General features: G+C 42.3%; 3 protein-coding genes across 3 annotated transcripts in view; all 3 read left to right on the top strand.

Annotated features, from left to right (window-relative positions):
* LOC130890132 (calcium-activated chloride channel regulator 2-like) overlaps window positions 1-8,968 on the top strand; it is a 22,843-nt gene extending 13,875 nt beyond the window's left edge. The window contains exons 10-14 of the mRNA XM_057794121.1: window positions 1,724-1,948; window positions 2,970-3,240; window positions 4,878-5,048; window positions 7,477-7,707; window positions 8,526-8,968. Coding sequence (XP_057650104.1) covers window positions 1,724-1,948; window positions 2,970-3,240; window positions 4,878-5,048; window positions 7,477-7,707; window positions 8,526-8,968 — 1,341 coding nt within the window. The remainder of the gene's footprint in view (window positions 1-1,723; window positions 1,949-2,969; window positions 3,241-4,877; window positions 5,049-7,476; window positions 7,708-8,525) is intronic.
* Window positions 8,969-16,639: 7,671 nt separating this feature from the next.
* On the top strand, window positions 16,640-40,793 carry LOC130889909 (calcium-activated chloride channel regulator 1-like). The gene is made up of 14 exons (XM_057793842.1): window positions 16,640-16,801; window positions 22,171-22,311; window positions 22,485-22,632; window positions 24,921-25,026; window positions 28,111-28,291; window positions 29,957-30,175; window positions 30,990-31,217; window positions 31,772-31,946; window positions 33,739-33,845; window positions 35,662-35,877; window positions 36,385-36,646; window positions 37,676-37,843; window positions 39,407-39,640; window positions 40,405-40,793. Exons 1-14 carry the CDS (start codon window positions 16,640-16,642, stop codon window positions 40,791-40,793), a joined length of 2,736 nt encoding a protein of 911 aa, XP_057649825.1.
* A 25,461-nt stretch (window positions 40,794-66,254) lies between these two features.
* LOC130890109 (calcium-activated chloride channel regulator 4A-like) overlaps window positions 66,255-72,089 on the top strand; it is a 20,996-nt gene continuing 15,161 nt past the window's right edge. The window contains exons 1-4 of the mRNA XM_057794070.1: window positions 66,255-66,416; window positions 70,039-70,179; window positions 70,343-70,490; window positions 71,500-71,608. Of these exons, the coding sequence (XP_057650053.1) occupies window positions 66,255-66,416; window positions 70,039-70,179; window positions 70,343-70,490; window positions 71,500-71,608 (560 nt within the window). The remainder of the gene's footprint in view (window positions 66,417-70,038; window positions 70,180-70,342; window positions 70,491-71,499; window positions 71,609-72,089) is intronic.

Genomic DNA, 72,089 nt, shown 5'->3' with positions numbered 1-72,089 from the left:
CTGTAATGACCATTTCAGCTTTCGCGGTCCATGACACGACTTCTTTATGCCTGATAACGCAGCTAGAGGTGGGACAGGGTAGAGTAGGGTAAGATAGGACGGGTGGAGTGGGCCAAGGTCCAAAACAAAAAGAAGAAGCTGTGTTTTCATTTCTTCAGTTCAATTAATTTTTTCCTCAACAACACTGTGTTTCACTCTGGCTGCTTCAACATCTTTAAAGCTTCTCACCTTTATTATGAATATTAATTATTTCATGAAGTTCTAGACATTTCTAGGTCTTTACCCTTGTATGCATATGTGCATGTGTGCATGTGTGTGTGTATTATTTTTAGACAGGATTCATATTATTTAGACTGTATGTAGCCCAGGCTGGCCTTGAACTCCTTGAACTCTGCCTAGTTCTAGCTTCTAACTACAGGAATCACAGGCACAGCCACCAGCCTCAGTTTTATATTGCCCCTTTAATTAGCGCTACCTATTTGATTTGGGGCACAAAAACATCCATTAATCAAGCTACCATTAAATTCTTTTCCAGTCTAAATACTTTAAAGAGTTTAGGCATGACTGAGCTATGTTTCAAACAGAATTCCACCTGCAGTTTCCTCACAGATGGTGAGTAAACCTGCCAAGTTACGCTTGATGTACACAATGCACTCGATGAATTATTGTCAGGAAATATTTAACATGCAACTTAGATATGCACAGTAAAGATGGTAATCATCCCATCACCAGCAGTCAAATAAATGTCTCAAGAGATATTGAAATCAAGTGTTCAAAGGTCAAAGATAAAGTGAAGATTCATAAAAAAAAAAAAGAAGCAAATATCACTTAAACTTGGCAGACAGTAGCCATCTGGGCAGAATCTCTATAGGCCTGGTGAGACAATGGAAGTGCCATAGAACAACTCGGCCAACCAGTAGCATTCTGCTTAGCCAAACTATTCTTTAGGCTAGCCCACTAGCCCAAGCTGGCCTTAAACTCTCAGCAGTCTTCCTGTTCCGCCTCCCAAATGCTGGAATTATGAGCATGGACCACAGTGCTCAGCCAGCCAATCAAATTTTGACAAAAAGGATTGAAAATATGCAACCAAGAAAGAGTGAACTTTTCAATAAATGTTGCTAAAAAGTTGGATGCCCGCAGGCAGAAGAGTGGAAGTAGACCCCATCACTCACCAATTTCAAAACCCAAGTCAACAGAGACAAAATTCTTCCTAGTAAACCTGACCTACAAGATAACATAGTGGAAATAGTTTGGAACATTAGGATGAACATGGGTTTTTTGGGGGGTGATGGAAGCAGGGGATAATATTTTCAAAGCATGGGAAATAAAGACTAAAATTGACCAAGGGGGATTACATCAAACTAAAAATATGCTTCACAAAGAAAACAATCAGTCCAACACAGACAGAGCCTGTGGAAGGAGGCAGTATTTGAAAGCTGTGTTTCTGACATGCGACCAATAGCCAAAATCGATGAGGAACTCCAATGACTCTACAGCAAGAAGTGAAAATACCCCAGATTTTAAAAGTGGAAAATAAGCTGGATGTGGAGGTTCACTCCTTTAATCCCAGAACTCCAGAGGCAGACGCAGGAGGATCTTTGTGAGTTCAAGGCTTAAATGTATTTTACTTTTACCTAGTCATATTTTTTTATTACAAAAGCAAGGTAAAGGAAGGGAACATGAGGTGTTCACTGGAAACTGTCCCATGCATTCTCTTCTACAGCTTGAGAGCATGTATGAAACCGTGCCACCTCAGCAGCAACGGACAAACCCTGTGACTGTGGATGGGACCGTGGGCAATGACACGGTTTTCCAAGTCACGTGGCAGACCAGCGGGCCCCCCGAGATGGCAGTACTGGATCCCAGTGGAAGAAAATACAACACTAGCGACTTTGTCATCAACCTGGCCTTTCGGACAGCTAGCCTTCGGGTTCCAGGAACTGCCAAGGTCAGTGTGGGAGCCTGTTCACACCTGACCGTGCTCAGGCAAGGGTAGGGCTTGCCAGTGAGTCACGTGCTTGAATGTGTGACATAAAGGAAATGTGCTGACACGTCAAAACATTATAAAAACATTTTGTGAATGTTAAAAATTTAAGAGGAGCAACCAAAATATGTCTGCAGTGTTAAATACTAGGTAAAACAGTGTTACATTCATAATGGAAATCAATGTTTCTCCGTAGCATAAGTAGTTTTTGGAAACCTGTATCTTTCATTATAGGAGCTATCCATACAGATATGGTTTCCTATATGTTTGGGAGCAACTCTATATAGCCTTTATAATATGACTAATGAAATGTGTAAGTTTTTGAGTACCTGCAGTGTTCTGGGTCTTGCACTTAGAATAAAATGCCCTGTTAGGAGCAAGCACCGGGGACCACAGAACATACATGAGGATAGGGAGAAGGAAGCTGCCTAGTGATGAGGACATCATTATGGAGATACAAGATACAGGAGAGCTGGAAGTGGGTATGGCATTCTGGCATGGGACATAGAACCAAGGAAGGCTCAAAGACAAAGCAGGGCTGTTGGTAATTCAAGAGGGATGGACCCGAGAGTAGCATGTGGGCTGAGAGCAGAGTGATGGGGAGGAGGGCAGAGCCACGAGAGCTGGTAGTCAAGCATCAAGGGCTATTCAGGATAGCACAGAAAGTAGGGGGCTGCACCCTGAAGGTAGAGGGAGCCCTGGAGGCTGAGAGGTGGTGTGGGAATCCCTCAGTCCCTACTGCCCCATCAAGCACTGCCCTTACCTGCTTACTCCCAGAATTTTGTTGTTTTAAGTCAGGGTCTCGCCGTGTTGCCCAGACTCAATCATTCCTCCCCTTTCAGCTTCCCAAATTGCCAAGTGAAAAAAACGCAGTATTAATAAAGTATTGATTTTTTTCTTTTTCATGCTTCTTCTTCAACTGCAGCTCAGAGAACTCTTTCCACTCGAAATGACAGTCTAATCATTTCAACCCCTTGCTTTTCAGCATGGGAGCTGGACTTACATGCTGAACAACACACATTCTTCTCCTCAAGCCTTGAAAGTGACAGTGGCCTCCCGTGCCTCCAGCCTGGCCATAGACCCAGCCACTGTGGAAGCCTTTGTGGAAAGAGACAGCACCCATTTTCCTCAGCCGGTGATAATTTATGCGAATGTGAGGAAGGGTCTATATCCCATTCTCAATGCCACTGTGGTGGCAACAGTGGAGACAGAAGCTGGAGATCCCGTTACGCTGCAGCTTCTGGATAATGGAGCAGGTAACAAGGCATGGCGTTGCACTGTGACGAGGTTCTGTAGGTGTTAATGATCCCCGAGAAATCCCTTCAGCCCAACTGATTCTTGAGAGCTTGTTTGAAGGGGAGCCCAGCTTATACAAATATACAAATAAGTTACCACTTATTTTCTGTAAACAGACCCCCAATTTTCTCATGCTGCTGCGATTGTCCCTGTGTGGGGAAAGCTGGTGTCAGAGCACTTTAATAATAACACAGTATCGATATCTGGAGTCCAAGGTGTGGTGTGAGGACAGAAATGACCTTGGGGGATATGACAGGCTGCTCGCATGGTGTGAAAGGCTGCCTTGAAGGCATTGCTGTCCTGGGCTCTAGAGCTTTCTGTCTTGACTCTGGATTGTGCTGTCCTCTGAGAATCACAATACAAGGCCAGCAGGCTCACAGAACGCTCCCTTCAGCGAGGCACAGCGACAGGCACCACAGCCTGCCAACTGCCGCTCAGGGAACTCTTTCCACTCGAAATGACAGTCTAGTCATTTCATAGTGAGAAAAATCAACCAGCTGCATGCTGTTTTATCAGCTACCAAAGCTGTCAATCATTTCATTCAAGGCTCATAAACAAAGGCTTCTCTTGCACTTACATGAAAATTTATGTAAGTGCTTTTGAATTTATCTTTTGGAGACAGATTTTATTTCAAAGGGGTGAATAAATATGGCCATGTGACCATAAATAATCTTAAGAATGTTTTGTTTCTCTAGAAATTATTATTAGTTTTTTAATTGAAGATAGATTTTAGTACAATATATTCTATTTTGTTGTTTTAAGTTATTTAGGATCATATGAATGAGAACTTCCAAGATGATTTTCAAGAGTTCTTTCTGAAATAGGTGTCATGAGGCTGGGTGCATTCAGAGCGATCTCTTCATAGGTTATTAAGCTCTAGAAAACAATTTTTGGAGCTAAAGTAATCACAGGAAGAAATTATGATGCCATCTTATTTTAAACTACATGGTACTATCAAAAGTAGCTACAGTAACATATGTCAAATGGAAACAGTGTTGCAGGGGAGGGGAGTGTCTCTGAGACCTTTGGGGACCTGCAGAGAGACCATCTGCAGGAGGCAAGAAGGCAATTCAGTTCAAATGTCAACAGTCTAACACACTGTGGCTCATTTGGGGCAGATGTAAGCACAACACAATCTGATTAGAACTTTTCTCATGACAATTAACTCAAACTTGTGTGCACAACAAAGCACGAATAAATCTTTTTGAGGAACAAAGGAAGCTAAATAAAGATCAGACGTGACTACATGGAAACTCTTCACGAAGTACATGTGATACTTCCAATAAAACATGGTGCTAGAGACTGAGAAAACAAACTCAGGAGAAGAGTCTGAGCGAGGGTCTGGCCACACAGACAGCACAGAGGTCACCAGACAAGGAATCACGCCTGCTCCCAACCTTCTGGGGGGATATCAGGTCTTGCATTCCTTCCCTCGAAAGAACAACCCTGTGTGCTTCCCCTTCTAGCTTCCCCTGTGCTTATCTGTGAGCACAGAGAGCTCTCTGCTCTCTACAGTAAGAGGGACAGATGTTTAACATTAAGTATTAGCAATCAACGCTAAAGACAGACTAACCCTGAATTTTGTCTATATACACAGGTGCTGATGTTATAAAAAATGATGGAATGTACTCCAGGTATTTCTTCTCCTTTCCTGTAAGTGGTAGATATAGCTTGACAGTGCGTGTCCGTCACTCTCCCAGCATCAGCACCCTAGCCCACTCGGTTCCGGGAAGCCATGCTATGTATGTACCAGGTTATATAGCAAACGGTAAGAACTTCTGCACAGTGAATATGTGCAATATTTGTGTGTGTGTGTGTGTGCGTGTGCGTGCATGCAAAGATAAAGGAAGAAAGAAGGAGAAAGAAAGGAGGGGAGACAAAGGCAAGACTCAGGGAGGTAGATGGAAGAAGAAAAAGACCTGAGAGAGACCTGGAATTTTAAAACCGTTCTTGGGTCTGTGGCTACAGCTCAGTGGTGGATCACTTGCCTGACGTGAGCTAAAACTCAGTCCCCAGTAACACACACACACACACACACACAATCATACTCAAGCCACTATTGACTGCTCCTTCAATTCTTAATGGTTTATGACAGAGAATACAGAAAATAGGTATTTCCTATAGATTGATCCTTTCATTTTTTAATATTTTTTTGATACTGCCTTGTGGTTCTTTGCTTGCAGTAACTAACAGACAAGGTTGTTGAGCCCCATATTTCCTTTATAGAGATTTATGCAAGAGCAAAGAGTTGAAAGCGTGATGTTGAAAGCGTGATGCTCACAGCCCCGGAGATCAACACAGGAAGTGAGTTCCTGAATAAACATCAGTTTGGCTATTATACCAGTTGAGCAGAGGTTCTGCTATCCCACAAAGGAAAGGGCCAGATAAATAGGAGGTGTACACTCTCTTTATAAGAAACACTGTCTCAGTTCTCATTAGATAAATAGGAGGTAGACACTCTCTTTATAGGAAACACTGTCTCGGTTCTCATTAGGAAGCATTAGCTAAAATAAGACAGAAATATGATGTACTGTGCTGTCTCTAAAAGCATTCCCTGGGACCGTTTCTAATCATTTTTATTTCTAAACCTGGAGGATTTTGAGACAAGCACCACTCGCCTCATCTTAATTGGCTTTGATTTGTTTTGCTTGTTCTTTTGGTGTGTTTCATAGTGCTGGGAATGGGCCCCAAACACTTGTGCACACTTGGCAGGTGCTCTCTGGCTGACCTACCTCCACCTCTCAGGGTCTTCCCTACCTTCTAGAGTGGCACTGCCCAGTCCTGAGGCCCAGCTCCTCCATTTGCCGCTGTGTAACATGGAGCAACTTTCTTAGCTCTGTGTCTCTCTGTTCCATTATCAATAAATGTATGGCAAAATAATGTCACCTTCTTCATTGCCTTGCTGGGGGAATTAAATATTTTGATATAGTGAGATATTTAAAATACCTTGCCATAGTAGACACACAGTGAATACCTCTTCTTAAAGTTAAAAATCAGCATTAGATAGCTTTACTAAGCCATATGGTTTTGATAACATTCATATGCCCACAATCTCCAAATTCATAGTTTTATAACTATTGAATCTAGCTTAAATGTTGTTAAATATTAAAACCCATATTTAACTAGTTCTATTTTAGAGGAATCATAAACTTAATTTTTTTCTGACTTCTTGGCCATCTTCTATCAAATTACACCAATTAAAAACAATATCATGAACTACTTTTAAAATGTTTGTTTGTTAGTGTGTGTTCACACTAAACAAGTGTGTGGAACTCAGAAGACAAGTTGTCAAAACGGGTCCCCCCGCCCCGGGTCTAGGAGCTCCTTTTAACCAACTTTTCTTCCACATCCCACATTCAAATCTATCATCAACTGTGCTAACTGTGTGAATTATTCGTGGGGCTACCCTTCCTTGCCTCCTCCTGAGGTCCTCATTGACAGCTGCCACTGTTTTCCTGTATTCCACTCTGCTCTGGTGTCTCACTACTGAGTGGCTCTTTCTAAGAGGCCTCTTGTTTACTGAAGTCGGATCCATTTTCTAGGGACCTGTTAGAAAGCCAAATGATGAACTGTAACATCCCTGGTTCCCCACAGCCCTGGGGTTCAAACCCAAGCCTTGCACTGATCCCTGAGGCCAGTTATTGCCTGCTCTTTTGCCTCATCTAGACCTCTTCTCCTGCTTTCTGTTTGTTTGCAGTGCTTGAGATGGAATCCCGGGGTGCCATGCATGCTAGAGCTGTAGCTAGAGCCACCCCCTTTCTTAGTTTAGCCTCCCTAACCTGCTACTTTCCTGAACCAAGGTTTTCATGCAAGCTGTTCTCTTTGCCCAGGGTGTTTCCTCTGTCACATCTTACCTGACCAACTCAGCCTTTGGGAAACCTGAATGTTACTTCCTCAGTACCACCCTGAATGATGAGAGCTTGCAGAACACCCTGCCTTTGTATTACTCTCTCTTAGTCACAGTTTATAAAATCTGTTTACTGATATGACTGCCATGGCTGTACATCTCATGAGCAAGAGTGTTTGGTCTGATTCATAGCACAGCAGTCTGCCCCCAAAGAACAGGTGTGGAGGAACTTATAGATGAATGGACTATTGACTGATTAAACTCAGTGGTTCTAATGACGGGGCAGCAGCCTCTCAACGCTGTGCAGAAGATTTGTAATTTCCTACTTGGCTTTTTCTTTGTGCTCCAGATAATATTCAAATGAACGCTCCAAAACAACCAGGCCGCAGAGGTGTGGAGGAGCAGTGGGACTTCAGTAGAGTGAGCGCCGGGGGCTCCTTCTTGGTGCGGGGAGTTCCAGCTGGCCCCCATCCTGACATGTTTCCACCGTGCAAAATTACTGACCTGGAAGCTGTAAAAGTGGAAGAGGATGTGATCCTCTCTTGGACAGCACCTGGAGAAGACTTCGACCAGGGCCAGGGTAAGTTTGCTGACTTTGTTATGTAACTACCTTTCCTCATACAGTATTTTCTTCTCTCTCTCTCTCTCTCTCTCTCTCTCTCTCTCTCTCTCTCTCTCTCTCTCTCTCCTCTCTCTCTCTCTGCTTTCTGGTCAGACTTTTTTGAGACCACCAGCCTCCAAACAATGACATGGAGACTTATTATTAGTTACAAAAGCTTGGCCTTAGCTTAGGCTTGTTATCAACTAACTCTTATAACTTAAATTCACCCATTTATATTAAATTATGCTCTGCCTTAAGGCTTTTATCTCTTCTCCATAATGTACATCCAACTTCCTATGTGTCTCACTGGTGAAATCTATGTAAAAGCTATGTGCTCTCCCCAGAAATCCCACTTAGCCTCTCCTGTCTAGCTACTGGCTGTTCAGCTCTTTATTAAACCAATCAGAAACACATACACACACACACAGTGACACATTTTCACACAGTGTGATCAAATATCCCGCAACAGTTTTCCATATAAACTTTACAAAAAGTTTTACTACTTAAAACAAAACCTAGAGGCAGCACAAATAAAACTACCTAAAATGTACAATGTACATAATAACCATGAGAGGATGACATATTGATTATATTGCATCTTGCTTTCGAAAACTACCAAGTCTTCGTGGGTATCAGATTTTAGCATGAATCTTTACAGTTTGACTTGGTATTTAGGGCTTTTCCAGTTGCACATTCCTTGATAGTTTGACTTTTGGGGGCTATTTTTATTACTCATTTTCAATAAACTAAAAAAATGCTCAGCGACTGAACTTCCCCAACTGTGTTCTTAATTTCAGCTACAAGCTATGAGATACGAATGAGTAAAAGCCTACAGAGAATTCGCGATGACTTTGACAAGGCCATTCTAGTGAACACATCGGAGCTTGGCCCTCAGCAAGCTGGCACAAGGGAGACATTTACTTTCTCACCCAAGCTTGTCACCAGTGAACTTGAACCTGAATCTGACGGAGAAATGCAGGAAAACCACATGGTGTATGTGGCCATGAGAACAGTGGACCACAACTCCCTGAAGTCAGCTGTGTCCAACATTGCCCTGGTGTCACTGTCTACTCCCCCCAGCTCTGCTCCTGCACTGAGCAGAGATGATCTGGTACTTAAAGGGGTTTTAATAGCAGTAGGTTTGATAGCGATCATCTGCCTTATTACAGTTGCAGCCCACTGGACTTTAAACAGGAAAAAGAGAGCTTTAAAGAAAGAGAATGGAACAAAATTGCTGTGAGCAAATGTGCATAGTTCCTTCTTCACTAGATATGATACCCGTGGCCTTTATGTTCATAAAAGAGCCAACAAAGTCAAATTAGCATCAGCACTGTGTTGAAATGCATCTGGGTATTTATATAATACGGTTCAGGTTTTTACATAGCAGACAGATACTCCCTACCCCTTCCAAAAGAAAAAACTTTTATAATACTCATTTGGGGGGAAGGTTAGAAAACAGTAAGGCTCCAGTTATGGACAAATAATTTAAAAATATATTGTTCTTGGTAATGTCTTAAAGACAAGGTAAGGGCAAAATCATATCTGAGTCAAGAAAAGCTGTTTTATTGAAGCTGGGGGAAGAAAATGTCCCAGACACAGGAAACAGGCAGTGTAACCGTCTGTAAGCAGCAACCGTGGTACTCTGATGAATTTCTCATCTCTGCTCATCTGTACAGAGCAGGATGCATGTTTATAGTTGGCAGCCAAGCTGCTATGTAGACGGGATCCTCACTGCGGGGCTCCTTTGGTTAAATACATGATGTTAACACTCCACCACCAACACTTGGACAGATCCTTTCTCATTGTGCGAGGAGACCTGAGAATGTGGTTGTTGTCCTTGCCCATTGATGATCTGTGACAGAAGACACCAGAGTTTATGGTTTGTAATATTTTAGCCCCACTGAAGCATCTTTCTAAGGTATTGCCTTGGAAATAATTGAATAAAAATGCTTACAGCTCTCATGAGGCTTTAAGAATAAAAAAATTATTCTGAAATAATTCTAATATGTGCGCCATACAATTTTATTCTCTATCAAAGAAGAGGTCATGGAAGAATAGGCATTTAGGAACAACTCCCAAAGTCTGCCCTCTAATTAAATCAACTGTCTATAATAGCTTCTTCATCAAGGGCAGAGAAAGGAGACTGCAGAGATAACATGGAAGAAAGACGTTGGAAAGTTACTTTCTCTTTGTGAAAAAAAAATGTTATTGACTAGTAATATCATTTCACTTCTAAATTCAAGAACCAAAAACTTTATTGAATAAATATAATAATATAAATGAAGATTTGGGCTTATAACCAGGATTAACTAAGAATGATTTTGCCACATTTGGGGACAAGTTGTTGATGAAATGTGGGGCCGTGGGATAAAAATAGGAAAGAGAGGGCATGAGGCCAGGAGTGAGAGATACAACAGAATGGGAAAACAGCCAGGGTTCTGTCTGCCCCAGCTCCTCCTGGAATTCCTGTTCCTGTCCATGTCTGCCTTTGCTGTCTGAGTTTCTAGTCCCTACATCTCCAAGTCTAGAAGCCTGGTGGCCTCTTCAACCCAGGTCCCAGTGTGGCGCTGAGTTCCTCCACCTGGTGCTGCCTCTACATCTGATAGCCTGGACTTTGTTGCTCTGTGGCTTCAGATTGGCCTGGTGAAATGCAGAGATGGGGCTGTGAGTGAGGGGCTCGAGTTCTCAGATGATTTGATGCCATGATTCCATATGAAGAAAAGATTTACAGATCTGAATGGAGAGACAGACCACAATATAGCAATGGAAGGGAACTTCAACATCTTTACTTCAGCAATGTACACTCTTCAGAGAAAAAAAAAAGATCAATAAAAATCAGATATAAAGTATGGATAAATTCTCTCCTAAGATCAACTAATGAAGAAATAGAAAATTTGAACAGACCAATAGTGTACAAAGAAATTGAGTCAGTAATAAAATGTGTCCCATCAAAAAAAAGTACTGAAACTTGATGGTTTCTCTATTTTTATTTTCTCCAAACATGAAGAGTCCATATTCCCTTCTTCTCCAACTACTCCAAAATTACACTTCTTTGTTTTGTTTTTTTCAAGACAGGGTTTCTCTGTAGCTTTGGAGCCTGACCTGGAACTTGCTCTTGTCGATCAGGCTGGCCTTGAACTCACAGAGATCACTTGCCTCTGCCTCCCGAGTGCTGGGATAAAAATGTTGTGGTGATAGCTACTCAACTCTGAAGAAAACTAAAACTCACTGGATTCTACAGTTTAGAATATCTCAGTCAAGCTAATTGAAAGAGAAATAAAGAAATGGTACATGATCCAAATTTGTTCAGAGGCTGCATTGTGTGTTAGAATCTGTTACTGTGGTAGACAGGAAATTAAGGCAGATGTGAAATCAGAGAAGTGACATCGGAGAAACTCTTCTTGTGTATGGTGTAGGAAGCTGAAGCATACAAACCAGACATGAAGACAGAGAAGAAAGGAAATAAAAGTTAGGGACACAGTTCACAAAGCTTATGATGACAGAGAAGCTCTTGGGAACCTACACACATATACAGGAAGGAGACTTCAGTTTGTGCCTAGGGACCAAAATAAAGAAATTCCTACTATGAACCCAGGTGCCCTTAGACGGGAGTGCTCTTATCTGCAAGACGGTTCCCGGGACAGGTGGAGAGTGACCCAGACGGTAGATAATTTCATTTCCGGCTTCCTGCTACAGACTGTTGAGTCTTATCAAGAAGCTGCCTTGGGAGAACGACTGACTCATGGGCACAGAACACAGCAGGGTAGTCAGAGTGGGAGGAAACCATGCCTTATGCTCCTGGTTCAGGGAACAGATGCAATATAAATGAACAAAACCCCAGCAGGAATAACTTATAAATTGGTATGATCTTAATTCTCCTTGGGAAGAAGAGTGTAAAGACGACCCTGGAAGATGAAAGTGGGAAGGGGATTGATGTACAGGGGGAAGAGAGCATCCATAAAAATGACAAGATTTTCATGGCCTCCAGTCCAGTATTTTTATTCATATTTTTCAATTATAAAAGGATGGATATTATGAACATTACATATGAGTAAATAAGATGCTATAAAGTTAATAGTAAATAAGATTTGTTTATTAATATAGTAGTTACTCCATTCAATTTCTCACTAAGATAAAGAAGGCCCCATGAGACATCCTTATACATATAATTTTATAAGTCTATGTGAGCTTGTCTCTCATATATGAAAAGTTGCTAACCTAATGTATTTGTAAGCTAGATTTCCAAAAGCAGAATTGTTAAAACTACATGCTTAAACTTTGATAGTTAGTACCCTTCAAAACATTTGCATATTTTTCTCAATGTTGATGCTTACATAAGTACCTACTGGGGGATTAATTAGTTTTATAGGGAATAGTGAAATGAGGGAGGTGGAGGCAGGATTCATATCTGGGCTTTGTGTGACAAAGAGTTCTGAATTAACACTTTAATATTGATATCTTTATATTAATCCATGGGCATCCTTTCTTAATAGTGTCAGATATGAATTTCTAGCTTGCTTCAACCTGTTGGCTACTTTCCCATCTATTCTCCCAAAACAACTACTGGGCAAATAGAAGGAAGTGAATGGTATAAGAAAAATTCTCACTGAGTCCATTGAAGATCCAAGGCAGTGCGATAGCTTTGTTATATTTGCTTTGATTTTTAAATCTTTCTGCATTAAAACAACAATATAATATAAATAATATAAAAGTCATAGTTGAAGTAGAGTTATTAGAAATAGAAAAGATAGAATATTATTAAATTTGTATGCCACAAAAAAAAATAGCTTGAAATACGTTTAAAGCAAAACCTAACATGAGGGATAGCAAGAGACAAATCCAAAATTATGTTGGTGTTTATTTTTCAACACTTCTCCCCCAGTAACTAAAAGAGCAAGCAGACAGCAAATTAATAAAACAGAGATTTGACTAGTGTGACATAAGGCCCAGCAGTTAGTACATGAAAATGAAATGTCAAACGGTATAAGATTTTAAAATGAGTAAACATGTCATAAATGACAGGATCACATACATATCCACCCACAACAAATCTACAAATTTCTAGAAACAAGTGAATTTATCAAGATCATTGAATTTGGTCAGCATATAAAAACTGATTATATTCCAATAGAGCATTGATAAACAATTATAAAATGAAACTAAGAAGGTGCCATTGACAATTCCCTTCCATTGTTTAAGATGCTATGAGGAGCGATGGTAATGGCCACCGTTGCAATAGAGCTCAGCAGTGGAGAAGAGAGACGATACTTAACTCCCATTCTGGTGAGGACAAGGAATAGGGTGAGCAGCAGAGGAACACTGACTAACAGGAAGCATAAAGAATAAGGAGTGTCTTTCCAAGCCGACTTCGCAGGGTTATTACAGAAGGCTGGCCAGGGAGATAAGATTTTAGATCAAACACATGCCAAGCATGGGATTTTCCCTGCACTATCTTAGCAGAATTCATGTTCAAACCAAATCCTATAAGGAAGGAACCTCTCATCAAAAAGAGAGGAGATTCTGACTGGAGTGTTGATCAAAGGAGAGTTTGACATTAGATATATGCTACCCTAAGCCCCAGCAGTTAGGATTTTAAAATATATAAAACTGAAGTCAATACTTCTATCTATGGCATTGCAGTCACATTAGCCCCAATGGAAACAATGCAAATGTAACAGCGGATGGGGGATGAACTGGGGCACATTTTTGCAATGGAATATGATTGTAAGAGAACACATTGCTGCCACTTCAAACGACGTGGCTGAATTTCATGTATAACATGTTGTGTCACAGTAGCCGGACACAAACTTTCATCGTCTGAATCTGCACTCATGAGAAGTCTGAAACCAGGCAAGGTTAACCAATGTGATAACAGAAGTCAGACAGGAACTGTCATCTGGGTGTCTTGCCTCAGAAAGGAGTCTCCCAGGAGGCAGCAAATGTCCCGTGTTTGGAAAAAAGACTGTCCCCTAGGAAGTTAACTCCCTGCACTTGGGATTTGTGTTGTTTGACTCATAGAGCTGGCCTGGAAAGCCAGATCCCAGGTGCCATTGTGTAGTGCTTTATCTGAGCCAAGACCTCCGTACGCCACAGGCCCCTGGTGAGTACCAAAGGGTAGAAGAGTAGCCACGGCCTGTATGTGGTAGCCGTGTGGGTCAGGCCCTTGGCCTGGGAGAAGCTTAGGAGACCCTGCTTGTCACAGGCGAGAGAACAGTGGCAGGTGCCAGATGGAAGGCCGAGTCAATCTGGGAAGACACAAACGCACACTGCGGCCTTTCCACCAGGACCACTGTTGCCAAAAAGCACAGCAAGGACCCCATTCTAAGGGCAAAGGTAGAGAGGCAGAATAAATCTGTGTCTCGTCTGAGCATGCAGACGCTGCCATCTGTCCAGCATGAACCACAAGACGTGAGATGATAAATAGCTTATTTGTAAAAGTAATAAAATACTACTTAAGGACTTACAGAAGTAATTAAGAACACGTGACCATGAGGGTGGCTAAAACCCATATCAGAAAAAAAACAAGAGCTTTCCAAGAACAGCCAGATGAACAAGATGCAACACCCTTACCTGGAACTCATGAAACGTGAAAGGAGGGACCCCTAACACTGTGAGGGTAACCATGGACACACTGGGATGGTGGTGGAATCATGGACACACTATGATGGTGGTGTCACCATGGACACACTGGGATGGTGGTGGTACCATGGACACACTGGAATGGTCTTGGAACCATAGACACACTATGATGGTCGTGTGACCATGGACACACTGTGATGGTGGTGAACCATTGACACAATATGGTGGTGATGGTACCATGGATATGCTATGCTGGTGGTATCACCATGGACACACTGTGATGGTGGTGGAACCATTGACACACTGTGATAGACAGTCGGATAACTCTTGACTGTTCCCTAGGGGCTTCAGCTCAGTAGTCTCAACTGTTTGACATGATCCACTTTAATTGCTGTCTCTCCACCCACCCACCTACCCATCCATCTACTAACCCACCCCATCCACCCACCCATCTACCCATCCATTCATCCATCCATCCATCCATCCATCCATCCATTCAACCATTTGTACTCCTAGACCTGGTCCTGTGGCTCACCTCAAAGGTCCTGTACTTCAGTGCCTCGGTGTCTACAGGTTCTTCAGTGGGTTTTTCAGCATCTTGTCAAAGCATCTTCTGTGGCTCTTCTGCCTCTGTTGCAGTTTTCCAACTCTGCTTTGGATGAGACTGTTTCATTCTCTGTATGACCTCTTTAGATCCTTGGTAGCTATTCTGATATACATGCCTATAGGAGTACTTTGTTGTGTGACGTGCAGCGTGTGATCTGAGAGTTAACATTGGTAATCAAGATGAGCATTCCAGAACTTGTGATTGTTGATGGCTATAGTCTAAAGAAAAATCAGGAAAACATGATAAACTATTTCCCGTGGAAATGATGTAGCTTGTCACTCTAACTCTACGGATTAACTTTTGACATCCCAGAAAGACACAGGTGTGCCTGTCTAGGGCACACTCACGGGGATTCTCCTTCTTCACATGTTTTAGGTAGTTGTGATTATTTATTAACTTGAGATTCTAGGAATGATTAAATTTGCCCTTGCTCTCAGCTTACACACACACACACACACACACATATACACACATACAAGTGTGTATATGCCAAGGCGTGTATGCAGAAGTCAGAGAACAATTTGCAGGGGTCTTTTTTCTTCTTTCACCATGCAAGTTGCGGGGATCAAACTCAGGTTGTCAGGCTTGACAGCAGGTGCCTTTCCTTATGCAATCATCTCTCTGGCCTGGAATCTAAACTTTGTATGCACGATAAAGGCGTTCATCTTTTCCTATGGACGTGGGCTTGGATCATCTGAACAAACACTTTAAACCTCCACTTTAGTCTTCATTTTCGATTGTTTAATAGTTTGTTAGCAGTAAATACTAACTTAATTGTGATAAGCCAAATATCAAATAAAATAGACAGACAGACAGGGTAAATATTGTTGCATTTGTCTATCTGAAGACCAAATTAAATTTGTACCAAAGCTATTTACAAGTAATTTGAAGTCAGGAACACCGTGAGCCATGTTGGATTTTCATCTGAAGTTCAGTGAGCTTGAAAGAATCTATGTGGTAACTGATCCTCCTTAATTTATGATTCAAAGTGACATTTAATTTCAGCAAAGTAAATGTATGCTGTTGGTTTAGACTTAACTGACTGGTAGGAGATGTGTGGTAGAGAAGCAGTGGGTACTGAGGGAACTTGAGAAGCTTGTTTCACAAAAGAAGATGAAAGTTTTACCTGTTCTCTCTACTGTAAACCATTCTGTAGTACCTGGACTCTCACTGATGGCTTTGGTGTATGTGGACCATAGGAGTGTGCCGAGAGATGCTGAGGTTGCTCCAATGCTGCTGAGGGTAAAAATGAAATCCCCCAAGAGAGAAAATAGGAGACATTTCTTACAGGAAACAGAAACTTACGTAAATGCATGAAAGTCAAGCTGGGAAGGTGGGGTTCAGGGTGGTGGTGGGTGGATCAGTGTTCCTGACTAGACAAATATTTGTAAGTCAACAGATCTTCCAATGGCCAACCTGCTTTTCTGGCATGCATGTTTCTGGGAACCGGATGTAGACTCCCCCACCCCTGCTCAAGCATCTGGCACAACCCAAGGCAAGCCCAACATTCCTTTTAAATGGAAACACTTCAAAGTACACAGTTTGGTTTTAAACAATAGTTACTCTCCTAGTACAGACAAATGTGGTGAAGAACCATTTGGGGTCAAGAGGTTAAAGACCTATAATAAATCACCTTAGATAAAGAGAACTGTGTCTCTCCTTGGAGCATATATATAGCAGTAAAGACACTTCTACAACCAGCCCTTTCCGAGGGACATCTACACAATGGGGTCATTGAAGAGTCCTGTCTTCATCTTGGTCCTCCACCTTCTGGAAGGGGTTCTGAGCAACTCCCTCATCCAGCTGAACAAAAATGGCTATGAAGGCATCGTCATTGCCATTGACCATGATGTGCCAGAAGATGAAGCCCTCATTCAACACATAAAGGTGTGTTCAAAGAGGCGATTTTCTAGGTTTTGACTGTTCTAGCTACTAGTATTTAATCAACAATAAGCATAATAGTGTGTTAAAGGAAATATGATTTGTCTTGCTCTAGTTTCTTGACTTGGCAAGACACTTTTATGTCTGAATTTCCAATTCTTTATCTATAAAAGGAAAACATTAACTCTTTACCCACTAGGATTTTTATGAGAAACAAGGTGAATGCAACGCACATAATTCCAAGTTAGATATGTTGTTGGCACTTAACGAATGACATCTGTATTTTCTGGCTGTAGGTTGTCACTGAGAATTATTAATTATTCAGCAGATAATGAGCAGGTGATTCCTCTGCAGGTTGCTACCACCACCACATAGTAGACCCTCTTGTTATTCTACTTGAAACTAACCTGTGAGGCTAAATAGCAGCCTGACATGCAAGCCTTCACTTAACCCTTCCAGTGGGCAGAGGCACTGCATCTGCTCAACCTGGAAGCAAGGGGTCAACTCAGGGCTGCTGCAGGTGTGTGTGGGAGGGGGACATGGGTACACCTTTGTCGCCTCTTCTGTAAGCGGAGAAAAGGTACACAGAAGCTCTTTGTCCCGGGAGAGCTGGAAGAGCCATCCAAACTGTCATCAGGTAGAAAGATGAGAGAGCTCTTCCACCACAGTAATGGGCTGGGAATAAGAAGGAAACACTTCCTAAAAGATCACTCTGGAGTCCTCAGTCTGCTCAAAGCACATCCATGGTCATTGCTGTGAAATAGGTGAGTGTCCTGTTCTGTAAAATGGGTGACAATAAGTGGTTCTCTTACAGAGCCTTGTGAGGAGCATGCAGAAGTGCACACCGGTAACAAAGACGCAGATGGAGCTTAGTAAACCACAGCTACTGTCACTGTTTTCCAGTCACCTGTTTTTTCTTGCTTGCTTGATTTTTTGCTGCATTTTAACAGTACTTTTACATTATTGTCTTTTATGCTTGTATTTGTTTCTCTCTCTCACACACACACATGCATTAGTTTAATTTGTATATCCATTTCATTATTAGGCAATATGTTAACTTTAGATTCTTCTTTAGCATTTTAAATATTAATTCTTCTTTGACAATTTTATAATTTACATAATGCATTCTGACTAGTATCCACCCCTACTCTTTGTCCCTCCCATCCCCATCAGCATCCTCTCACTGTCCCTTTCATGACTTCTAGTTTTATTTAGTGGCACATTTGGTGGCTATCTGTGTGACACTTGGATGGGCACTATTCATGGAACCCTTGTGCGGTCAACAGTGAGCTCACAACGGGAGGCAGTGACTGTTCTCTCTCTGAATCTACGTAGCAAACAGTTGGGCAGTGAAGGTTAGGGCCCCCTGAGCCCCTCCTCCATTAGTTGCCCTTTTACCCCTTCTGAGGGCAGGTTCCTAGGACCAAAGTCCAGAAGATTCCCTGGGATGCATCATGGAGTTTGGGTGAAGAACCATTTCTGTCTGCCAGGATTCCTGGCCAGAGTATAACTCAAACAGGTGTGGGAGATGGAGACGCGGCACTTCCAAGGACGTCTTCATGCTTACCCTGGAGGCCTTCAGACCCTCTTCAGTGCAAGCAAGTCCGTGCCTGAAACTGATTAGTAGTCAGAAGCCTCGAGTGAGCTGTTGATTGCCACAACAAAAACGAAGCAGATACCTGGAGAAAGAAGCAAAGTAGAAATGAAAGAGACGCATGGCTGGTTTGTTTCTGTCTCAGGCCAGTGTGTTTTGGGGATATGCTAGGAAAAACTGGTACCTTATGTTTAATAACAGCAACTTGGTGTTCCACGAAGCTTTGAGCCTTCAGAGTGCTTGCCCTTGCCATCTTTGGTGGGTTTCCTCATGAAAATCATTGATTTCTCACCGCAGTTACTGAATTGGCTTTCTAAAATGAACAAGGACTGAGCTATGCGAGCTAAGTTGGCTTTCACTTCTTCCTTCTGTGCAACAAGAACACAGCTAAGTCTGATGGTGTCCGGAGGGTCCCTGCTTAGGGAGAGCCAGCCCCTACTATCTGATACCCCAGGTCTGAAGAGCTCAGGGAACGCCCCGACCCCAGCCCAGCTGCCACTGATTAGTGCAATTGCCTCTCTTGGCTCCTAAATCCGTACTCCAATAACCTTTTTGAGGGGGAGATTCTCTACCCGAAGTATGGTTGGGACATATCCCCTAAGTCAGCTTAGCTTCAGCGAGATAGTATTCAAGGGTCTCCTGCCAGTGTGTGGAGGAGGGGACCACAGCAGCGCTGCCCACCACTGCTGGTCCCTGCCAACACTGCCACTGCTCTCACTGCTCCATACAGAAGCCTTGGGAGGAGTCTACACAGACGGAATTCAGGGAGAAATTCTCTCTCTCTCTCTCTCTCTCTCTCTCTCTCTCTCTCTCTCTCTCTCTCTCTCTCACACACACACACACACACACACACAAAGGGACACAAGTAACAATGGGAGTATCTGGAAGTGTCTCTTCGATGCACAGAGCCCAGGGACTATCTGGCCTGGCAATCATGCATTAATTTGTCATTCATCATAATAATTTGCTCAGTCAATCAGTCTTTTTTATCATTTATTTGCAAAGTACAACATTATATAAGGTACCAGGAATCCATCTGTCACCAGTGTTCTATGCTTGTCCTTCGGGAATGCTGGCCCCATCCAGTAAATAATGTCCCACACCCTTCTCTTGCCCAGAGTTAAAATATCTATGTAGATATGATATCATGCTCTCAGAATACAGAACAGATGGCATGTGCCTTTGTTAAAACCTGCAGACAATGGCATCTACTTCAGGCTACTTGCACCTTCTCCTGGAAGGCGTCAAATAGTCACAGTTTACAAGGGGAATCATAGGCAAGTATTCAAACATAGTCAGGTTTGTACCATCAATCATTTGGCGATTTTAATTATTATTTTTATTAAATTGGGAGAATGGTAGCATGTTAAATTCTCCCAATGATTATTAAAATCTGGACATCAAGGGATAGAAACGCAAAACATTAAGCATGCTTTCTAAGTTAGAATGGGAATCATTATTGTCACAGTTTGGAATGGGGGGAGGGTCAGGCTTGGAAAAAAAATAAATTCCCAAGTTTATCCACTGAGACGGGCAGGAACAAGACTCGGCTCTGCATCATTCGCTAAGTGTAGCCTCCCCTCACCACGATGAACTGTCTTCCTCCCAGGTCCTCTCCAACTGGACAGTCTCCTCACTAGGTCTGCTCCAGCTGGGACTCTGCTCCTGCAGCAAGCTCTCCTTCCTTTCTGCACTATCCTTTTCCATTAACACCTACAAATTATAATAGTTCCGATGAAAACAAACAAACCCCATGCCCAATCTCTCATTCCCCTACAGTTTAAATAAACATGTCTTAACCTGCTATCTATAGCCGCCAACTCCAGTTCTCCAGTTTCTCTCCTCCCACCCTCCAGACTGCACTCACTCAGCTGTCTCCATTCTGCAGCCATGGCTCACCACACTGCACAAGGCAGGGGCCACCCCAGCCTTCCTCCCATCACTTCTGGTTTCCTCTCTGTGCACTGACTCTCTTCCCCTGCCGGTCTGAGGACACCAGAGTTCTCTTCTTTCCTCATCAACGCCCCTCTGTCCTAGCTGACCCAGCCAGTGCCTTCTTACAGCATTGTTTATACACCACTCTCTCTCTCTACCCTGTCACAGTGCGCTCCAGGGAGCCTGCAGGAACACATATTACTGTGGTTCCTTCACTGCTAAGAAATAAAGCTACACATAATTTGCAAATACTAAACGATGCTGTTCCTTAAATCTAACTCTTAATACTATATTAAAACATACTATACTAAAATGAATGCTATCATAATATTTATCATGAGATTTAGCTTAACTGTTACAAAACTCATAGGTATGTCATATTCTCTCTCTGTCACATGCTGTGAGACCTGGAGAGTTATAGCCCAGTTCTTGGTTCCTCTGTCCAAACTTTACTTATGGTCGAGGGATCAAATGCGATGGGGACACAAGATGATAGTGAATAAATATTAATGTTAAGAGAACATGCTTCCTAGTGTGTCCTGTAGTTGGTGGGCTTTTCCTCTTTAGGGGCCCACCACCCAGCTCCCCAATAAACACAAGAGATTTTTCTTTTCCTATTTACGAATGCCTGGCCTTAGCTTGGCTTGTTTCTAGCTAGCTTTTCTAACTTAAATTATCCCATTTTTCTCTTTAACTATGCTTCATCTCTGGGCATTATTCTGCATATCTTCTTTTCCTTCTTACTCTATGGCTGGCTGTGTGACTAAGTAGCTGGTGTCTTCCTCTCCTTCTCCTTTTCCCGCTCCTCACTCTCGTCCCTAGATTTCTCCTCTTATTTATTCTTTCTGCCTGGCAGCCCCAACTACTTCTCTCTCTTGCCTTGCTATTGGCCATTAAGCTCTTTATTAAACCAATCAGGTGTTTTAGGCAGGCAAAATAACACAGCTTTACAGAGTTAAGCAAATACAATATAAAAGAATGCAACACATCTTTGTATCACTAAATATTCCACAGCACAACTAAATGTAATACACCTTAAGCTAATATTCCACGACAGTGTCACATGGATGATGTCATCTGTGAAGTAGTCACAGCTACGTTTCCCATGCTTTAAGTGGTGAAATCAGAGCTTAGAACTGGAAAGTGACAAAAAATGCTGCTATGAACATAGTTGAGCATATGTCCTTGTGGCACAGCTGAGCATCCTTTGGATATATATACCCAAAATTGGTATTACTGGGTCTTGAGGAAAGTTGTTTCCTAATTTTCTGAGAAATCGCTTATAGATCTAATCTACATGGGAAGTAGAAAAAGACAAGATCTCCCAAGTAAATTGGGAGCATGGGGACCTGGGGTGAGGGTTGAAGGGAAGGGGAGAGGCAGGGAGGGGAGCAAAAAATGTAGAGTTCAATAAAAATCAATAAAAAAAATAAAATATATTATTTTACCATGGTTATCTGCCTTACCATGGTTTTCTGTCCTACATATTCAATGAAGATAATATAAATTTAATCCAAATACAGACAAGGATTGTACAAAGTCAGTCTTACTCAGAAACATAAAGGAAAAATTAAAATGGCAAATTGAATAAAAAAGAACTGGAAAGTGTCTAATGTTCCACAAGATGTGGTGGAGCCAGGGTGAGCATCTGCCTCTGGAGTCTGTGTTGTTCAGTTATGCTCTGTGGTGTGATAGACACTCAGGAGGAACCACCGCTGTTATTAAGGAAGCCATGGCCTTGCCCTGCTAGGGTAGTGAAAGGAAGATCCAGACGCGTGTTTGAATGACCTGTATACTTGGTCTGTTTACAGTGACGTTGTTACATGTGCTCTCTCTCTCCTCCCAGGACATGGTGACGCGAGCCTCCCCATACCTGTTCGAAGCTACAGGGAAAAGATTTTATTTCAAAGATGTTGCCATTTTAATTCCTGAAAGCTGGAAGACAAAACCTGATTATGAGAGGCCAAAACTCGAAACCATCAAAAATGTGAGAACAAGTTCTTTTTGGCCGATTTTCTCCAACAGTTTAGCTTTTGTTTCTGTTCCTGTGCTGGAAGTGAAGTAGTGTAGAATGAAATGGGATTGCGCCTAAGTGCCTCAGCTGTGAGCAATGCCCGTCTGCTTGCTGAAATGCTGTGGTCATCTTTTCCTACACTTCAGGCCGATGTCCTGGTGTCAGCAACCAGCCCTGTGGGTGAGGACCAGCCACACACTGAGCACGTGGGAGCATGTGGAGAGAAGGGACTCAGGATTCACCTCACTCCCAACTTCTTAGCAGGAAAGAAGCTGAAAGAGTACGGACCACAAGGTATGGACTCAGCTAAAGCGTTCCAGCAGATACCTTAACACACCGGTTGTGTATTAACTACTGTTTTCTCTTTCTGCATAAGCCTACAGATGACATTACGTTAGGAAGAAAGCCAGTGAAGCAAGCTTTTCATTTAAAACAAGGAGCCGGAGCTAGGTATTTCTGAGCTATACTTTAACATAGACTTGTGTACCTGCAGATGTGTGGCACTTTGGCAACTTTATGAATTACTTTAGCGCCAGGTTATTGCAATAAAATTGTTTGGCACGAAGCCTTAGACATCTATGGATCTATGGGCTTCTCGGGACTGGATTAAATCTCCTTTCTGTAGTTCATAAAATAGCCACCAGATGGTGACAACATGCTCAGGCTCAATTGATTTGTGGTCCTGACTCAGCAGAATTTGAGTCTTGATTCTGTAGGAAATCCGGAGAGGCTCAGATTCCGAGTTTTTAACAAGCTTTCAGGTAGTGCTGCAAGGGGTACCACTTTCTAGGTAGCAGACGGAATTGTTTTGCTTTCATCTCTCAAAAGACTCTCTCTCTCTCTCTCTCTCTCTCTCTCTCTCTCTCTCTCTCTCTCTCTCTCTCTCTCCCTCTCTCTCTCTCTGAACCAGTAATCCCAGGACAGCTGAACCAGAAGGATCCTGAGTTTTAGTTGGCCTAGGCTACACAGGAAGACCCTTAAAAGGAAGGAACAACTAAAGAAAAAGTTCAATTCTTACAAAAATAAAAATATACTCAATCATATCAATATGAGCTATATAGAGCAATCTTTGAAGGAAATATTCAAAGTACATATACGAGCTTTATATATATATATTTATATATACACATATTTATATATATACATATATGAATGTGGCTAGTTATTGAATAACTAGTATTCTTGAATAACTAGTGTTGAAATAATAAGATCTAAAAAAGACTAGACTCCTCCACTATCAGCTTGGTTTTCTTAACCTAGGCAAGGCACAGGAAAAGGGCAAGCCATGGTGCCGCAAAGCCTCAGCCCCACACATTACGCACTGAGTAGCAAGGTCTGAACTTTGCCCCTTTGTTCTACACTGCTCCACTTCATTCCCATAACAAGAACAGGAGATCCCTGACCTATGACTCAATAAGTGTGTGTTGAACTCATTGGTCCTGCGCTCACGATAGCTGTCACAGCTGTGTATCACACCCTCCCTTTAAACCACTTATTTATGTATCTTGACCCCAGTTCTTTGCCCTCAAAATCTTCTGCTATCTTGACAGTCATTTCCCTTCCAGAACTTAGAAGAAAATCCAGAGCAAAGCCTTAGATCAGAGCAGGGATTGGAGTTCCTCAGCATGCCTCTCCCACCGAGCTCTCCAGACTCAGCCCACCTGAAAGATGTTCATAAGTCACTAAGAGTCATCCAGATAAAACAGATACTTAATGGTGCCAAATCATCTCTAGATATGATGTGCCCAGATACACAGGGGGAAAATCATATTGTCTGTCTTCATGGAGATAAGATGACAGTAAGATGCTCGGGGCCATAATGGGGTATGATAAAACTGCAAAAGAGGCATGTCTGGTCCACTCTGAGCATGTTCGGGTGGCAGCTGGGAATCGGATCTTAATATTTCTTTCTTAATGCTTTGGCAACAGACTCTCAAAAGTGTTGCCAAGGCAGGACTTGAACTAATGGTCCTTCTGCTTCAGCCTCTTGAATAGCTAGGATCACAGGCACTTGCCACCAGGCCTAGACGGAAGCTTGGCTTTCAGAGAGAGAGCAGTAATGACCGCTGCAGAGACAGTGAGAGATGCCAACTAGAGAAGGCAGGTGTCACAAAAACCAGAGGTGAACAAGAGGATGTTGTGGCCCAGAGCAAAATCCCCAGAAACGTGCTAACTCTAGAGCACAGAGGTGAACAGCAGCGAAAGGCTGGCGTTCCCGAGTACTCCCACGCTGTGCGAAGGACTTAACCCTTGTACCGCAAGGCATTCTCTCTCTTATCTTGCATGTCCTCCCTAAGACCACACACTGTGGGTGAGGCAGCTGCCTGACAGGGGGAATAACCCTCCGGGCTCTCAATCATCACCCCATGAACACACAGCAAGCCAAGAATAAATCTGTGTATTCCACATAACTGCATACTTCTCACATTAGGTCACGGTAAGGGAAGCAAGCTCCTAATTTTATTATTTAGAAATAAATAATAAAAGCCAAGCAAAGCGAACATTTAGAAGAATTATTTTCTAGCATGAAGTTATTTTACCCCGTTTTATATCTTCAGCCGTCTGATTTGTTTTCCTCTCAGAGAGGGCATTTCTCCACGAGTGGGCTCATCTCCGATGGGGGGTGTTTGATGAATACAACAATGAAGAGAAATTCTACCTATCCAAAGGAAAAACCGAAGCAGTAAGGTATAGACATTTTGACTTTACCTACACAATTTTAAAACGCAGCGAATGTCTCCTTGAATTACTTTAAAAATACCAGTTTTCGATCCTCTATCAAGTGGTTCTGCTAACTGAGTTCCTGTTTTGTAAGTCATGGCGATGGACAGGCTGCCAGGTACCTGCTTGTGATCTCCGTCACACAGACAAGAGTCACTTTACTGACATGACCACATGTCAGTTTGACTACTCAAACCTCAGGCAATGGGCACCATTCCAAACTTGTCTGTTGTTCCCACTTCTCCTTCCTCAGCTTCCACACCGTTAAGTACTGTGTCCTCCCTTAAGAACAAGGCTAATGTGTGCATTGTTTTCTGAGATCTAGAAGTGTTTATCAACTTATTCTCCCTTCAATGGCTACAGAGCACATTAGTCTACACGATGGCCATTCCCTCTTGATAAAAACTTCACCAAGTTAATCCCAGTACTCGGGAAGCAGAGGCAAGTGGATCCCTGTGAGTTCAAGGCCAGTCTGGTCTACAAAATGAGTTCCAGGACAGCTAGAGCTGTTACACAGAGACACCCTATCTCAAAAAAAAAAAACAAGCAAACCTACCTTTATCTATATTAGTAATATTCATTGTCCCTTGTCTTCCAAACAAATGTTTAAAGTATGTGTAGGCCTAGAACTAATGCGAGCATGATAGCTGTACAGAAGTTACTTTTTTCATATACCACAGAATATTTATGTGATCCAACAGACTGCACTATATTTAATGGAGGAATGGTAGGGACAGTTCCAGCAAGAAGACAAAGTGGCCTCTATGATCACAGTTGTCTCTGTTTAGTCAGGAAGTTGTATCTGATTCAGTAGCACATAAAACGGAGGCAGAACAAACCAAGGCTACCAGAGGGGAAGACAGAAGATGGCAAATGAGTGTTTTACCCAGAAAACCCAGGAGAGTAAAGTGAATAGTTCAGACTATGGAGGGACGTCAGCACAGGGACACGGTACAAAGGGGACGCTCCAACTGCTTTTCCATGTGTTAGCAATAACTCATTCATAAATATAGTGGAAAAGCACCGCACTGAAGGTAGCAACTCAGTGGAAAACACAGTAAAAAATGCTCCAGATAAATCTGAAAACTACAAAATAATTCTAAATCAAAAAAAGGCAGAGAGAATTTCAATACATGAAATGTATAAATTTAAGAAAAATTGATTTATTAATTTTACGAAATTCTAGTTAAAAATGTATCTTATTCAAAGAGTCTAGCACTCATTCAGTGAGATTATTTCTGAAAAAGAATCATAATAAAGGAACCTTTATTTGCCAATTTTTAAATATACTTCAAAACTGAATTAAATATAATAATTTATATGGACAGAAATTTATACACACAGTAACTTAACAGAGTTTGAAAAATAGATAAGGAGAGGTAAAATTTCTTAAGATATAGAGAAAATTTCTAGCTATGGGAAAAACTAACAGAATCTCTTACAATTGGATAAACTTGTCAAATTGAAAACCACACAATACAAATTATACATATCTATGTACTAAAGTCTACAAATGTAAATTATTAATATTAATAGATAACAAGTTAATAAATATTAAGATTATATCAACAGGTAGTAAAAATCTTTCTATGTGTTTATATCTCTATGTAGAGAAAGTTTTTCTGTGCACTTAAGAATTAAAATAATAGATGGTTGCAGCCACATGCAGCTATAATTTTAGCACTCAAGAGGCTGAGGCAAAAGGATATGAATTCAAGGCTAGTCTGGTCTACACAGCAAAGCCCTGCCTCAAAAAACAAAACTAGAGAAAGGCATAACTAAAGAATAAGGTAAAATATGTAACTGCCCATAATTTTTTTACATGAACTAAATAGGGTGAAAAGGGAAACAGAAAAAAAGAAATATGCTCACAGAAGCAGAACAATCCAAGCTTTTAGAACCATAGCACTGGCTGTGGAACCTTAAGAACATTCGGAGCAGGTGTGACGGCAGACACCTGTAATCACAGCATGCCGGAGCTGGGAGCAGGAGGACGAGGGTTCAAAGCCATGGTCAACTACAGAGCCAGTATGAGACAAGCCTGGGACACAAGAGTCTTTGTCTAAGAGGAAGGGGGCGGGGGACAAAAACAAAAACCTGCAAAATGAGTGAAACATTAAAAGAAGATTCTGCAATGGAAAGAAGATGTGACATATATCAGAGCCCTCATTCCCGTTTCTCAGGCAACTGATTTCATGTTTAAAACTCCATTTTAAGTAAATGACTAGACAAGCCATATCAACAGATTTTTTAAATATGGTCAAATTTTCATGTGTTTATTTTTACACATTTTATTTTGGGTATTGAAAAATTAACAGAAAAAGTAAATTTAGTAAGTTAGGGTGAATTCATATAATGTCAAAAGAGAAAAAAAATCAATAAAACTACATTATGCAAGAATGTACTACATCTCTATGTATTAAGATTTTAAATATGCCACCTCAATAAGTTCATAAATCAGAAAATAATGCACTGTTGTGCTGACACTCAGAAAATCTTTCAACAAGCCAGCAGTCATTTAATTCTGATGACAAAATAAGTTTTTATCTTCTCTTTAGTTTTTATGAGTGTTCAAATATTCTTTTATGCTTTTATGTTTTTATTATTTTATATACTCAAATCTGTAATTTTAAAATGAAGCATAGGGGAAAGCATTCAATTTATAATAGACCCCATAAAAAATAAGAAATTAAATGTCAATGAGCACACAAGAGCTGTACAAAAACTGTTTGGAATAAACAATTAGGACAAGTAAGTAGCCTAGGGACGATGTCCAAGTCCTGTGGGGAAGCTAAGAGGACTCTCAATGTTCTAGCATGAGGAGACAGGATTGGAGGAGCCTGAGGACTCTGGCCTATCTCGGGCTATCATGGCACTATTCTTGAGGCTCCCCGGGTACTTTCTGGCCACGTAAATGTCTGGTGTAAACTTAGTGATTTTATTATATGAAGATGTGTAATTTCTTCTTGGTTCAATAAAAAAAAAATCATACAAATTTCAGGTGCGTTATGGACCCATTGCCTAAGCATTTAACCCTAATGTCTTTTTCAGATGTTCAGCAGCTATCACTGGGAAAAATGTAGTCCGTTGGTGCCAGGGAGGCAGTTGTGTCAATAAAGGAAGCTGCAGAATAGACAAATTAACCGGACTCTATGGGAAAGACTGTGTGTTCTTACCAGACAAACAACAAATCGAGAAGGCATCCATAATGTACTCTCAAACTATTGATTCTGTAAGTGCCGTGTTCTTCCCCCAGTGTTTCTATGAATGTAGAGAAGGCAGTTTGGTTTTGGTTTTGCCCAGGTGCTCCAAGGGAGAATCAACTTTTAGAGAGACGAACCAGCTTGAGGGGGGAAATGATTCTCTTTAGGATAATCTTATTGCAGAAAACAACCTACAGATCTCTTGCTGTGTCATACAGAGCCAAATCTGGAGGAAGCGAAATTAATGTGACATGGTTGGATTGCAAAGGAGTCTGTTGACATCTGTCCATCTGTCCATTGCACTGTAAGACCACAGAGAACTGAAGGACGGACATTCTCTAGGAGGATAGAAGATGAGGGAAAGGTTTAGGGAGTAAAAGGAGGCAGGTTCATGAAGCAGATGATAGAGAAGGCTCTCCTTGGTAAAAATTTGGGAGCAAAGGGATAGAGGTGAAGAAGCTTGGGTTATTCTGAAGACCAACAGGATAGAGCCCAAGAGACTAAAGACTTGGACTCCACAGCAGCAGGAAAGTGAGGAGTGAAGGGGAAATCTACATTAGGTTTTGTGACTGTGTTTGGTGTGAGAAGCCACAAGGCTTGAATTATAGTCAGCCACACAGAGGGCTACAGAGACACCACTAGGTTGGTAAAGTGCCTGCTGATCAAGCAGAGAGAACCTGCGTTTAGATCCCCAGAACCTATGCAAAAGCCAAGGGGGCCAGCACTGAGAGATGTAGATAAGCACATCACTGATGGTCATTGCCTGTCAGTTTCATTAAATAGATTTCAGATTGACTGGGAAATCCTGTCTCAGAAACTGAGGGTGGAGGGTGACTGAGGGAAGACATCTAACACTGACCTCAGGCCTCCACATGAACAGGCTTGCATGTGCACCCACACACATATCTGTACACACAGCACACAAAGAACACCACATGCGATATAAATATAAAAGTCTGATATATTAGAGTAAAGGGAAGAGTTCTCAAACACTGTGGGGAGAACAAACTAGAGAAACAGCCACGTGGAAAAGCCAGGTTAGTCAGGCTACAGTGTAAAGGAAGACCACGAGGACTCGGGTGACTGAGATTTCATTGAAATGGGGTTGGCGGAGGAGGATTATGAACTATTAGTAGGAAGAAACATCCAGACCTTGGTTATTTAGCTGAGGGAGGAAAGCAGCAACTTCCTGATTCCTTGAGCTGGGTGACAGGGTTCCTGCAGAGGTGGTGAGGAAGAGCCAGCGGGAAGTGATGACGTCATTATAAAGGCGGGGCGGTTGAGAAAGCAGATCTCCAGGTAGATTTTAGAGAGAGCTAGAATGACGCACGTTCAAGGTTGAATGCAGCATGTTGGTTAATGGGGTTCAGGAAGTAAAGAAGTGGAGTCCGATTGTCTGAAGCGGAGAGATGATTGGACAGTGAGAAGAATACTGCAAAGTGTGGTGTGCAAAGGGCGATGCCGCCACCTTGGAGCAGGCGGGTTGTTCACTGAGGTCCCGTGAGACACTAAAGACTAGGGTGGGAACGGACTTCAGACTGATTTTCCCTGGGAGCGCCATGTGCCATTGTGACACTGAGTCATGGCTATAAGGTAGCAGAGGAGCCTGGGGTGGGGACACACGGGGGTTACTTATTTAGATATTTTAAACAAGTCCATTAATGTTCTATATATCATTATATTGGCAATTTCAGGTGGTTGAATTCTGTACAGAAAAAAACCACAACAAGGAAGCCCCAAATGCCCAGAACCAACGGTGCAATCTCCGCAGCACTTGGGAAGTGATCCAGGGCTCCGAGGACTTTCAGCAGACCACGCCCATGACGACTCAGCCACCCACGCCCACCTTCTCCCTGCTGCAGATTGCACAGAGAATTTTGTGTCTAGTTCTGGATAAGTCTGGGAGCATGATAGTACGTTCACTGAGCCTTCCTTTGGGGGATGTGGATCATAGGTGTATGTGCGATACAATCTGGCCCACAATTTGGACTTGGTAGAGAGTAAACACAACAGGAGGGCCAAAACCCAGCAACAGCTTTGTCATCAGAAATGCTCGTCTTTGGCTGGAGCTAGAGCCCAGCTGATAAAGAGTTTGTCTTGCAAACACAAGGACATGAGTTCAAGGCCCAAAACTTTCTTGTGGTCCAGCACTGGTAGAGATAGGCAAATCCCTGTGGCTCTTAGATCAGTGAGCTCCAGGTGGTGAGAAGTGCAGAAGTACATGCACACACGTGCGTGTACGTGCAAACACACACACGCACACGCACACGCACACGTGCACGCGCACTCAAGCACACAAGCAAGCATGCATGCACACACAGAGACACAGAGCTTACATTGCCTCATTCCACAGACTCAATATCAACTGTCCCCTTTGTTAAATTAAACTGATGTCAACTTATGAGCAAATATCTGAATAATAAGCTTAATATTGTTCATATTTTACTAACACACATAGGTCTAGAGTTCCATATAAGTCTTACTTAGACCTATTACTAATGCTAATGCATTCTATTCCAGTGATTGCCTAATACAGTTTTTTGTCTTTTGCTCTTTATGCAAACACTCTAAAATTTTACCCAAAGTGGATACTAGGCCCCATAAGAGGATACAGCTTGATTACACCCTTACCCTGGGCAGTCACTTCCAGATGCACCTTAGCCTGGTCTGCTGGTAGCCTGTTGCTGTAAGCGCCAGCTTGACTCCTTTTATTTGCTTGCTCCTCAGGATGATGACCGCCTTAACCGTCTTAATCAGGCAAGCAAGCTTTTCCTGCTCCAGACCGTGGAGCAGGGATCCTGGGTCGGGATGGTGACATTTGACAGCGCGGCCTATGTAAAAAGTGAACTCAAACAGATAAAAAGTGCTGCTGACAGAGACCTGCTGACCAAAAATTTACCCACAGTACCTGCAGGAGGGACGTCTATATGCTCCGGGCTTCAAACAGCCTTTACAGTAAGGCGTGTTCCGCTATGGTAGTTTGCAACTCTGTGTGTGTGTGTGTGTGTGTGTGTGTATCAGAGAGAGAAAAAAAAAACAAAGTATTTGCTTTAATCAGAAGGGATAGTAAAGGATAGGTAGCTACCTCTGTGATCTGGGTAACACTGTCCAGCCAGAATCTATGGCACCAGCATGCAGTTGATATTGTCAGAGAGTACAAAGCTAAAGTTACAATTTCCTCGGGTTCCACTATCCCTCAGCTGGTTGCTGATGCTTTCTGAGGCATCTTGGAATCTCTTGAAGCCTCTCGGGGAGAGATCAGATGAAGGAAACTCAAAACCCCTGTGTCCTTCCCCAGAACCGCCGATCACCAGGCTAACAAGAAGTCACTGTTGACGTCCATGATGTTGAAGCGCTACTGCAGTATCTTTGCAAGGCAGATGCTCCTCCAGCATTCCCAGCCCCACACATGTTCCCTCTGCAGTTGCTTTTACCTGTCCCGTGTAAATGCAGTGCCCACAAACCCCCTACCCACCCCGACTGATTCCTGCTTTTAATCATGCCTTTAGGTGATTAAGAAGAAGTATCCAACCGATGGATCTGAAATCGTGCTGCTGACCGACGGCGAGGACAACAGCATCGGCGCCTGCTTTGACCTGGTGAAGAAGAGTGGAGCCATCATCCACACAGTGGCCCTGGGCCCAGCTGCTGCTAAAGAGCTCGAGCAGCTGTCCACAATGACAGGTGAGGGGAACTCCGCCGAGACCCACCAGTGTTTGCACGGCCGACCCTGGGCTCCAGTGATCTGGGGAATCTGGGGGGAAAAAAGATAAGGAGACATAGAGTCGTCTCAGCCAGCAGCTACGCTCTCCCAAATGACCATTAGAAGTGACCCCACCTATTCTCTTTAAGGTCTTGGTTCCAGGACTAAGCCAAACTACAGAAAGTATAATTGTGTTACACCTCCGTGACCACTTGGGGAGCCCTTCCAGGATACTTTATAAGTATTTAACTTTACCTGAGAAAGACAGGAAGGAGGAGGAGGGAAGAGGTGAAGAGCCTCTGGGTCAATCACATAGAAGGCTGGGTCAATCACACAGTGCACAGGCAGTTTCTCCACAGAAGATCAGTGTGTTGTGTATCCAAGTCCCACACACAAACATGATTCAGAGAGGTCTCCTCTGACTATGGCTTCGTTAGGTGAACATTTTCTTTTATTTAGGGATAGTATTAGAAACACAAATTATTAGTGTTGGCGCATCATATATCTGCCCATGTTCCCTAGAAGCAGGGCCTGAGTTGGAGGGTTTGATACCTGTGATTATAGAAGGAGGGTTCTCAAAGGGAAAGAAATGGAGGACAGACAGAGCACAAAGCAGGCAAAGGATGGAAGCAGATTTACACTCTAGCCTCACTGCAGTCAAGGGGCCTCAGGGCCAGACACACAAAACAAACTGGGTCCTCTCTTGAAATAAGAGGACTCCCCTTTGCATTGCTGCACCCATCAATCAATGGCATTTTATTGTTACAGCAGAGTAGACGTAAGAATCATTTGGGGGGGGGCGGTATAGTATGGTCCTGGTGTAAAGCAATCCTCTGGAGAATTGGTCACCAGTAGTTAAACCTTAGAGCTAGGCAAACTTGCACTTACCTGCAAGAGGACACAAGGGGACCTCAGAAACACTCTAAAACACTGCACCTAACTTTGGATGCTCTCTAATAGCCTAAAAGTGAGTACCTAAGATGACTCCATGGGAAAAGGAGCTTGCTGTCAACTCACACCCTGAATTCACTGTAGAGAACCAACCGCCACAAACCATCTTCTGACCTTCACACACATGGCGACACATGCACACACAAATACATAAATATAAAAATTAGTTAGGAGCATCTTCCTATCCACTCCTTCAGTTATACTTATTCTCCATACCCAAACTTTCAGGGCTGGCGTATTATTTTTCTTTTTCTACACTTCTCAATTTTCTGTAACAGCTCTTTGCCCCCTGTTATTTCTTGATTGTCACACACGTATCTTTCTGGATTTGAAATACAAGTTTAAAACCCAGTTTGTTAGAATTGCATTTCAATAATGGTAAGCCAACCAGAGGGGTCTATGGTTTAATAGACTCTCACGTGAAAGCACATGGCCTTTAAAATGGAGACACTCTAGGAGATTTGTGCAGATAATTGAAGCAGTTTCTGAAGCTATTCATTGCTAGTACTGAAAAGTCAGTATCAATGGGGCACAGTGTTATAAACCCGTAGTCCTAGTGATTGAGAGGCAGGTAGGAGGATCTGGTGTAAAGGCCATTCTTGGATAAATAGTGAATTTGAAGCTGGCTTGAGCTTCAAGAGACTATGTCTCGAACATACGAATACACACACACATACACATATCAGTATTGACTTCTAAGTTAGTGTGCACATATGTTTGATATTGTTCTGTATTATCTATCCTGCTATGTTAGCTATGGCTACAATGTTGTAAATACCTGCTTCCTGAAATATAACTTCTGATAACGTAATTGTGTTTTAGGAGGTTTGCAGACGTATGCTTCTGATCAGGCTCAGAACAACGGCCTTGTTGATGCTTTCGCAGCCCTTTCGTCAGGAAATGGAGCTGCCTCTCAGCGCTCCATCCAGGTTGGGATTCTTACTATTTGGCTTCTCGTGTCTGCTTATAATCACAGATGAGGCTACTAGACACTTTGAGTTCTACACTCCTCTGGGTTTTAGTTAAAACACGGAGTCTTCAGGTTGACATCCAAATACAACCTTACCTATTTAAAGGTGGCTGTTGGAATTAACTTATCTTATAAAACAATGAAATAACTTATATGGCATGTCTAGTAATTACTTGTAAGCATTTGCTAACAAGCATGGGCTGGAATATGATTGACTTGTGTTGTCTTCAGAACAGATCATCTATACATCTTCTAGGACAAGTATTCAGTCCTTTATCACCCTATTTTTCCATTGCTCAGCTCTGTGATTGGCCATGATTTTCCCATAGCAGAGAGACAGCACTTTGCACTACAAAAACCCCATGCAGTTCATTCAGACTCCTGAGTCTTGACCCTGGGTCTACCATTTACTGACTTGGAGTGAAGAACCTTGCCTCTCTGAGCATGGAGCAGAAAGATCCTCTGGACTTGTCTTGTTCTAATACACCAAGAAGCTCAAAGTGTCTTTCAAATGTCTCGGGACTACTTTGGAGGAGGGCAAATGGATTTCACAGTGCTCTCTTCGAGTAACTGCAGACACTGCACACAGAGTTTTCACCTAGAGAGAATAAACAACAGCATGCGTGCATTCAAACTTTCAACCCAAGTTTCAGTGGGCATGAAGGGGGAGGGCCCAGCAAAGCCTGGGTGACAGATTCCAAACAACAGGATTGGGGACCAGCAGATGTGCTGTGTCTGTCATCTAGGGAGACAGCAATGGCTCCTATGTTGGTTGTACTGCAGGAAATTTAAAAAATAAACTCAAGGGCTGCCTTTGGCCAAGAATGGGATGTGTCCCGGAAAAGGAATTCAGCAGCTAAGAAGCACCCGGGCTTGTCTATGGTTTTTTTTTTTTTTTTTTAATTTGAGAAAGCAGGGAGGGAAATGGAAAGGAGAGCGGACTTGTCACCAAGCCACCAGGAGAACAAGGGCCCTTTACCTCCAGACCCATTCCTTGTCCACCCATGGGACCAGAAAGCCTGGCTCCATGAAGACCTCTTCTAATCGGCACCACCTTAGACAGAAAGAATTACTGTGGAAGAGACAATTCTCAAAGTCATGTCTTCTGCGGGAGCATTGTGCTCTTTTCCCATCCCAGCCCCTACCCTGCAGCAACTCCACTCTATGGCAAACGGCAATCACCTGGTTCAGCGGTTTATTTCCGTCCCCTTCAGAAGGACTGCCGTATGCTTAACTTAGTTACTTGTAATTTTTAACTTATATCCTCTATCCCTGTGTAATGAATGAGTACAGCCAGTTCCCCTCGGGGTTTGGTGCAGCAAGAGGTGGGATGTAAAGCAGAAGGCGATGAGCATCAAAAGATGGCCAGGGAGAAAGCTGCATCGAAGTGCATAGGAAAAAGGGTGACCCCTGCGTCCCAAGAGACAGACATCAGTGAAAGCTTCATAAAGAAAGTCACACTTGCACCCAATTCTGGAGGGTCAGTAAGTCTCTGAATAGAGGAAGTCATGATGTCAAGGACAAGCAGAGAGTGTGAATTTTGGGCTTTGTAAACCCATAGAGGGAGGTGGTCTTTTTGTTGGAGAAAGAAGTATGGGAACTTGAAGGTAGGGCAGTAATTTACAGCTGAATCTTAAATGACCCTAAATACCACACAAAGGACTCGAGAACGCGTACAGGTCATTTAGCTGGCGCCTAGCAATGAGGACCCGGTACTAAGACTGTGAGATGCACGCCGTATTGTCTGGTATGTGAAGTCTCTGTCTTCTCAACAGCTGGAGAGCAGGGGAGCCAGTCTCCAGAAGGACCAGTGGATGAATGGCTCAGTCATTGTGGACAGCACAGTGGGGAAGGACACTTTATTTCTTGTCACCTGGACAACACAAGCTCCTCAAATTCTTCTCTGGGATCCCAGTGGGACGAAACAAGGTGCCTTTGCTGTGGACACAGCCACCAAGATGGCCTACTTCCAAGTCCCAGGCACTGCCAAGGTATGGAGTCCACTTACTTGCAAATTAGGCATTTTTTTTTTAAACAAATGGCTGTAGTTTTTTTTTTTTTTTTAAGAGTGAGTATTGGCATTAGGAAAAACAATGAAAATTCTTCATTCATTGCAGTCAGCCTGCTGGGTAAGTCAAGAGAGAGGAAATGGGTAATTTTATGTCCCCAAACGAAAGGGAAACAATTGAATTACATAGAAATCGGGATGACAAGTGATCCTTGTGGCTCTGGGATTATGAAAATGATTTCATGTCCCTCAGAAACCCATCCTTGGAAACTCCAGGTAGTAATCAGTGAGGACGCGGCTTTTGGGCCTCATTATCCCTATCCAGGTTTGTCTTGATAGTTAGTCCAAACACACTCAAGTTTGCCTCGACTGAGAGAGCGTCAAGGACACCCACATCTTTCTAGACATGTTCCCAACATGCTTTGGTCACATAGGCATTTGTCCTAAGTCTTTGTTCCTGACTGGAAATATCTGCGTCTGTTTTGGTCAGGTGGGCCATTGGAAATACAGCCTGAAAGCGAGCTCACAAACGCTCACTTTGACCGTCACCTCCCGGGCAGCAAGTGCTACAGTACCTCCAATTACAGTGACCCCAGTAGTGAATACAAACACTGCAAACTTCCCCAGCCCTGTAACGGTCTATGCAACTCTTCGCCAAGGAGTCTCGCCAATTCTCAGGGCCAGCGTCACAGCCTTGATTGAATCCGTGAATGGAAAAACAGTGACCCTGGAGTTACTGGATAATGGGGCAGGTAACCATCAAAGAAACTAGAAATTAGTTCTTCTTCTAACACACCACCGTGGAACAGCTAACAGGCATGGCCTGCTGAGGACAGTTGGTACTAAGGCCTGGTGAGAGTTCTCAGCATGCTCATACATGCCACGTTCCCAAACATTGGGAAACATGAAGAGGGGTCTAGTTTGGGCCTCTACAAAGCTAAAGTGCATTAACAGTTTGAATTCAGTAGCATTAGAGCCTGCACAGAACTGTCTGCCTTCCCAACTAAGGGAAGGGAATAACAACCATTTTTCTCTCCATTGCCTCCTCAATCTGTCTGCATATATAAGCATACTATTCATATATATATATATATATATATATATATATATATATATATATCTTCATTGTTATGTTCACCACACACTTTTTAGGTATTACTATTCTCCGTTACTGGTAAAGATATACTGTCACACTTTAATCAACAAAGATGAATTCCAGCAGAGTTCTAGATGATTCATATATCCATGTGAACTTTGGTTAGGCTTGACCTCTCAAGTAAGAAATTCTGCCCATTTTTCTTGCATTTAAGAAATCTTTAAAGAAGAAATACAATTCTGCATTTCCTTTTTGGAATGTGTCTATTTATTCTGATAGAAGAATCTTTATTAGAATGAACTTTGTAAGTGTATTTCCTACTCAAACATCCTCTGAGGAGAAATTATGATTTTTTCTTCCCCATCATATACATAAAGCAATCTGACTTGACAGGACAAATAATTAGTGGATTGATAGCTCATCCTACCAGTCATGACAGAGACATGCGAAATGACCTCTGGTTCCAAAAGGAACAGACTCCTCAGGTGAGAAAATTTACACCTAAGTCTCTATACATGTACACACATAGTATACAGAAGCATCAGGCCTCATCCTTTACATAATCAAGCCTTGTTGATAATGCTCAGTTTCTCTGTTTGCAAAATTTTAATCCACATGCAGATTGGAAATACAGATGTTCAGTTGGCTTTCGGGTATTCATGAATTCATTCATTTCCTTGTCAAGGTGCTGATGCTACCAAGAATGATGGTGTCTACTCAAGATTTTTTACAGCTTTTGATACAAATGGTAGATACAGCATAAAAATATGGGCTCTGGGAGGAATTACAGCAGACAAACAGAGAACATTACCTCAGAATGGAGTCATGTACATAGACGGCTGGATTGAAAATGGTAAGTGGTCTGGAGACTGGACCAAAAGACTTGGGTCTGGAAGAATCAGTAAGCCTTGAGGAAGAATAATGCAAAGATGTCTCTTGGTTTCTGACCTTCACTCTACCTTATTGGTGTTTGGGGCTGGTGATCCTTTGTTCTCAGTACACTCTTATGTCTTGTAGGGTCCTGATGCATCACTGGAACCAAACAGTCCACTAGATACCAGTAAAGCCCCAACCCCAACTTACTATATTCAAAAATGTCCCTGGCATCCACCGCTGTCCTGTAAGAGAGGGCAAAATCCCCCCATTTGATAACCAATTAGGCAAACCACAGCTTTTAACCACTTTGGTTTCAAATCACATCATCTACAAGACAAAATATGTCCTTCACTTTCTTCCACTGCAAAACAGATTCTTAGAGGGCAACCCCCTGAGCCCACATGTAACCAAGTCAAAAATCACATCTTTAAGAAATAAGACCATACATAACACTCTGGGTTTCAAACGCTTGCTCAGGATCAGAGTGGATTTAGAGCAAGAGAGTCTAAAGGGTTTCACGATTTGCCTTCCTAATTAAAACCAACAACAACAACCACAAAAATTCTTTAAACAAGTGGAACTTATAAGAAAGTAAATTCCGAATAATGTCATATTCTGCACAGAACACCTTTATTGGATGAGTTCTGAGAACTTAATTGGCTGCATGAGCCATAGTAGTCTTTGAGGCACAGAATTAGTGAATTCCTTCGTGAATAAATTCCCAGGAATTGACTGAGACAATTGGGCTGGAAGTGGATGGCATATACCTACAATCTTAGCACTCCAGAGAGGGAGGCAGGAAGATCATGAGTTTGAGACGAACCTGGGCTGCACAGTGAGACACTGTCTCTTTCAAAAGCATAAAGTGTTAGAACTCTTAACATAAACTATTTCATGAAAAATTGTAATCAAGCAAGAAAGATAAAGCACAAATATGGAGAATGTGAAAACAGGCTAAATTAAACAATCAAAGTAATTCTCCAAGACCAAGGAGATTAAGTACGAAATAAATGACAGTGACTATGGCCCTGACAATATTAGCAAAGTGATAAATGACTTCTTGAGACAATAACAGAGATGGGATTTAAACTGACCTTATGGAACACAGGAACATGAGAGGCCAGTGAGATAGCTCAGTGAATGACGGAGCTTGTTGCCAAGTCCACTCCTGGTGCCCATGTGTGGGAGGAAAGAATCCACTCCTGCAATTTGTCCTCTGAATAAAAACTTTTAATTAAAGACAAGAAAAAAATGAGAGAAGGAATATAATTCCAGGGCAAATATTAGAAAAATTAATTGCAGGGGTTTTTTTTTTTCGTATTACAATCAGGAAACACCTGTTAGGTAAAGAAACATAGACCTCACTTTGCTCATTTCCTTCTTATGCAACCCGATTTGGTGTCTTGTCGCCAAATTTGAAAGTGGATTTTGTGGGTGAGAGGAGAGAAGGAGAAAAGTAAGAAACAGGAAGAAAGAAAGATCCAGTAAGAAACAGGAAGGGCTTGCCTTTCAGCAGCGTTGTCCTTTATATTTAACACAGGCGAAGTAAAATTCAATCCTCCACGTCCTGAAACTAATACTGTCCAAGACAAGCAACTGTGCTTCACTAGGACGTCTTCCGGGGGGTCATTCATGGCCTCGAACATCCCATCGACTCCCATTCCTGACCTCTTCCCACCTTGCCGAGTCACCGACCTAACGGCTAGCGTCCAGGGGCACAAGCTCGTGAATCTGACCTGGACTGCTCCTGGGGATGACTATGACCACGGGAGAGGTAAGTGGTACAGATCCTGAAGACAAGTTTATCAACCAACCAGAGGCACAGTAGAGGTTGGTGTTGAAGACAGGAGGAGACAGAGGCAGGGGATCTCGAATGGCTTCTAAAATTAAAATTAAAGATTTAGAAAGTCCAAGAAGCTTACCTACTTAAGGAATGAGATAGTTTATCTCAGAAAAGAAAACTTTGGTATTTTGCTTTTTGTTTTGTTTTGGGTTTGATTTTGTTTTTAGCTGCTGACGATGAGGTTTTGCTGTGTTTCGAGAGAAGGGTTATGAAAAGAGACGGCTATAAACATCTCCAGAAGAACTCTCCCACGCTACCAGACTTTGGCTCTCGAAGTATCAGTATAGAAATTAGGTGTGGGGTGGAGCCTGAGGTTCTCTGTTTCTAGCATGTGTTTATGAAATGTGTGGGCAACAGCCTGACCTAATTCACTAAATCTGTATTTTAAGATCATCTGAGCACGTTAACATTCAGGAAACACTAGCACCCAAACCACCCTTCTTCAGCCAAGCCCTATGCTCAGAGGCTTTAGGCAATCACTGAGCGGCTTTAGATCCACTTTGTCAAGAGTAACAAATGCACACAGGAGATGACAGTCCTTGTGAATACGGTCTATTTATGGTAACTTCGTGAGATGATGATGTAATCCCTAACAGGTTTTTAAAGCTCAGGATTTGAGAATTACAAGTTGCAGCCTCTCTCACTCCTCTCTCTCCCTCCCTCTCCCACCCCCATCTCTCTATCTCATATTTTAGCTTCCAAGTACATCATCCGAATAAGCACAAATATTACTGATCTCAGAGACAAGTTCAATACCTCCGTCCAGGTGAACACTACCAATCTCATCCCCAAGGAGGCCAACTCTGAGGAAGTCTTTGAGTTTGAACTGGAAGGTGATAGTTTTGGAAATGGCACCGATATCTTCATTGCTATCCAAGCTGTGGATAAGTCCAACCTGAAATCAGAAATATCAAACATTGCACGGGTATCTCTGTTCCTCCCCAATGAAGAGAAATCCACCTCCAATGACACAGCTCCTCTTTGCCCTGATGTTAGTGTCAATAGCACTATCCCTGGCATCCATGTGCTGAAAATAATGTGGAAGTGGCTAGGGGAAATGCAGGTGACGCTAGGCTTGCACTGAATTTTCAGGAGATAAATAAATAAAGCATTCCTTGCATTGTAGAACTTTCTAAAATGGATTTTAGACTTCCTGTAGGGGGCAATATAGTAATATGGGAAGCTCAAAATCTGGATCCATGTGTGTTAATAATTCTCTGCCCAAATTCTAAGGTTTAATCACTGCTTGATCTTTGGATGGTAATTTTGAATGCTTGGAAGAACCAAATGTTGCTTTTACTAGTAGATTTTAGTTAGTCCTAAGGAACTTTTCCAGGTAAAAATAACATTCAATTGCAGTTAGTTAATCTACTAACTACTATAATGTCAGAAATGCCTAACCAAATTATTTAAGTACAAAAGATCTGGAACTAACATCACCAAGAATGTGTCTTCCTTTCCCTAGATCTGAGTAAAGATGGAACATTCATGGACGGGGCACACTGTGGGAAGAAATCACACACTGGTAGTTCTGTGAGTGTAGAATGCAAGAGTCAGTGATGCTTAAAGCCACAGTGATGGGAAACAAGGAAGGGAGGTAGATGCAGACCGAGTGGTACAGAAATAAAAATTTATTTCGTAACTTTGTCCAAATGTTCTACCAACAGCCGTCTTAGTTTTCTATGGCTGCGAAAAGACACCATGGCCAAGGCAACGTATAGAAGAAGGCATTTAACTGGGGGCTTTCTTACAGTGTAAGCCGGTTAGTCTATCATCACCACGATGTTGAGTGTGGCCATGGGACAGCAGGCATGGCACTGGAGCAGTAGCTGAGAATTAACATCTTATCCTCAAGTTGGAAGCAGAGGCTGGGTGGGGTAGGGTGGGGGACTGCACCTGGTGGGGTATTTTCAAACTTCATATTCCACCCCCAGCAAAACACCTCTCCCAGTAAGGTCACACCTAATCCTTCCCAAAACAGTTCTACCAACAAGAGACTGAGCATTCAAATGTGTAAGCCTATGGGGGCCGTTCCTCTTCAAACCACCACACCAACATATAAACATGAGCTTATTTAGCAGTATCCAATTAAATCCATCGATGATTTCATCTACTAATAAAGCAGGCCACTCTACATCTACCCAAAGTGTATTTTTTTACTTTCAGACCTTTCTTGTTACAGCTAGAATTTAAGAACAAGTTAGAACCATCAAATCCACAGCAACAGTGAAAAACAGAGAGAGGAGATTTACTCAATGTGGGCATATCAGGAAGCAAAAAGTCTAGCATCCTCCCCTCTTCCATATTCAAAGTGCTAAGGTGGGTTTAGTTTAAATAGGAGGTAAGAGGTGCTCAGTTAAGTAATCTGGGTCAAGGTCAAGCCCTTTCCATCACTGACCCAGGATTATCACTCATGCAAAATGGTCTGCAAGTTGTCAGAACTGGGTTTCCGGACACAAGTCCTTCCTCTGGCTGGAACCGTGACCCAAACTTCCGATCCTTTGTCTTAGTTAGGGTTAACATTGCTATGATGAAAGGCCATCAAGCATGGTCACCAAGGACATGACCAAAAGACAAGTTAGGGAGAGAAGAGTCTATTTGGCTTACACTTCCACAGCGGTGTTCATCATAGGAGGAACTCAAACAGGGCAGCAGCCTGGAGGCAGGAGCTGATGCAGAGGCCATGGAGGCAGTGCTGCTTAGTGGCTTGCTCCTCACAGGTTGCCTAACCTGCTTTCTTAGAGAACCCAGAACCACCAGTCCAGGGATGGCGCCACCCACAACAGGTTGGGCCCACCTACATCCATCACTAACTTAAAAATTAACCTCCAGGCTTGCCTGCAGCTGGGTCTCATGGAGGCAGCAGAGGCTCCCTCCTCTGCAATGACCATAGCGTGTATCAAATTGACATCAAATTAGCCGCCACAGGGATCAGTTTCATAGTCTGATGGCCTGAGGGAAGAAGGAAGCCAGAAGCGCGTGTGATTCTCTTTAAATATCTTCATTCATGCCAGGTGGTTATGCTAGATGTTAGTCACCTGTCAGGGGTGCTTGCCAACTCAATGAACAGAAAGTCAGAAAGCAACTCTCTTGAGCCAAGTGCAAATGGACACCAAGCCCCAAGCCACATGCCAGGTGAGAGGGCCACCCTATGTTGCAGTGAACGAATATTTCTGAGGCCCCAGTTCAGCTCTCTAGAACATAGCTGCCATAAGACTTGCCTGGGAAATTTCTAAAGATTACTCATTGCAAGAATTTAGCTTTTACCCCCACGTAATAATGCAGATCCATTTTGCGACAAGCTGCCTGATGATTCAGAGTTCATGGAAATGGGGTTCTGTTGGGCTCTGCTTTCTGTCTTAGCTATTTGTTGACATTCATCCCCTTTCTTCTCAGATGTCTATGAAGATCTCACTACTCCATAGTACATTCCACTGAGTTCACCCAAATGGAAATGGGCATAGAAAGGTGTGGACATGACCAGAGACATTTGCCTGGTTACCTAGGAAACAGAATGCTAATGAATTCCCCCCTCAGTTTATGTTTTGGTAAAAAGGCTGTTTTGGAGAATAAACAAGGAGGAAATTTCAGGATGTGAACTCGGGATTTCATGGGGGATCCTGAGAATCTCCCTCCCGACAAAGTCATGTGAGTTGTCTCAACTATTTCCACATCTCCCTGGCTGGTCCAGAGAAATAATGTATGGTCCAGGCTGGCAGCGGACCACGACACAATGGGTTCTTTGTCCTCTCAGTACACATAGCCAACTTTACTGCCCACTGTTCTGCCTCTATGCCTTATAAACTTCTGCTTACCCCCTCGCCTCTCTCCAGCTCTTCCTGTCTGCTTACTGTCGACAGTACTGTCCTAGGAGTCTGGGGGAATTCCCCCAGGTGGCAGGAAATCCCCGTGAGCATGAGATCCAAAGAAAAGCCATCTAGTTTGTACTTGGAGCCAGAAGGGCGATTTAGAGTCATAAACAAATGACCAAAGCTGTTCATACAAGCAAGTCTCCCTCTGAACCTTAGCAGTGTAAGAGCTAGATTTTGTTCTTTAAAGGTATTCTTGAGAGGAAGGCTTTATTTCACTGAGGAAAAAAAAAAAGACAACCTCAGAGATTCTCCTAACTGAGCAAGTTCATCCTGAGTGAGGGAGTCAGCCTGAGCAGGAGGTTCAAACTCCAGCTGGGAAAGGAGTCTATACAGAAGAACTAGGAACTCAACAGAATTTCTAATCTCCTGTACTAACACTCAGACTCACCCATGGACACCTGGATAGCAGGTGGTGACCATGAGCGTTCTAGCCCAGCAAATTTCCTTAGAGACAGAGGTCTGCCTGTCTCCCCTGCAGAGGCCTTCATTCCTGTTTCTACACTTGGGATTGCCACTTGAACTCTGTGCTATGATAAAGCCTCAAGAACTGCACTAGCATAGATTCCAAGAACCCAAAGCAAAAGAAGCTAATACCGTGCTCAAATGCCATCTAGCCCCGGTACAAGCTGTGAGGGAGACACATGGGGAGGAGACGTAAACTACAATACTAGGCTCCAAGTGTGTTATGTGCAGGCTGGCTACCAAGGCTTGGGGAAAACACACACACACACACACACACACACACACAAGGAGAAACCTCTCCTATCTTAAATGGTTCCCATTTATGTCCAAATCCTGCTTTTAAAGCAGAAAATAGAGGGTAACAGGGCTAAGGAAATAAACACGTGTTCTGCCACTCCGCAGAGCTCTGCCCTGTCCCCACACTCTCCCTATGTTCCCAGGTTACCAGGGAAAAAGAGGCCAGCCCTACAAGCCAGACAGAGAGTGGAGCTTGCTACCAACCATCCATTGTGTTGCCCATAGCATTCTCCTTAAGAAAAATTCATAGACGGGAACAGTTGGAGTACATGTCCCTTCTTCACTCACAGACCTTCACCAATGCAAGGAAGGCTAGGAAGCTTCTCTGAGGACACCCCAATTTACCTTTCATGGGAACACCTATACTTAATCCTGATAACTCACTGTACCCCCAAGTAACAACAGATGATCTGGGGGGGGGTGTAACTGAAAAGCATGCAGGTGAACCAGTTTAGTCCAAGACCCTGAGACCATCTGTCCATTTCCCAGGGCCTCCAAGTTCAGAAGTCACTGGCTGGAATTATAGCCACCCAGCATTAAACCATGGATTCCAGCAGGTTTATGACTAGGATACAAATTATGCTTAGAACCTGTCAACTATGAAAAGACAGAGGTCACTCAAGGAAAGAAGGGCCTTAGGCATTCCGTTGTTCATTCAGTACATTTTGTAAGTGTTCCTATTGCACTATAACCTCTGTGCTAGCTGCCAAGGGCACAAACATGGGGATGAGGAAGCCATTAAGTTATCACCAGCACAAGCTGTCAAAGGTCTGTATTTTTTGTCTCATTAAATGTATCTGCAGAATGACCTGGAAATCCAGGTTCAGATGTAAAAGTCTTTCAATACCATGCTGGCAAGAGGCAGCTCAGGACAAGATGGGCCACAGTGTGTGATCTTTTCTCTCTATCCATAGTCCCCATATTTCAACAGGGCTTGATGGGGGAGGTTAGTTTTGATTTTGAGACAGCATCTAAATATATATATATAACTGGCCTTAAATCCCCTTGCTGTCATAAAACACCATGCCCATCCTCGATGATAGTCCTAAATCATTGAAAGTTTTTAATGTCACTTTTATTGATCCTTTTATATTTTAATCAATTACACACTATACTTTGATCATATCCACTTATCATTACTGCTCTCCTACGCTCTCTAGTGCCTTCCATACCACTGCCCACCCAACCTCATGTGGTCTAGTTTTCCATTACTGATAACCCCCTGAGTCCAGGTGGTTTTGCCCATATGCGCATGAGTGTGTATCCATATGTGTATAGTGGGCATCTTGTAGCTCACACATGCCTGTGAACTGTCGTCAGAACAATGAAAATATTTTACAAAACTGACTCAAAGGTTTTCATCTCCCTTGATGCGCTAGATTTCTGCCATATTGACAGTACTAGGGGCTTTCAGTACATTATGATGGGGAGTGCATGGCAGAACACAACAGATCACAACATGGCCCTCAGGAAGTAGACCAGGGACCTACTTCCTCTAACAAGACCCCCTCTCTCATCACAATATTCTACCCAAACTTTGAACCCACTGGTTAGATCAGAGTCCTCATGACCTCGTCACCTCTAGAAATAGTTTCACAGTCACACCCAGGGGCTACTTAACTAACCTGGCAGTCATCTCCAAAGCCAAGGAAGTGACAGTCAAGATTAACGTCACCCTGTCCGGGCCCATGCTACCTCGAACGTCACATGTTGGCCCATGGTCCTATGGAAGCCAGGGTCTGTGTTGATGCCCATGTCCTGTGATACCACTGAATGCCATGCAGATGCCCGTGGTCTGTGCTGCAGCCTGAAGCCATTGATGTCCCAGGTCAGTGCTGGTGACAACTGCCGTATTGATTCAGGCGGCCTGCACTGCCACCTGAGGCCAGGGTGCCAAGGACCTTGTCTGGGTTCGTTGTCCTACTACAGTTGGATGGTGTTTGCGGTCTGGGCTGTGACCGATGATCCATTCTCCCACTGGCTGTGAAGAGCAAAGGGTGTTTGTGATATTGATGACTCCAGATGCACAGTTGACAGGGAGGGACATGGAAGGCTTCTGTGACAACCCCGATCATCACTCAACTCCCCAACTCCCACATGCTGACGGAGGCTGCTTGTTCATTCCCTGCTGCCCAGACACAGAAACTATATTAATTAAAACACTGCTTGGTCTATTAGCTTGGGATTCTTATTAACTAACTCTTACATTTTAAATTAACCCATTTCTATTATTTTGTATTTTACCATGAGGCTCATGGTTTACTGATAAGGTTCCTGTGGGCAGGCGTCTTTCTCCTTCAGCAGCTACATAGCATCTCTCTGACTCCACCTTCTTTTCTCCTCTATCTCTGCTTGGAATTTCCACCTTGCTCTCTTCTGCCCTGTCATAGGCCCAAAGCAGCTTCTTTATTACCCAATGGTAATAAAACATATTTACAGCACACAGAGGGGAATCCCACATCACCCACACATAAATGTAACAGCCTAGACAGGAAGCCATTGAAGAGAACTTTTTAAAAATGTGATGGGGTTGCTGACATTCACTCTCCACAACTGATGGCTTGTGGTGGGGTGCAGGAGGGGAAGGACTCAGTGCTAGTTAAGGGGCAGACCACTGAGAGTTTGACCATGCTCCAGTGAGTATATACAAAACAAAAATTAGACTTTTTATTGGTTTTGAGGGGGGGTCACAAGGATGAGGAGGGCAGACATGGAAGGGCTGGGAAGGAAGAAAGATTGGAGTGCATGATGTAAAATTCCCAGAGAATCAATAAAAATGTTACATTGGTTTAAAAAGAAATTAACATCACCCTTTATATGATTGCATTCTACCAGCATTCTTGACCTTTGGCCTACTGAAAAGTAAGGACAAGAAAAAGAAGTATGGGTCATTCTGTCTGCCCTTCTACAGGTTAATTTTCATGACGTGGTTGACTGATACAGAGAAGTAACACATAAACCGAAAGGAACAAGTCCTTGGTTCTTTCTTAAAATGTCATTTCATTCCTTCTGTATTTGAAGTTCTGGTCTAAACTGGAAGTGTGACGTCTGACTGTCAGGGCATCTGCTTACACGGTTCCTGGTTCTAGACACAACATGCTTGTCTTTGAGTTTCTCAATTCCCACACATTTTTGGTCCCTGTGAATTCTGTGTAAATGAGTATCATGAATCTCTATGTTAATGACAGAACAAGGAACAGTACACACACACACACACACACACACACACACACACAATCCCCTCTCCTGAGGCACATTCTCCATGGTCCTATCAGATAAAGATTAAGAGGTCAAATTGTTAAGAATTTCAAGATAACCAGATCAGAGCATTAAAACCGCACGATACCCTTGTGAGGTCAGGACTACAGGTCACTCCACCAGTCTGATGCCCACGAAGGCAGCCGTGGGTCAACACAGCCCAAAAGGGCAGGGGCAGTCACAGAGGTCCTTCCAAGGTTGCTTCCACGAGCAACTGGAGTTTAGAACCTAACGCAGTCTCTTTGGGGAGTGCCGAGGCCACCTCCACCCTGAAGTTAGCTGGACTCTGGAGATGAGCCACTGAAATCGGCATACTCTTCCATCTTTCTGGGAACGGAAAGCCAGTCACAGTCTTGGACCAGCCATGGAGATTTTCAGGCCTTCTAGACCTTTCAGCAAAATAGAATTTTCAGACAATTCATTGGCAGACGGGTTCAGAAACATAGTTATAATTACATTGGTGCTATTCGTGAAATATGAGCTTGATGAAGAGAAAAGCAGCAGATACTTTCTTCAGTAGTAACCATTATTCAAAAAATGATAATATGTATTATTGCTTAGATGTAGTAATCAGAATGGCTCGTCTGTGCTGGGCACTGCCCCAAGGATTCTGCTACAATATCACATTTTCTTCATGGGAACTCTATGAGGTTCCTGATAATCCTGCCATGTCCAAGTCTGACAGATCAGGAGGTCAAAGCCAAGAGTGATTCCACAAGTTGACTGGAGTCATACGGCTCACTAGCACTTCGAACCAGGCCATTCTGCTACTCCACACAGCTGTCTGTACTTGGATCCGTCTCTATAATAGCAACTCCTACATGCAGGCAGGTGGGACTGCTCACTGACCCAGACAAGATCATTGAACATTATCCCCAGAATAACAGTAGGGAATTTAATATTTTTAGAAATTTATCTGACATCAATAAATTACAAGTTATAGTTGATATTTATTGTAATTTAATTTCTGGGAAAGAATTTTTAAATAATGTTATTATAGATATCATTTTTATCAGATAGCCTAATTTCCAAAGGTGGGGAGCTTACAGATTAAAAGAATTTTTAAATAATATTATTACAGATATCATTTTTATCAGATAGCCCAGTTTCCAAAGGTGGGGAGCTTACAGATGCCAGAAACATTTTATTTTAATGTTTTCATAGACAGGAAACATTGAATGGAGTTCCACTTTAAGAAACATATGACATTTACCTGAATATCCTGTATGCTTTTTTATAAGTCTACATTTATGATCTGACAGGTATTATAAAATAAACCAAAACCCCTGTTGACTCACAAAAAGAAACAGTTCTCTGCATAGCTGTTGACTTTAGCATTATGTGTCATTCAAATTGCTAACAACAGTCACAGGTCATTGTCCGGCCTGCCTGTTTGTTTGCTTTCTGTGTTGATGCTGGGTAACGTGCTAACATAATTTGCTACATAACACAGTGACTCAGTAGTTTGTCTCCTCCTTTGTTTACCTCTGTGCTGGGTCAGATCTGCATGGAAACACACGTACTATCTATGTGTGATTTGCCTGGTAGCAAATCAACAGCCATGAATGATGAGCAGTGAGGAACAAAGGTAGCCAGGAGAAACAGATGGAAGATCCCTAGCACCGGAACTAGTTCATTCTCATCTGAGAATGGGGGAAGCTTCTGGTCCTAATTTTCTGTGTTCTGTGAGCAATTTAAATGACTAGTAATAGTGACAGCATCAAAATTCATGTTACCAAATTAGATAAAAAATCTTTACTTTTCCCATCAACAAAATACCTTTAAAGGTTCATATGAGTAAGTGCAATAAGGGTATGTTAATATCTGCTATCTCATGGACTAGAAATACGCACCCATCTTTCTAGAAGGCAACTGATTATGTTAAGGTCTATAAAAGTCTTTTGCCCTGGGAACATCAGTTTAGGTGAGCTATCCATCATAAAGAAGTAACTAAAATTTTAGTAACATTCATAGCAACGGTATTTGAAAGATCTCAAATAAACACAATCTTTATTAATTGCTTTTAATGAGCTATATATTTTTTTCCACTCCCCTCCCTTATCTCCCCACCCCTTCAACCCTTTCCCATGGTCCCCATGCTCCCAATTTACTCAGGAGATCTTATCTTTTTCTACTTCCCATGTACATTAGATCTATGTATGTCTCTCTTAGGGTCCTCATTGTTGTCTAGGTTCTCTGGGATTGTGATTTGTATGCTGGTTTTCTTTGCTTTATGTCTAAAAGCCACTTATAAGTAAGTACATATAATATTTGTCTTTTTAGGTCTGGGTTACCTCACACAGTATGATTCATTCATTTGCCCACAAATCTCAAGGTGTCATTATTTTTTCCACTGTGTAGTACTCCATTGCGTAAATGCACCACTTTTTTTGGGGGGGGTGGTTTCGAGACAGGGTTTCTCTGTAGTTTTGGTTTGGAGCCTGTCCTGGAACTAGCTCTTGTAGACCAGGCTGGTCTCGAACTCACAGAGATTCACCTGCCTCTGCCTCCCAAGTGCTGAGATTAAAGGCGTGCGCCACCACCGCCCGGCCCACATGTTTTTGTTTTTTTTTTTTTTATCCATTCTTCAGTCGAGGGGCATTTAGGCTGTTTACAGGTTCTGGCTATGTCAAATAATGCTGCTATGAACATAGATAAACACAATCTTAACATTTAACAATAATAGTGATTTATGCTTTATTTATATGATGTAATTATTCATTTAAAATTGTATTAAACATTTCACAGGCTTAATAAGTGATTTAAAATACATATATACTAGCTAATTTTGTAAATTAGAAAAATTAATGCATTTCTGTATTAAGTGCTGGTCAGAGAAGAAGCACTAAGCAGTTTCAATGTCCCATTGTTTCTCCCTTCCTCTTTTCTCATTCCAAAGAATTCTCTCAGTGGGCTGTTGGTCATACATTTTATACAGTGTTTAGATGTTTGAATATATAGATTGTTTTGATGTTTTAAGAAAAGAAGTGTGTGTGATAATACCTAATTGAATTATTTTGAATCTTGTATGTTCCAAACTAAAACAACAAGCACACATAGCTAATTTACCCAACAGATGTTTGTACACACAACAAAGATATCATCTGTGCAATACAAAAGTCAAAACACACTGAGAAAGAAAAGAATCATATTAGAAAGTCATTAACATAGTATAAATTAAAACTGTATACTAAATTAAATCAGTTATCTAGAAAACTCTCAGGCATTATTATATAAAGCAGGTGAGTCCTGATTTGTGCCAGACCATGGTGCTACCGTATACTCATACAAACAGCAACAGGGAATAACAGACCAGCTGGGGCTAGTTCTCTTGGAACTTCTGTGTGAATGGTCCTCCCATACTAGTCTATACAGCAGCTAGATGATGGGCACCAGGATGTTCTCATCTGGGACCATCCCATTCTTCAGAAATCACCCCCTAGGTAACTTCAGAAGTCGGTGTTGATTGGAAAAGTTGCTAAGAAAACTGATAGTGGGAGCTGGAGAGATGGCTCAGTGGTTAACAGCACTACCTCCTCTTTCAGAGGCCCTGAGTTCAATTCCCAGCAACCACATGGTGGCTCACAACTGATGTGGGAGTCACCTCTGTGTGCTGTGATTGCCATTAATGAGTAAAAAAACTGCTTTGGACAGAGCTAAGGCAGAACTTAGGTAAGCAGGGAAAGCTAGGCTGAATGCTGAGAGAAAGAAGGACAGAGTCAGAGAGACACCATGGAGCTCCACCAGAGACAGATACCAGAACTTTAGCCGGTAAGCCATAGCCACATGGCCATACACAGATTAATAGAAATGGGTTAAATTAATATGTAAGAGTTAGCCCATAAGAACCTAGGGCTCATGGGTCAAGCAATGATTTTATTAATACAGTTTCTGTGTGATTATTTTGGGGCTAAGCAGCTGGGAACCAACAAGCAGCCTCCACCAACACACAACCATCTATAATGGGATCCAATGCCCTCTTCTCTCTAATGCCTTCTTCTGTCACAGGTGCTATGTGCAAGTAGAGCGCTCATATACATAAAACACATAAATAAATAAATATTTGGAAACTGATTATATATTTATTCCTGCTTATTCTTCAGTCTAGCTGAGTTCTGAGCTCTCAGAGATTTGACTTCCTTTACCTGTTCAGGACATCTTTAGACAGAGAGTGTCCCTTGGCTACTCTATTCTTGTCACAGCTCAAAAGAATAGGTGCAAATTCAGTACATTTCACCCGGGTGTCCAGGAAATCAAGCTTCAACATGAGCTAGACAAGCTATGTTCCTTTAAATTACTGTATAGCTCACCAGCCATATATGAATTCAGCCAATCTCAATGAGATCTAATTCACTAGTTTGCCTGTTGTGATATGATCCTTTCTTCTCTCTGTAGTGGCATTTCGATTGCATTTTAATAAATAAAGACTGCCTGAAGATCTGAGAGTAAACCAGTCCCACTGGTCAGCCCTACAGACACACTAGATGCCATAGTAACTGGGCAGTAAATGTCTTTAATCACAGTGGAGCACATCTTTAATCCCAGCCCTAGAGAGGATTGTAAAATGGGAGGAAACAGCTCTCAACACAAGTCCATACTGGAGCATTCTGTGAGGCTGGATCATTTCAGCCAGCAGTCTTGAAGCTATTCTGGATGTAGAACTCAGGGGAGACTGCAACAAATGTACTCTGAAACGTTGGATCATCTGGGACATCTGTTCCCACTGGAGATTTTTCAGAGCATCTTCCTTGATCAAACCTTATTTTTTTAACCCTGAATGAATCCACAGCCTCTCAATTCCTGTGAAAAGAAAAGCAAAACATCTTCTCCAAAGTAACATATCATTTGACTTAAATTTTTAAGTCAAGGCATTTTGATCAAACCTTATTTATTTTTAATTCAGAATGAATCCACAGCCTCTACCTTCCTGTGGAAACATAAGCAAAACTTCTTTTCCAAAGTATCATATCTTTTGAATTAAATTTTGAAGTCAAGGCATTTTCAAAATTATAAATTGAATTAGCCTAGCAACATTTATAATCAAAAGTCTTTTAGCAGCTGTTGCTCCTTCCTCATCAGTCAAACAATTTAAAGACAGCACAATAACATACAGTATCCAGAGTCTCTGTGCGTTTTCCATCTTTACCTGGAAGCTAAATTGGGGTGGATGAGATCTGGGAGTGTTCGTTTTTCTCCTGAACACAGGTGGCTAGGTTTGGGTTCCAATTCCTAGAACTGGATTCCAATCCCAGCCCTGGCTTGGGCTGCTGGCTAAAAAGCCTCAGGCAAATGGCCTTTCTGCAAATTTATGCCCCAAAAACTTGGGTGTCAAATGAAGCATGATTCAATGAAAACTTGGTCAGAATCTGAGATTCCAGGAGACAGGATTGCCATTTCAGACTGAGGTCGAGGTAAAAGTCAGTGGCTGGCTGTTTTACTTTTCAGATCTTCAGGTTGAACCCTCCCCCTACTCCAAAAAATTGTACATACATTTCTAATCTTGTTCAAGGTATTGTACCTATACAGCTCATTTAAAAATGTAATGCAAATTTCTAGTCCTTAAAAATTATTATTATCAACTGTTTAGGATAATAAAGAAATATAGATTAGTAGTTAATCACCTAGTATAATCAAACTTGTAGTCATATTAGTTATGTTCTCAAGGTCAAACAAAGATATAATTTAGATAGATAGGTCATCTTCAAACACTTCACAGATCTACAGAATATGGCATTTAAGATATTTTAATAACCTAGGTTCTTCTTTTTTATGACAATGAAACATGTCTGTTCCTGGTAGCACCAATCTATGTCAGAGAAGATAATGAGCATTGAAGAAACTCCACATGGAGTTTACTTTTTTGTGGCAAAAGTAAGCCACTGGGCAAGAAAATGCCCCTGCCTTGACTGGTGACATTATGCTGTCCTAATTAGACAAGCAGGACACAAAATACCCTGCTTCACAGAAAAGTCTGTTGAATATGCTAGGCCTGTAGCCCCAGAGTGGCAGAGGAACTTTGGTGACTGTCCACACAGTCAGCTGTTTCTGTCATTACTCACATTTTTTGGAAGTTGCTTGCTTGCACTTCCTGCTTACTCTGATAATATCACTTCCTTCTTAGGTCTCCAAGGGAGTTGAAGATTAGATAGTTATAGTTTATCAGACACAGAAAGCAAATTATGATAGTAAATTAGGTGTAAGACTTTAGACTCACCAAGGTAGGATAGATACAAAACATTTTCTCTGAATTTGTCAAATGTAAATTGATTAGACATTGTTGATGTATTTATTGCCTTATATATTATATACAGTCATTGTTTTTATTGTATATAGGTTCTCTTTTATTAGTTATCGCCTTCTTTTTCATTGTAAACAAAAAGAGAAACGTAGTGGAATTTCTATTGTATTTTAATAAAGACGGCCTGAAGATCTGAGAGTAGAACAGTCCCACTGGTCAGCCTTACAGACCAGCTAATGGTAACACACACCTTTAATACCAGTAGCCACACTAGTTGCCATAGAAACAGGGTGGTACATACCTTTAATCACAGTGGTGCATGCCTTTAATCCCAGCCCTAGAGAGGATTATAAAAAATGGGAGGAAACAGCTGTCAACATCTTTCCAATGTTTTATAGGAAGTGTCCTGTAAACCATATGTGTGTGTATACATACATATATATGGTTTACAAATATATATATACATCCAATATATATCCAAGAACAATAAGAGGGGAGTGATATAGGACTCAGCCAATGGGGTATAATTTCCCTTGGTGCTGGCAACATCTAAGGAGGCATAGAGTGTGTTAAGTAGTTACAAGAGGTTTTTATGGGGCAGAAAACCTGGGGGGGATATTACAAATCAGGTTTCTGGGCTTATTAATAATATAACATCCTAGTTGGTCTTAAAGCTTGAAGGGACAAGTGTTTGTGTTGCTGTGCGTGTGTGTGTCTGTGTCTATCTCTGTGCGTACAAAGCCTCCTTTGTCCCATGCTGCTTCATAACCCAGAAAACCTTTGCTAAGACTCCATTTTTCTTTACATAAAAATGAACTCTAAAAAGTCTTCCATACTTAAAACTAATGAACCTAGTTAGTCATGTCTCTACATGTATATATGTATATGATATATATGTATATGTAGCAGAAGCGAAGATTCACAAATACAGGAAACCTGTATTAACTTGAGCTACATGTGACTGCTTCCCTTTATTCTCTCCAGAAAAAGCTTTGACATCCTGTAGAGGCTTTGTTACAGAACACCCAGTGTCTCACACTTGGCTGATCGGTTGACACAGGTCACTCTGATACTGAAGGGATACCAGTCAATGAGCAACATGGAAAGTGGGAACATATGGGAAACACAAGGAAAGTAGCCCCAGGAGAATGCCTGCCACTGACTGCTGCAAACAGTTTCTAGGAGCCAGTACTAAATCTCTGGCAGGTGCACTGAGGAAAGTAAATTTGCTATAAAAATTATAAAGGAAGTAAAAATGCCTGTCTTTGCATATGTGACAAATTATCCTTAAGAAAAATACTTTTTCTCTTTAAAAAATTCCTGTGACAGGCATAGTGGTGCACTCCTTTAATCCCAGCGTTATGGAGACAAAGGTAGAAGGATCTCCATGAGTTCAAGGCCAGCCTAATCTGTGTAGTGAGTTCCAGGAATTCACAGGGTGACTCTGTTTCAATAAAACCAATAAATAAATAAATAAATAAATAAATAAATAAATAAATAAATAATCACTAATCTATTTTTTTAATTCCTCTAAAAGGAATTTCTAAACCTTGTCATATTTTGTCCCAAGTGCTTAAGATGACCTTGTATCTCTTGAAATGCCTGCTCCTGTCACTTGACGTCAGTGCTAAACTTTCCACCTTCAGGAGAAATGAAGAGTGACTATTCCTGGTTAACAAACTGTCACCTTCTCAAACTTCAGTTTGAACACAAATTGCTTGGGGAGCTATTTAAAAACACAGATCTGGTTCAGTAAATTCAAACGCCCAGGATTCTTTGTTTTGAGCGAGGCTCAAGTGATGCTGAGGGCCTCCCCTTGAAAAAGAAGGATTGATCCAACCCCTCATAGCTTTAATTCCCTGACTTCTCCTTCAAGGTTGATTCACCAGGGTGGACCTGAGTCAGGCGGATGCACATCTTCTCTTGCTGGCAGGTGAATGTTAAGAATGGGTGACTCAAGGAAGGCTGAGCACTTCTCTTCTGGACACAGGTGACTCATTCATTGAGGATGAGTGAGTCAGAAACCAGGCAACTCTCTTCTTTGTGAGGTAAGCACAAGGAAGAAGACCCGTGTGTCTCTGGCAGCAAAGTTGTGTGTTATGAGGTTCTGAACTGGGCTCTGGGCACTTGTTCTGATGAAAGAAGCCAAGAAGGCAGGAGATGACCAGAAACTTGACTCTATCCTTATCCCTCGTTTCCATAGTTACTCCCAACCTGATACTTTCTTTAGCTGTGGCATATAATATGTTTCTAATAGCCATTCTGTGTAAAAGTTCACTTGATATTCTGTTCCATGCAACCAAGAATTCCATCTACATATTACTCAGAAAATATAATTAAAATTCAGAAAGCAGTTAATCTTCCATTTTTAAAAGCTAAATAAATCCTTCATTGGAATTTTAAAGAGAGAGCCTACTTCCTAAATTTTGGTCTGTGTCTTAATCACATAACTGGCCAAAATACCTGAGGGGACAACTGAAGAGAGGAATGTTTTCTCTGGGTTCATGGTTTCAGAGTGTTCAGTCACTTGGTTTTTGGTCCCAAACATTTGGGACATCATGGCAGTGGGAGCGTCTGGAAAAAGAGAGTCTTCTCCTTGTGGTGGGCAGGAAACAGAAGCAGGAAGGAAGGAAGGAACAGGAATGATCTTCAAAGTGCACGTCCAGTGACCTAGCTCCTCCAACCAGTCCAACCGGTCCCCACCTCTTAAAGACTCCAGAACCTCCTAAAACAGCGTGACGCTTGGCTCCACACATGAGCCTCTCGGGGTCATTTCATAGATAAATTGTAACACTTTAAGCACTGCATGGTCTAACATCTGGGCTATAATAACTGTTTATGTGTTAGTTTGTGCTAAAGGCTCCTTCTATAAGATCCTTGCCTACAAATGGCTTATAGTTTCATAGGGAAAGCCAACAAAAAGGCAACATCAGTTAACACAGTGTGATAAATTACAGGGAAGCAAAAGAGAACAATTTCAATGAGACAGCACCTCATCAAAATCTCAGAGGAAGGGGGAGGGAGATTCTGGACAAACAGGAAAAGGAAATAAGCAAAAATAAGGCCCCGTTTAGTAAAGTCAGAACGATTCATCCCAAAAGCATGAGGACAACAACCCAGAGGTGAAAAGGCCAGAACAGCAGCTAAGCCATGAATCTGGAAAGTCCCTTGTAAGCCGCAGGTCTTGAACTTTAAACTTGGGCGATGCTCACAGATGGTAAACTGTACTAACAAGACAGGACCATCTTTGCATGAGAACAAGGGTGCTGGCCAATATAACAGGAGGAATCAAGAGATTCAGTCTGTCAGGAGAGACTGTGATCTGAGCTGGAGAGCTACTGTGCAAAGACAAAATAGGGCAGAATGAAAATTTTATGGACAACTAATTTTGCCATTCTCATTTCCAACTATAAACATAATATCTTTCTTACAATTTGATATTTGATTTTATTCTTTGGATGTTTTCAACTTCTTGTAAGACATTTCTTGTATTTATTATTCATTTCGTAGTGACCCAGTAAAATACACAGACCACCAAAGTTTCCTGCTAACCCTCCTTACGTGAGTAACCACAGCACTGAGCACATCCACACCGTAAAGCAGCCCTCAATCCTCGTCATCACCTGCTCCAGCTGTTGTGAATCATAAAGCTATGACCATGCATACAGTTCACTCTTTCAATTTCATTTACTGTGGGGTATACCCCAAAGTGATTCTGCTGGTGTTTATTGTGACAACTGACCACACGTTTTCTAGGATGGCTGCAATACTTATACCAGAAATGCACAGCGGTTCTATTTTCTGTGTATCCTTACTTATTTTCTGGTTTTATCTATCCATCATCTATTGATTGTGTGTGTGTGTGTGTATATATATATGTGTGTGTGTGTGTATAATACATTAATACATACATACAAACATATAGGTGAATGTGTGTATATAGATATAAATTGTGTATATGAGTATGTATGTTCATTGTGAAGATACATGTATGTGCATATACATGTGGAGGCCTATGACAAAGTCAGATTTTGTTTATCGCCTTTGCTTTATGTTTTGATTTGTTTGAGACAGTGGTTATCTCTCATTATCCTGGAACTAGCCAAATAGACTGGGCTGCCCAGCTAGTGATTCCAAAAGATCTGTCTGCCTCTTCCTCATTTCTAGTACCGAGATTACGAGTGCATACCACTGCAGATAGAATGTTTGTTTATTTATTGGATTGTCCCGGGGTCACTAAACTCTGGTCCCCATGCTCCCAAGGAAAGCACTTCAGCAACTGGTCTATGGCTACAGCCCTTTGTTTGTTTCCAACACGTAGTCTACGACTCTAACAGGTGTGAAGAAGTACCTCAGTGTGAAGCTCTTGATTTTAGCTATCAGAAACTCTGAATTCTTTCCCAACTTCATATTTGTTATGAAAGATGATAAAGTGGCAGTCATCCCAGAAAGGAAGTTGGCACAATTCACTTCTATGATGTTTTACTATCATGAAAGAGCCTCAAGGACATGAAGGGGCCTTGGGTAAATACAATTTATGGAGCTATCTACATGATGTAGCTTCAGAGGGAATGAGAGGCTTCCCTTTCAAACCTGAGGATGAACTCCATTAAGAGTGATAATGAGAGAAAGACGAGAAGAGAAGAGAAGAGAAGAGAAGAGAAGAGAAGAGAAGAGAAGAGAAGAGAAGAGAAGAGAAGAGAAGAGAAGAGACAAAGACAGCCATGAGAGGGATGGCAGGTAGAGGCCAGAAAAGCCTCTTCAGCAAGCAGTCAAGCCTTCATCTCCAGCCCAGTCAAGCTCTCCCTAGGGAGTTTCAGACCAATCTCCAGAACAAAGGGCATACTTGACTGTTTCCACCTCCTCCCCTCCTCCCATTTCCCTCCTGCTCCCCACCATCCCCCTTCCCCTCCCTCTCCAGTCCAAAGAGCAGTCAGGGTTCCCTGCCCTGTGGGAAGTCCAAAGTTTTTCCCCCTCCATCCAGTACTAGGAAGGTGAGCATCCAAACAGACTAGGCTCCCACAAAGTCAGTACATGCAGTAGGATCAAAACCCAGTGACAATGTCCTTGCCTTCTCAGTCAGCCCTCCTTGTCAGCCACATTCAGGGAGTTCGGTTTGATCACATGCTCCATCATCCAGCTGGCTTTGGTGAGCTCCGGTTGGGATGGAAGCAGGGTGGATATGGGAGTAGGGAAGTATATATCTTAATTAAGGGAGCCATTTTAGGGTTGGTGAGAGACTTGACTTTAGAGGTGTTCCCAGGTGTCCATGGAGACTTGACTTTAGAGGTGTCCCCAGCTAGATCCTTGGGCAGCTGAGGAGAGGGAGCCTGATACGAGCCTATCATATAGCCATACTGATGAATATCTTGCATATCACCATAGAAACTCCATCTGGCGATGGATGAAGCTAGAGACAGAGACCCACATTGGAACACTGGACTGAGCTCCTAAGGTCCAAATGAGGAGCAGAAGGAGGGAGAACATGAGCAAGGAAGTTAGGACTGAGAGGGGTGCGCCCACCCACTGAGACGGTGGGGCTGATCTAATGGGAGCTCACCAAGGCCAGCTGGATGATGTTTGTAGTCTTTTAGGAATAGTGGGACGATTCTCATCACGTGATTTAGTTCAGCACACATATGTGACAAGGAGCATGGAAGGGTCAGCTACCATAAATTGAGATCTGTTAAGTTATAGAAGAGTGCTTCATACCTCTGACAGAGAACCACAGAGTGCCATGCCCTGTTCAGGCTACATGTTCAGGCTTGTCGGTGCAGGCCAGTGTTGTAACAATGGTCCATTCTTGAATCCTGCACTGAGATTTCCTTTAAGTTTCCTGAATGAAGAACCCTTTGCACAGAATGACCTGTCCATGCGCTGTTGTGGAGCTGCTGAAATACTTGTCACGTCTTGTTCCACAAACAAAACCACTCTTCTCTCCTGTTAACCTAACTAAAGTAGCCTTTGTCTTCTCTTTAACTGTTGACCTTAGACTCGGTTAAGCTTATTGTTTATAAATAAGCTCAATGATGACTTTTATTGTGTTGCTTTGAAACACATGTAAAAAAATGGGCGGGGGACTAAAAGTGCTTAGAAACAAGCAATCCAACCAATCATTAGTAAATACTTGGGCTACTATTTCATGGAAACAGGAGCAATGTATAACATTTCTTCATGGGTGGCAAGGATCGACAGGAGAATGAGAGATAGGTGGGCATACCAAATACACAAATACACAAGCTGGCTGTACCAACAACCAAGCTCATGACTACTAAAAAATGTAAAGATGTGAACCTTGCAAAGAAAATAGGCCAAGCATGAAGGATTCTTTGGGTGTCAAGCCTGCTATGCAGAGCCTGTTTCTCCTCCTGAGAGCTGTGGCTGGGAAGCAGGAACGTGCATGCAAGGCAACCTAACAGAGCCAACGGATGACAATTCTGCCCATATGGTGAGCACCAGCAGCTCTCGAAAGTCAATGCAATTAATGGAATCTTGATACAATAAGGTTTCTTCCTGGAACCTTGTTGAAATGAAAGCTGTGATCCATCAGATCTGGGCTAACGCCTGCGAGTCTGCATTGCTAACAAACTCTCAGGTGATCAGCCATTGCAGCTGATACACAAATGACTCCTCCTGACCAGCAGAACAGCCATGATCTGAAGGTCCATCGTATTTGCTGATGTTTGAAATCTTTTGAGGATTTTGGTAAAACTTCTAACAAAAACACTATCCTGAGTGAGTTAAGCCAGACCCAAAAAGAGGAACATGGGATGGACTCACTCATATTTGGTTTCTAGCCATAAATAAAGGACATTGAGACTATAATTCGTGATTCTAGAGAAGCTAAATAAGAAGGTGAACCCAAAGAAAAACATATAAGCATCCTCCTGAATATTAACCTTCATCAGGCGATGAAAGAAGACAGAGACAGAGACCAACATTGGAGCACTGGACTGAAGTCTCACGCTCCAAAGGAGGAGCAGAAGGAGAGAGAGCACGAGCAAGGAACTCAGGACCGCGAGGGGTGCACCCACACACTGAGGCAATGGGGATGTTCTATCGGGAACTCACCAAGGCCAGCTGGCCGGGGTCTGAAAAAGCATGGGACAAAACCGGACTCGCTGAACATAGCGGACAATGAGGACTACTGAGAATAGGTTTTTGATCCTATTGCACATAATGGCTTTGTAGGAGCCTAGGTAGTTTGGATGCTCACCTTAATAGACCTGGATGGAGGTGGGTGGTCCTTGGACCTCCCACAGGGCAAGGAAACCTGATTGCTCTTTGGGCTGAGGAGGGAGGAAGACTTGATTGGGGGGGGGGGGAATGGGAGGTGGTGGCGGGGAAGAGGCAGAAATCTTTAATAATTAAATAAATTAAAAAAAAAAAAACCTTCTTCAGATAGGATTTGACCAGCTCTGAGCTGGATTTCTGACAGAGAAAATGATGAACTCTCCAGGAATGCGGCATAGAGGTTACAAAGTGACTTAGAGTCAGATCAGGGTGTCCACTTAGTTCTCAGTCCTGTTGGGTGTGTGACTGAACGGGAAAGGAAGGCTCAGCTCTCTCATTTGTAAAATGAGAGGTGTTATCTATGGGTGGTGCTGTTCTGAGGACTAAGTTATCCTGTGAGGCACGTCACGCACATAAGGGCTTAATAAATATCATTTGATAAAGTTTGACTTCTATCTTATTCTAGACTTCCCATGAGCAATTCGAGACAAAGCAGTTTACTAAGGATTTTATCAGAGGGGAAAACGTGGGTAGAAGAAAGTCAACAGTCAAAGAGAATAGCAAGCAGGAATGTGGTGGCAGGCAGAGTCCCCTACAGGGCACATAAGGCTGATCCACAGGGTCTCTGCCGTTGTTTTAGACAGAGACAAGGGCACTCATATTGCACGCCCAAGCACTGCAGAAGACCAGCTCTCCAAACAGGAGCTGTGTAAAGCAGTTTCATTAGCACAAAGTCCATTCTCCGTGGAAGAATGCAAGGCCGATTCCCTAAAGAGATGTAGGTATGGGCAGCGGGAGGAGGCTGCATACTGGAGCATAAAAGACATTTGGAGGAATTTGGATAGAAGACCACATCTCAAGATATAACTAACAAGGCACAATGCACCCAAGCATACCCAGTGTAAAAATAGGCAAACCTGGGTACAAATCCCACTTCCTGGTTAACCAAATGTGGATACTTGGTTTATTATCATCTCTGAGCCTGTTTCACTGTTTGAGAAAGTAAATGGTGACACGTACTTCAAAGAGTGCCTGAAAAGTTAGTGAGTTCATGTAAACTAAGTTTCTGAGAACAGTTAGACTCAGATAAACCCAGCAAATATTTGCTCTCTCTAATCCTTGCAAGATAGCAAGATCCACAAAGAATGCATTGTGCAGACTAGGCTGAACAATGAAACCCCCAGACAAAACCAATTTCGGACAGTTTCGCTCTAGGATAGGTCTTAATTAAAAATTATATTAAGTTTCATATAATTCCTCCAATTATATGAAAAGATTGTAAGAGTCGGGTTACCATATTTCTGAGGCAGCCCCTGAGTTTACAGCTTCTAAGAAGAGATGGGTGCCCTGTGCTCAGGGGAAAGCCATAGAGCAGCCAGAGAGAATGGGGAGAAGTGAAGGCTTGCTCAACAAAAGACAAAATGGGTCACCCTGGGGTACAAATCAGGCTCCCCGGTGTGTCTTGCCATTAAGTCAGCTGTGGTTCTCAGACCTTGGTGTTCTCAGCTACAAACCAGCTGCAGCTGTACTAGCTGAGCTCAGAACTGCTTCCTGGCACTGTCTTTACTGTCTGGATCTCCAGAGTCCCATCTAAATCCTGAAGTGAGGGACTCCCTTTGTCATACAGAAGGTAGAGGACTACAAAGAAGGGCAATGACAGGCTGGTTCAGGAAGGCTCCACAACAAAGCAGACTCTCATCAGAAGTGAATGAGAAAGCTGGTTAAAAAGATGAGCGCGCACAGGGCCAGAGAGTCGGCTCAGCTGTTACGCATATGGCTACTCTTGCCGAAGACCTGGGTTCAATGCCCAGGATTCACATTGCAATTCCAGTTCCAGGAGGATCCAACACCCTCTTCTGACCTCTGCAGGAACCAGGCACACACATACATTCAGGCCCAACATTCCTGCACATTAAATGAAAATAGGTGAATTTTTTAAAACTGTATTTGTTCATTTGAATGAATAATAATGACAAAAATAATTTTTCATAGACTGTGAATAAGCTATGTAATAAACTCAATGGGAGGAGAGATTCCTTACTGTAATATTTGGGACTAAGACTAGAAGCTGTGAGTTAGAACCAAATTGCAAAGAGTTCCAAATAGAAAATACAGCACGTGCCAAGACAAAGCACAGATAAGATCTTGAAGAATTTGAGAAAGGAAAAGTGATACTGTAATAAGATGGTTTCATGAGGTGTGAGGCAAACAGGCCAGAAGATATGCCACCTGCCCAATTAGATCCAGAAAAGAGACCTTGCCAACTGGGGGTTTGTGCCACTTGGTTAATACTGTAGGAAACACTGACCAGAGCACAGAGCTCCAACAGGAAGAGGAAATGGAAACCCCAGAGGCATTCCGTCCTCACTCAGACTGGTAGGAAAAGTCTCCCTGTGCTTGTATCAGACTCTAGAGCTCTGGAAACACGTATTTCCCTCACGCTAATGGGGGTAAATTCATGGGTTTGAGTGGAGGGTAAAGAAAGAACTTCTGCACTGCCTCATAGCACAGAGAATAAGTGGGGTTCCAGGAATTTAAAAACTCAATAAAGAGGGAACAGAAGACAACAAAGGGCAGAGAGCAGAGAAATCTGGACGTTAAATCAAAAGAGGGGGCAACATTTTTGTGTTAGCTTCCTTAGTGAGGAAGTTAAGCCCAACCTACGTAAGGGCCCAAATTCCACGTTAATGGTGACTAAGTTGTGATGACTAAAACCCAGCACCCTTCAGATAAAAAGCTCTTCCGGGAAATGGAAATGAAATCGTAGAGACTTCAACTATAACTCAAAATTTTCTTATTCCAAAGAGAGATATTGCTGTTACTCTCTTAGCATGTGTGTAACCTTTATCTTTAAAAGTGAGGGTGGTAGATCCCTGACATAAACATGATCATCAACATTTCTAACTCTCCCTCAAGAATTATAAGTTAAGAAAACATACCAAAATGATACAACAACAACAAGATAAACAACAAACAACAAAAACACATTAGTTTTGGGTGTTTGACGACTTTGTTTTTTATCTTCATGTTTTGCTTTGAGAGATAGAGAGAGAGAGAGAGAGAGAGAGAGAGAGAGAGAGAGAGAGAGAGAGAGAGAATAAAGTTATAAAGTTGGGTGAGGGAGGAGATAGGGAAAATCTGGGAGGATTTGGGGGAGGAGAAGAATATGATCAAATTATACTGTATGAAAAAAATTAAATAAAAAGAACTTGATGTTGTTCACTTGAAATACCAATGAAGAACCTAGACTAAAATGTTTTTTAAAAAATCTATAAACTAATACCCCTCTGTGTTGTTAAACCTGAAAACTACGAGACAGACAAACCCACAATTGCCCGATTACAGCAAGCTTCACTTGATACTGGCTAGGAAGACAGGCACTAGCCAGGAAGACAGGCACTGGCCAGGTCCGTTCCCAGGAGTCCCAGAGATAGCATTGGATTATGTTAGTCAGATTCTCATAGAGACAGAACCCACAAGGCTTCCCACTGTCATCCAATCGTGGGCAAGCGTACATCCTGACATAATCCATACCTCTGTGCCTCCCACCTACATGTGATAAAGCACATCGGTGCAGTTGAGGCAACCAACCTTGTTTACATGTGAAAACACATGACTTGTGATCTTATATGAACAACAGCCCCTGTACTCCAGGAAGTTTTCTGTCCTTGGGTAAGTGGGGTTTACAGGCCAACTTTTAGCCTCTACAGTATGTTCCTGGTGTGTTTTTTTTTTCTATAAGGAAGATATAAGAAACTTTTTCATGATAAATTAGACATGGGAAAGTAAAAATCCATTTCTTTTCTGGTTCTTCAAAGAAAATTAGTATTTATCCAATAAAATATCTGAAAGACAAGTGAACACAAGAGAGAATTGTTAACAAAGATAAGTTGTTTAGCTAAATTGACAAAGCATCACGCTGTCTTTTAAATATTTATATATACCCCAAAACAAACACTTCTCCAAACCTTATTCTTGGAAGACTCTCTTTTCAGTGAATGGAGAGAATGCAGAGACTCTTGGCTACTTAAGATGCTGAGGATACATCATGGTTGGTGGTGCAGACCTAAAATATACATTTATACCACCCCTTCGATGAGTCAGCGAACATCACAAAGGGAGACAGAAGGAGTGATCGCACTGGCAGAGAGGGAAAATGATTAAATAATAGCTTCAGAGAACGACACAGCCATTGCAATTGTGATCTAACAGCAGCTGTGGCGACCTGCATGAGGCCACACAAAACTAAGCCTGTCAACAGTCAACCAGAGATCAGGGAGGAGTTCAAGGGACCCTACACTTCCTACTCAACTACTGGTTATTGATAAATTCTCAGGGAGGGGCAGTCATCGTCTTCAGTTGTGTGCCACCGATGAGTCCAGTAGCCTCCAACAGACAGTTCCAAAGCCATGGTCAAATAGATAGTCCAGGTTAAAGTGAGTGGGTCACAAAACAGCAAAGAGACATGCGTATGGCAAAGGGACTTTTAGGGAGCAGTGGGGTGGGGTTGACAGGGTGGGAGGTAGAAGAAGATGCCGTGAGAGTAAAGAGAACATATTAAGTACATGTATGAAAATGTCAAAGAACAAAATTAACTAATTAAAATCTATCATTTACTCTCCCTCAACAATAACCAGCAAATTATGATATAAAAAACAAATTCTCTTTCTTTATTACTAGGAATGCTATTTGTTTATTCTAGTAACTTGAGGTTATCAAATTTCCTAAATTTAATCAAACTCTTTACAGTCTTCGAGCATCAAGTTCATCTTCCCTAATTTTTCATTTATACCATTACTGCTTAGATGACAGTCTAGATAATAATTAAATAATTAAAATAGAGAGTGTTAGCACTGCTCTTCATTTTATGATGGTTTTCCTTTCGGAGCCCATTCTAAAGAAAGCACTAAGTCTATGTGTATACTTGAGAAATTAACTAAATTTAGGAAGCAATATCTTTTGTCCTGAGAAGAAAGTGTACCTTGTGTTTTATAATGCTTCTGAACTCTTTAATCATTGCCAAATCATAAAACTATTGCATAAACTACCTGAGTGACTTCCCATATGTGAACATTGACCTTTACGTAGTCGGCATCTCTCCATTATCAGCAGATGATTTGGGGGAGTATATATAGACCTGGCAGGAGACACAAAGAAGAAGCCTCGGAGAAACCAGACAGGAGGGATGGGGTTCTCCAGGGGTCTTGTTTTCCTCCTCCTCCTCCTGTACCAGCTCCAGGGATCAGACTCTTCCCTGATGAAGCTGAATGGGAATGGCTATGAGGATGTTATTGTTGCTATCGATCCTGCTATGCCAGAAGATGAAGCAATAATTGAAGGAATACAGGTAAGAGAAGGTGGGCTTGCTTGTGTTCACGCTCTGAGGAGTGGAAAGGTTAATAGCAGTTGTAAGAGTTCCTATGGAAATCTCTGAGTGCTCTGGCAAGGTCAAAAACTGTGCTTGATTTGGGAATGCAGAGTGAGATGAAGGCTCTAAAATGCTCTAGAGGAAAGTCCTAGAGATTCTAGAAGGAACTTCATTTTCTAGCCTAAGATCCAAGACAAAGCAGAGGCCTCTCTGATCTTGTTTCCTGGTGTGTAATTTAGAAGTTGGATTTGTTCTGTTTTTGTAATCTACTTATTTATTGTGTGTGTACACACACGTTTATTGTATCCTTGAAGGAAGAGAAATAAGTTAAAATAAAATAGAACTATAGGGTTTGTATTCTTTTTCAGAGTCATCACTGATACCGAAGTGAGTGGGATAGCAGATGTGATGTTTGTAGGCAAGGATGGCAAAGTCGGGGAAGGATGACAGAGCAGGGTGCTGCTGCAGTAAGCAAGAGCCTTCAGGATACTCAGAGAAGCCCTCCCTCATGATGTGACATCTGAGCAGACCCAAGATGAGTAAGAGAAGAGATGAGAGCTTCATGGGGGTGATAGCATCTTGCGTGATCAAGGAAATAACAGGGAATAAGCAGCAGGAAGGGAGGCTTAAAGGAGCTGGGATAAGGTCACATACGGTGGCAGAATCCAGACCATTAGAAAAGGATGTTTTCGCTTTCCCTCTGAGTGATATGAGACTCCATGAAGGAGATCTTAGCGGAGGTTATGGACACTTTGGTGTCTATTCTAGGACCATCCTGACTACTTAAAACCGTAGAAGGCTTGCACTTATCACATCCACTGTATGAACGCTGCAGTGTAGGGATGCACAAGGATCTAGACTGTAGCTGGCCAATAGGGATGTTGATGACGACAATGAGGTAGCAGGAATGATTAACGTGTATAACTCTGAACATGTTTTGAGCGTATCAAAGACAACATTGTTGTTGGTTTACATGTGTGGGAAGGGACAGGTAGGGAGGAAATATTAAGAGGCAAGAAAAACTTCACAACTTGGACTTAAATACTTGGGTATAACTTTCATCAGCTAGGAAGGAAAATTCCGAGTAAGAAAGAGCTGGACCAATCCGGGGTGATCGGGAAGAATTAGCTTAGTGTAGTTTCAGATTGAGGTGCTTTTCAGACATCCAGGACAAAGAGACAGGGATCTGAATCCAGAATGAACTGTAAAGTATATGCTTAGATAACATAGAGGCAACAGTGTGTAGAGAATATGAGTCAGCCAGATGCTTGGCAATAGAGGAGGAACCCGGTCACGCAACTGAGGGCTTGGTTTGCTGAAGTTTCTTCCAACTCTAGCATTCCATGTGGAGACTGGCATTACAGCTCCACCGGTCACTTGACATTTCTGCTTCTTGTCTTCAGCTCCTGCCCACTAGGGGTTCTACTGCTGCCCGTGGAACTCCCTACTGGGCATGAACTGAACTGTCTCTGGTGATTTTCTTTGGCACCCTCTTGTCATTCTGGAAACTACACTGCAACCCAGAGATGATACTTGCTGGTACTCTTTGAGCTCTAAAAGATAAAGATTGCTTTTTCTATAACCAATGAGAACGAACTCTGAATGAAAGATTCTTGGTGTTTGGGGGTAAAGGGTCAGTTTCAACCTTTTTTGAATTCAGAAACAGGTATTTGCTAGGTATTTTTAGAGACAAAAAATAACGTATTCTTAGCATGGTCTTCTATTGAACATTACAAGGAGAAACGCAGTCCTTTGCCAACATGTCTATAGTTTAGTGGGTTTTGAAACTTGGCCTTTTGCAAAGTCCTCTATCATCAGGCAATTTTGTGAATGGCCATCATCTACTTATTACACAATGATTTGTACCTTGTGTTCGTGTTCCTTCTGGGTTTAAAACATGATCACATCTGTAAACACTGATATTTCACTTTTTAAAAATCAAAAACATTGTAGAAATTTTGAGGAGGAATTTAGAAGGACTATCATAGGTTAGAACACTGATTAGAAAACTCTGAGGAACCATTATTGGGCTCCTGAGGTATCCCTGGAGATGGCAGTCTACAGGGTCTCTGTCATCTCTCCATGACCTAAGAACACACTGCTAGCTAAGACAGCCAGTGGCCATGGAGACTCTACAGGAAATGCAGTCCCTGGGGCTATATAATATACAACCTACACAATTGTACACAGCAAGCCTACTGGTCCAATCCATAACTCCATTTGAGCCATCAAAACACTGTTGTCTCCTGGATACAGAGAGCCCCCTGTTCCAGCAGAAGATGACAAACTACACATCTCTCTTTAAAATGTTGAGGGGGTTGGCATACAGAGAGAGAGAGAGAGATAATTCTTTCATGGTCCTTCTGTGGGTGCTGAACAACTTCCCGCGTGCCTTAGAGTTCTTCACAGCCTTCTTGCACTAGGCCTTCATTTCTCTGAACTCCAGTCTTCTGAGTCATCATTTCATGACTTACTAATGACTTTGCTGACTTTTTACCACACATGTGAGTCAGAACCCTGGACTCTTGGAGAGGAGCAGGGGGAAAGAGGGAGGCCTTGAGGAGCAGTTCTGATGTGGGCTTGTGTTAAAGCTGGAGGCGCCAGAGGGGTCTGCCCTGATAAATAAGGCAGTGGAGAGCAAGATGGCTCCTGAGAGAAAAAGATATTTTTACCTTTACTTATCTTCCTTTCATTTATATTTATTTATGTTTTACTTACCACTGAGAGCTCTGGTTGCCTTGGGTGGTTTTCACCTACTGTTTACCTTTATTAGACAGAAACTCTGTAAAGAGAAATTCTTTTAATAAATCATAGTGACTTTGATACTGAGGAAAATCATGTATTTTCACCTTGGTGGCAGGGCAACAATTCTGTGCTGCAGAATTTTCCACTGCACCTCCCTCCAAGTGTGCAGCATTCCCAGCCCTTCCAGGAGTACGGAGAGTCCCTATCCTGTGGACTATTTTCCTTCGCTTTCATCTGCTAAAGATTTTTTTTTTTTTTTTAGTTTTTTGAGACAGGGTTTCTCTGTGGTTTTGGAGCCTGTCCTGAAACTAGCTCTTGTAGACCAGGCTGGTCTCGAACTTACAGAGATCCGCCTGCCTCTGCCTCCCGAGTGCTGGGATTAAAGGCGTGCGCCACCACCACCCGGCTAAAGATGCTTTTGACTCAAGTTTCTTGAAATCAGGAATGACATCAAGCAGTCTTAATATATTTCTTAGTTCAACCCAGACTTGTGTGCATTAAAGAGTAAGGTCACTGGGCTTCGGAGCATTCTATAAGTCATCCGGAAAGTGATAACACAAAATTAGAACCAAATAAATGACTCTAAAATATATATTCATATGAATCAATTACTGCAATCACCAGGCAGCTAGCCATCCTTGCAGATGGGAGCCTTTCCAAACACAGGGTGAAGCAAGTTTGGGATTGACAGGATAGAAGTGTGGGCAGAGACCACTGGTGAATGGTCTTGATGAATGGTTTACTTTTGTAGTAACTGCTTTGGGAGAATGCCTGATGAGGTCCTGCAGCATGACACCACCCTTGCTTGGCTGTTTCTACATATTCCTTTACGTGTTCCTTTTCCTTTTGATAATAGAAAATGGTGACTGAAGCATCTACGTACTTGTTTGAAGCCACGGAAAAAAGATTTTATTTAAAAAATGTATCTATATTAATTCCTGAGAGTTGGGGAAACAAACCTCAGTACCGGAGGCCAGGACAAGAAAGCTACGCACATGTAAGTGTCAATCTTTTCTCTGCAGAGAGAGAGAGAGAGAGAGAGAGAGAGAGAGAGAGAGAGAGAGAGAGAGAATGTTTGGGCACAAATTGATTCATTCGTAGTCTTTCTAACTTGTTTCTTCTGCTCTTCAAGTTTTAACGATATTTTTAAACATTCTCAGGCAGATGTTAAAGTTGCACCCCCTGCCGTCCCGAGCAGAGATGAACCATACACCCGGCAGTTCACAGGTTGCGGAGAGGGAGGAGAATACATCCACCTCACTCCCGACGTTGTGCTGGGGAAAAAAGAAGCTGAATATGGACCTACAGGTGGGGCTTAAACATTACACACTTGCAACAACCAACTCTTTACTCAGATTAAATGAACAGACCCTGGAGAAGAAGTGCTCAGATCTAAGTCCGGGTTGTTCTATTTATTAGCTGGGCGGCATTAAACAAGTGATTTACTTTTCCTTTCTATATAATCTATAATAACATATCTCAATCTCTTTTCATTGCCAACCCCTTCAGGGGCATTTTCAGGCTGTCTTTCCTAAAATTGCACCCTCAAAATACCTATAAAGTAGAATGACTAGGGTGTTGACCAGGTTGGCCATAAACCATTAAAACATGTGAGACCTTTGGCTCCCCAAGAACTGAAAGTCAAATCCTAGTTTAGTGTGACTGCAGCCTATGTTCCATTAATGTTCCATTGATTAATGTTCCATGATGTGTAATTAAAAAATAGTATCCTATACAGAAATGTAATATCATTTAATACAAAATCCTTTTATAAACAAAATATAAACTTCAAGAGCTACAGAAAATCTATACCTAAATGCAGTCTGTGTGTATGTGTGTGTATGTGTGTGTGCATGTGTGTGTATGTGTGTGCATGTGTGTGTGCTTGTATGTGCATATGTGTGTGCTTGTGTTTGCATGTGTGTGCTTGCATGTGCATGCATGTGTGCTTGTGTGTGCATATGTGTGCTTGCGTGTGCGTGTGTGCATGTGTGTGTGCATGTGCTTGTGTGTGTGCTTGTGTGTATACTTGTGTGTGTGCGCGTATGTGTGTGTGCTTATGTGTGCTTGTGTGTGCTTGTGTGTGTGTACGCGCGCACGTGCGTGCGTGTGCGTGTGTGTGTTTAGGAGTACCAGAGGACAACTTGTGAGTCAGTTCTCTCCCCCTACCCCATGGGATCCAAGGATTGAACTCAGATTGTCAGGCTTGGTGGCAAGTACGTTTACCCACTGAGCCATCCTCACTGGCCCAGAAATTTGGGGGATATGAAATTTTCCACTTGAATTATGATCATGTATTTGAAATTTTTTCTTATAGGAAGGCTGTTTGTCCACGAATGGGCCCATCTTCGCTGGGGAGTATTTGATGAGTACAATGAAGAGAAGCCATACTATGCTGCTTCATCAAGGAAAATTGAAGCAACAAGGTATGACTCCTAAGTACTCTGGAATGACCTTACAAATAGGCTTTTAACTGCCCTATATTACTTTCCAATGACAAGCATTCACTTTTGTCCCAACGCACATAGCAGATGCAATATCACAAGCCTGTTTTATGCTTATTTCAGACCATTATCCTTGAAGATGATGACTGTAAAATATACATAGCTTTGAGTCTGGTGATGGTGGCACACGCCTTTAATCCCAACACTCAGGAGGCAGAGTTCAAGACCAGCCTAGTCTACAGAGAGAATTCCAGGGCAGGAAGACTCCAAAACTACATAGAGAAACATTTTCTTGGGAAAAACAAAAACAAAAAAAAAAAATCATAGCTTCAATGTCAATGTCAAGTATTTGCGTGGCTTTTAGACATATTTTATTTACACATGTCTCCCATAGATGCCAGAACTCATCTAGACCAGATAGATGCTGAGATATCAAAGTTATTCACATTACATAATGAGTGAA

This window comes from Chionomys nivalis, chromosome 18, assembly GCF_950005125.1.
Source record: "Chionomys nivalis chromosome 18, mChiNiv1.1, whole genome shotgun sequence".
Taxonomy (NCBI): domain Eukaryota; kingdom Metazoa; phylum Chordata; class Mammalia; order Rodentia; family Cricetidae; genus Chionomys; species Chionomys nivalis.
This window is presented reverse-complemented; position numbering and strand designations above follow the sequence as displayed.

What these genes read in the sequence shown, in the direction of transcription:
- LOC130889909 (XM_057793842.1), top strand. Translation starts at nt 16,640, where the DNA reads ATGGGGTCATTGAAGAGTCCTGTCTTCATCTTGGTCCTCCACCTTCTG. An exon ending in GCAGCTGTCCACAATGACAG is followed by an intron (nt 31,947 to 33,738) that starts GTGAGGGGAACT and finishes ATTGTGTTTTAG; the next exon opens with GAGGTTTGCAGACGTATGCT. An exon ending in AAGTCCCAGGCACTGCCAAG is followed by an intron (nt 35,878 to 36,384) that starts GTATGGAGTCCA and finishes TGTTTTGGTCAG; the next exon opens with GTGGGCCATTGGAAATACAG.